The sequence below is a fragment of the Bos javanicus genome, chromosome 3 (genome assembly GCF_032452875.1).
Source record: "Bos javanicus breed banteng chromosome 3, ARS-OSU_banteng_1.0, whole genome shotgun sequence".
In the NCBI taxonomy this organism is placed as follows: Eukaryota; Metazoa; Chordata; class Mammalia; order Artiodactyla; family Bovidae; genus Bos; species Bos javanicus.
The window spans coordinates 32,178,352-32,249,975 of record NC_083870.1 but is presented as its reverse complement, the minus strand read 5'-3'; the positions used below and the strand labels follow the sequence as shown (position 1 = coordinate 32,249,975).

Here is a 71,624-nt window from a genome sequence, read left to right as displayed (position 1 = left end):
ATGCCTACTCTTGTCACTTCTCACTGAGCTCTGGGAGTACAAAGATAATTAAGAAACTGTCATTGTATGTAAACATCCACATTCCTGCTGGAATGACTGACACACATTCAAATCATGAAGCTATGTGGCTTGAATGTTATCACTCCAGGCATTCAAATGGATGTTGAATGAATGAGAATGAAAATAACAGTATTCATAAAACAAGCAGAGAGGAAGTGATAAATCTTGGTAGGATTAAAAGGCTTCACAGAAGAGGTAACATTTGAGTAACAATTTTACAGGAAGCTAGACGAAGAAGTAAGGGAAGTGGAAACGCCATTGGAGGCAGAAGAAAAGCTTGAGCAATAGCAAAGAAGAGTGAAGTTTTGCGAGGAGTTCAAAGAACATTAGGATGAATGAATGTAGCCAAGAAGGGCAATTCCTAATATGGTTCCTCACCAGCCAAGACACATCTAAAGGACCTGCACTGGATCTGCACGATTCTCATCATGCTAATTGTAGCTCAGAAAATTATTTTCTACTCAAGAACCCATTTTTGAAATGAAAAGGACTATAAAGGTAAAATAGGAATAGTCTCCAGTCTATAATTATATTAAAGTAGTACCTTCAGTATTTTAACTATTATCCTATCAAATTATTTATGGTATGCCTCTGATTACACCACACCAGAGTACCATGAGTGGAACTACTAGACTACAGTACTTGGTACCAGTATAAGCATGATTGTAAGGCATGTTGATGCATATTCATTTAAAGCATTATGTTATTGCCTCAGCTGTTAATAAATGACTATCTGGAGGACAGCTAAAATACTTATTTTCAGAATTCTAAGGGTATTTTTTCTACATATTCTACATATTTTTATGTACAATTGGATCGACTATGTTAATTTTCTTTATAGACCAGCATGATTGTATAACCTATAGCCTTTGTAAAGTATTTTTATAATTCATATCTTTTTCATATATTGAGTGTAGTTTAAAAGTATTTAATTGATTGCTCTCCATAATTCTTTACTTTTTAAATTTTTTAAATATTTTTAAATTGTTTATACAATTTTTAAAGGTTACTTTCCACTTACAGTTATTGCAAAATACTGGCTGTATTTCCCATGTTATACAAATACATCCTCAAGCCAATAGTTTGTATCTCTACTCTCCCACCCCTAAATTGCCCCTCACCCCCAACTGGTAACCACTGGTTTGTTCTCTAAAACTGTGAATCTGCTTCACTTTTGTTATATTATTATATTTTATTCTTTTAGATTCCACATATAAGTGATATCTTACTTACCTCCACACCCATCTATATTGCTATAGATGGCAACATTTTATTCTTTTTTATGGCTGAGTAGTATTCCACTGTGTGGGTTTCTGTATGTGTTGCGTGTATACATACATATATATAGCACATCTTCTTTATCCATTAATCTGTTGATGGACATTTAGATTGTTTTCATATCTAGGCAATTGTAAATGCTGCTATGAACATTGGGATACATGTTTATAATTCTTTTCAAATTAGTGGGGTTTTTTCCAGATAAATACCCAGGAGTGGAATTGATGGGTCATATGGTAGTTCTATTTTAGTTTTTTGAGAAATCTCCATTCTGTTTTCCAGAGTGGCTATGCAAATTTACATTCTCCTCAACAGTGTGTAACGGGTCCCTTTTCTCCATATCTTCTTGCCTACATTTGTTATTTGGGTTCTTTTTGATGGTAGCCATTCTGAGAGATGTGCAGTAATATCTCATTGAGGTCTTGGTTTGCATTTCCCTGATGATTAGCAATGTCGAGCATCTTTTCCTGTGCCTGTTGGCTATCTGCATTTACTCTTTGAAAAAATGTCTATTTAGTTCTTCTGTCCACTTAAAAACAATTTTTTTTTTATGTTGAGTTGTATGAGCTGTTTAAATAGTTTGGATATTAATCCCTTATCTGTCCATCATTTGCAAATATTTTCTCCCATTCAGTAGGTTGTCTTTCCGTTTTGTCAATGGTTTACTTTGTTGTGCAAAAGCTTTTAAGTGTAACTAGTTCCCACTTGCTTATTTTTGTTTTTTATTTCCTTTATTTAGGAGACAGATCCAGAAACTATTTCTATGATTTGTATCAAAGAGTGTTCTGTTTTTCTACATTTTCTTCTAGTATTCAGTATAGTATAGTATCCAGTCTTACATTTAAGTCTTCGATCCATTTTTAGTTTATTTTTATATATGGTATTAGAAAAGTTCTAATTTCATTCTTTTACATGAAGCTATCCAGTTTTCCCCAGCACCATATATTAAAGAAATTGTCTTTTCTCCACTGCATAGTCTTGCCTCCTTTGTCATAGGTTAACTGACCATAGGTGAATGGGTTTATTTCTGGGCTCTGTCCTTTTCCATAGATCTATGTGTCTATTTTTGTGCCAGAACCATCCTGTTTTGATTACTGTAGCTTTGTAGATAGTCTGAAGTCAGGGAGTCCGATTCTTCCAGCTCTGTTCTTTTTTCTCAAGATCACTTTGACTATTTGGGGTCTTTTGTGTTTCCATACAAATTTTTAAATTATTTGTTCTAGTTTTGAGAAAAACACCATTGGTATTTTCATAGTGAATGCATTGAATCCTTAGATAGCCTTGTTGCAGGAAGGCGGACCCCCTTCCAGGGCCCAAAACTGGGCTCTTGTCCAACACTCGGAAATGAATTGTCCTAGGAGACACGTGTGCTGACAAAGCAAGAGATTTTATTGGGAAAGGGCACCTGGGTGGAGAGCAGTAGGGTAAGGGAACCCAGGAGAACTGCTCCGCCGCGTGGCTCACAGTCTTGGGTTTTATGGTGATGGAATTAGTTTCCTGGTGGTCTTTGGCCAATCATTCTAATTCAGAGTCTTTCCTGGTGGCGCACGCATTGCTCAGCCAAGATGGATGCTAGCAAGAGGGATTTTGGGAAGTGGACGGACAGGCGGTGTCTCCTTTTGACCTTTCCCAAACTCTTTTGGTTGGTGGTGGCTTATTAGTTTCCTATTCCTTATCAGGATCACCTGTCATAAAACAACTCATGCAGATGGTTACTATGGTGCCTGGCCAGGGTGGGCGGTTTCAATCAGTGTGCTTCCCCTAACAGCCTTGGATGTTATGGTCATTTTAACAATACTGATTCTTCCAATCCAAGAACATGGTATATCTTTGTATCCGTGTAATCTTCGATTTCTTCATCAGCATCTTCTGTTTTTCAGAATACATGTCTTTAGTCTCCTTAGGTAAATTTATTCCTAGGTGTTTTATTCTTTTTATTGAAATGGTAAATAAGATTTCTTGCTTAATTTTTCTTTCTGATCTTTCATTGTTAATGTATAGAAATGCAACAGATTTTGGGGTGTTAATTTTGTATCTTCAACTTAACCAAGTTCATTGATGAGCTCTAGCAGTTTTCTGGTAGCATCTTAAGGATTTTCTATGTGCAGTATCAGGCCATCTGCAAACAGTGACAGTTTTACTTCTGCTTTTCCACTTTGGATTACTTTTCTTTTTCTTCTCTGACTGCTGTGCCTAGAGGGCTTCCAAAAGTATGTTGAATAAAACTGGCAAGAGAGGGCATTCTTATCTTGTTCCTGATCTTAGAGGAAATGCTTTCAGTTTTCACTATTGAATATGATATTAGCTATGGGTTTTTCATAGATGGCCTTTATTACATTGAGGTCATCCCTCTATGCCTACTCTCTGGAGAGTCTTTATCAAAAAATGTATGTTGAATTTTGTCAAAAGCTTTTTCTATATCTTTTGAGATGATCATATGATTTTTTATTCTTCAATTTGTTAATATGATGTATCACATTGATTGGTTTGCAGATAATGAAAAATCCTTATATCCTTGGGATAAATCCTTCTTGATCATGGTATCTGATCCTTTTAAAGTATTACTGGATTTGGTTTACTAGTACTTTGTTGAGAATTTTTGTGTTTGTGTTCATCAGTGATATTGACCTGTAATTTTCTTTTTTTATAGTATCTTTGTCTGGCTTTGGTATCAGTGTAACACTAGCCTCATAGAATGAGTTTGGAAGCATTCTTTGCTCTCAATTTTTTGAAATAGTTTGAACAGGATAGGCATTAACTCTTCTCTAAATATTTGGTAGAGTCACCTATGAAGCCAACTGGTCCCGGGCTTTTTTTGTTGGGTGTTTTTTCTTATGGATTCAATTTCATTACTGTTAATTGATTTATTCATAGTTTCTGTTTATTTCCAGTTCAGTCTTGGGAGATTGCACTTTTCTAAAAATTTGTCCATTTCTTCCAGGTTGTCCATTGTATTGACATATAATTGTTCATGGTCGTCTTTTATGAGCCTTTGTATTTCTGTGGTGTTGGTTGTAACATCTTTTTCATTTCTGTTTCTATTGGTTTGGGGCTTCTCCATTCTTTTCTTGATGAGCCAAGCTAAAGGTTTAACCATTTTCCTTATCTTTTCAAAGAATCAGTTTTTAGTTTCATCTATCTTTTCTATTGTTATTTTAAATTATAGTTGATTTCTAGTCCAAAGTTATTTACTTTTTTAAAAGTATGTGAAATTTTAATGAATTGACTCAATTCAGTTCAGTTCAGTCACTCAGTTGTGTCCAACTCTTTGTGACACCATGGACCACAGCACGCCAGGCTTCCCTGTCCATCACCAACTCCCAGAGCCTACTCAAACTCATGTTCAGCACGTCGGTGATGCCATCCAACCATCTAATCCTCTGTCGTCCCCTTCTTACACCTTCAGTCTTTCCTAGCATCATGGTCTTTTCCAATGAGTTTGTTCTTCGAATCAGGTGGCCAAAGTATTGGAGTTTCAGCTTCAACATCAGTCCTTCCAATGAATATTCAGGACTGATTTCCTATAGGATTGACTGGTTGGATCTCTTTGCAGTCCAAGGGACTCTCAAGAGTCTTCTCCAACACCACAGTTCAAAAGCATCAATTCTTTGGTGCTCATCTTTCTTTATAGTCCAACTCTCACATCCATACATGACTGCTAGAAAAACCATAGCTTTGACTAGATGGGCCTTTGTTGGCAAAGTAATGTCTCTGCTTTTTAATATGCTATCTAGGTTGGTCATAGCTTTTCTTCCAAGGAGCAAGCGCCTTTTAATTTCATGGCTGTTGTCACCATCTGCAGTGATTTTGGAGCCCCAAAAAATAAAGTATCTCACTGTTTCCATTGTTTCCCCATCTATTTACCATGAAGTGATGGGACTAGATGCCATGATCTTAGTTTTCTAAATGTTGAGCTTTAAGCCAACTTTTTCACTCTCCTCTTTCACTTTCATCATGAACCTCTTTAATTCTTCTTTGCTTTCTGCTATAAGGGTGGTGTCATCTGCATATCTGAGGTTATTGATATTTTTCCTGGAAATCTTGATTCCAGCTTGTGCTTCATCCAGCCTGGAATTTTGCATGATGTACTCTGCATATAAGTTAAATAAGCAGGGTGACAATATACAGTCTTGACATACTTCTTTCCTGATTTGGAACCAGTCTGTTTTTCCATGTCCAGTTCTAACTGTTGCTTCTTGACCTGAATTGACCAAACAATAATATATCAAGTGTATTACAACTGGAAAATGTAAATATATACATTATTCACCATGCATTTTTGCTACAAACATTTTTTTTGTCTTCACATACCTTGTTTCTGAGTTTGAAATATCATTTTTTTTAATGCCTTTATGCCACGTGAAACAGTACTGACTTTATTCTGCACATGGGAAGAGGACATTAAAGTTTTATTAATCTAGAGTATAATACATGTAATACCTTCTATATGTCACTTATGCATACTTTTTTGTTTTTATTTTTTAAATGTATTTTTATTTATTTTCTTCTTAATTTATCTATTTGGCTGTGTCAGGTCTTAGTTGTAACATGCAGGATTTTTGTTGCAGCGAGCAGGCTTCTCTCTAGTTGTGGCATGTGGGTTCAGTAGTTGTAGCATATGGGTTTAGTTGCTCTGAAGCATGTGGGATCTTAGTTCCCCAAACAAGGATGAAACCCTCGTCCCCTACATTAAGAGGCAGATTCTTAAACACCAGACCACCAAGGAAGTCCCTATGAAGTCCCTATAGTTTTTTAGATTGTAGCCTTTTAGTGAAAGAGGCCAGTTACTAAAATGATTCTCTAGTGAAGTTGCAGTTGGCAGAGGGAAGTTGCTGGAACTTTGTCATGCTTCCACCCTAAAGCTCTTTACCTATGCATAAACCCAAAGAAGTTTCCAATTTCACTTGTATGATTTAATGTTTCTTTATAGAAATAAATTCTTAAAGAAAAACTCACGAGCTATAGAAGTTATACTTATAGTAATAACTCTCACTGAACATTAACTTTATACCAAGCACATATTTCCTCTAACCATTGTAACAAATTTATGAGGTTAATTTAGTTTCCCCACGATCATATAGTCAATAAAAGGCAAAGCTAGGATTTCAACCAACAAAGGTCCGTCTAGTCAAAGCTATGGTTTTTCCAGTAGTCATGTATGGATGTGAGAGTTGGACTATAAAGAAAGCTGAGCACCAAAGAATTGATGCTTTTGAACTGTGGTGCTGGAGAACTCTTGAGAGTCCCTTGGACTGCAAGGAGATCCAACCAGTCAATCCTAAAGGAAATCAGTCCTGAATATTCATTGGAAGACTGATGCTGAAGCTGAAACTCCAATACTTTGGCCACCTGATGCAAAGAACCAACTCATTGGAAAAGACCCTGATGCTAGAAAAGATTGAAGGCAGGAGGAGAAGGGGACGACAAAGGATGAAATGATTGGATGGCATCACTGACGTGCTGGACATGAGTTTGAGTAGGCTCTGGGAGTTAGTGATGGACAGGGAAGCCTGGCGTGCTGCAGTCCATGGGGTCGCAAAGAGTCAGACATGACTGAGCGACTGAACTGAACTGAGGATTTCAAGTCTGGTTTGTCTGAACTCAACTTTTGTCTAACCATGACTTCCTTTCATAGGGCCTCTGTGTGCAGTCTCTTTGCTTCAGTGTGCATGTAAGCATCAACTTGAATGATAATAACAAAGATATTTATATTTGATTTAATCATCTAATTCTTTTCTCATACTCTCCTAGTTTTCTTCTTGCCTCCATTTAAAAAAGATAAAATGCAATCATGGACTGCAAGGAGATCCAACCAGTCCATTCTAAAGGAGATCAGTCCTGGGTGTTCTTTGGAAGGAATGATGCTAAAGCTGAAACTCCAGTACTTTGACCACCTCATGTGAAGAGTTGCCTCATTGGAAAAGACTCTGAAGCTGGGAGGGATTGGGGGCAGGAGGAGAAGGGGACGACGGAGGATGAGATGGCTGGATGGCATCACTGACTCGATGGACGTGAGGTGAACTCCGGGATTTGGTGATGGACATGGAGGCCTGGCGTGCTGCAATTCATGGGGTCACAAAGAGTCGGACACGACTGAGCGACTGAACTGAACTGAACTGATGCTGCTGCCACCTAGTGGCAATATTTCTAACTAAGAAAAATTTTTAGAAATCTTGAAAGGAAGCTTTTATGTGACTTCAAAATTCAAATTAGAAAGTGAGCAAAGTACCTAGCATCCACAGGTCACTTTCCTAGGTAGATACAATTGGTATCTGGTTATTAGTCATGCCCCTGTTAGCCTGCACGCTGCCCCCTTCCTACCCGCGTTAGACAGACAAACTTTCTGCTTGCCAGCAGTTCCTAAGACTTCTCCCACGACACATCTATGTCTCTGGCTTCTTGTCAACCCACACACTGCAGGCTCTATTCAGTTCAGTCAGTTCGGTCGCTCAGTCATGTCCGACTCTTTGCGACCCCATGAATCGCAGCATGCCAGGCCTCCCTGTCCAGGCTCTATTACTGCACTTCAAAAATCTTTGCTGAATGATATTAGTATCTAAGCTGTCTGCTTTCTCACACAAGTAAAACAATGTCTGCAAAGCACAGTGTGATCTCTTGAGTTCTCTCAGATAATCATTTGAATGATTGACTTGTCTCTCACTGGCGTTAAAGTCTTGTAGGGACTTGATTCCTGACATACCACCTACTGCCCATAGCACAGTGGCTTCCACTCAGAAAAATCACTCAGAATTTTCCACCACAGAGGGGAACGTTACACAGGCTTCTGTTCCCTGTTAGGCAAAAGTTGCACATCACCTTCTCTTCATGGCAATGGGTCTGCTAGGAGACAAGCACTAACATTGCTCCTTGACAACTGCAGATCTTTCAGACTTAAGTTAAGTTTGTATGATGAGCCACATCCCTGTGGGAACTGATCACAGTGTCTAAAAAGACCATGGGCATGGCCAGTTGTTCTTGTCACAATAAGTAGGAAGAGTTTGAGGAGTCAGGTGGGGATTATTCAGCAGGTGCTATAATTCTTATGAAGCATCATTCAAGAACTGAAAAATTCCTCCATTTCTTAGCTCAGGTTTATCCAGTCTGAGTGACAGCACCCATCTGGAAAAGTGCAAAGAAGACAAGGAATTAGAGGGAGGTGTTGGGTTCTAGGGCTCCCTGACCTTTAGGGAATCATTAGGGGAAAGCTTGCAATTAGGCATTGGAGGCTTTGATGTATTGCTTATCTAAGTATTTGTTACCACTGAGTCCTTTGGTTATTATATGGTGTCATTTTTGAGGGCTTGCAAACTGAGATGTGTGAGGAAGATGCAAGGGTGAGGCTTTTATGTTGCCAGCAATGAACTGACTGTACAATCATGAAATCATGAAATTTAGCCCATTCGGAGTGGACATTTCAAGACTGACTCTAGGACTTCGTGTACAACATAACTCTTCAGTTGTTAATTCATAATCATGTACAATTAGTAGGGTGCAATTATAAGTATTTAAGTTAATGAAGTACTTACAAACCACGGATACTGGGCAGGGGGAAGTAAGGTCTGGAAAGGCTATAACTTTAGAACTCACTGTTATTCTGCCCTCTTTTGATGTATTGTATCATCCTACATGCAGAGATCAATACAATCCCTTCTCCAAAGTCACAATCTTCACTCTCCAGAGATTATAGTTTTCTTTCTAAAGACATTAATGAAAAAATTAGAAGTAGGTCGAAGCTATACTGCAGTGAAAAATTAAGGGTGAGCATCAAAAAAATCAACAGAAAATAGTCCCTTATTCCCACAAAGGAGGTCCCCAATTGATGGTAGTTAAGACTAGGGACATGAGTATGTCACCTGCAGACATTTCCAATAAACTCCCAGCTAATTTTTGGAGTAAAATTTCCCCAACTTGAAGACCTGCTCTAAATTCAGGAGCCAAACTTACTGAATTTGAATTGCTGCTTGCTGCATCCCAAAGAAAGCTCTTCTCATGGTCCATGCTGTGCTAGGCACTGAGCCAGATCCAGGGAAGGCATGGGGCAGCACGGTACTCTGGAGGACAGCATGCTCCATCGACGCTAGAGACAGGGCTACTTCCCTGGTAGTCCAGTGGCTAAGATTTCCTGCTCCTGATGCAGGGGGCCCAGGTTAAATCCTTGGTCAGAGAACTGGATCCCACACCCCACAACCAAGTTCACACACCACAGCTAAAGATTCCGCCTGCCGTAACTGAGACCCGACATGGCCAAATAAATATTTTTTTAAATAAAAGACTTAAGAGATGGGGGTCTAAGTTCAGCTCCAACATTCTAAGTATTCCTTCTCACTGTTAACTTAGCCTCTATCCTCAAGAAATGTCAAAAAATAAATCCATACCTCCAGCTGTTAAGTCAGAGAGTGCAAAATACCAGGTGCTTTGCACACGGTAGTTCAACAAGCCTGCACGATAATACCATGAGTTATATTAGATTTTGTCAGCTCCGGAAGCCTTTCTTAGGAATTCACACTTTTCTTACTTCCATTTCCTTCTAGAGAGGCACAGTGTGTGTTCCCTCCCCCACTTCTGGTTTCAGTGTAGGCACATTACTTAGACCTAGTTTTGGAGCCTCATTCCCCAGAAACAGTGTCTGATACCAGGATTGGCACCTGACTCTCATGAGGCCACCAGAGTGTTTCTTGAGATTGACATGGAGTTATCATATGAAAGAAGTATTCTTTACACTGGGAAGATATTGTTTTGAGAACTGCATCAGCAATTGACTTGATCAGATGAAGAAGACTATTTGCAAAATTAAAGCAAATAAAAGCAAGCAGAGACTGAGTGTGTGTGAGTGTGTGTGTGTGTATGTCTGTGTGTGTAAAAGAGAGAGAGAGATCCAACTCTACTGACCACCCCAAGGCAGGTACAGTGGAGTAAAACAGAAAATGAACATTATTTCCTCAGGCTCTGACTTCTCAGTCTGATAATTATTAGCATCTTACTTTAAATTTTGATTCTTTCATAAATTTCTATCCCTGCCATGCAATTCCCTAAGGACCGTGTACCACCCCAAAACCCTTTGAGGTGGATGCAGTAACGGAAAGGACTTTGGAGACATTTTCCAGAAAGATAATATGTGGTTTCTAAACATAAAAGAAGGGTTTGCACAGATATGTGAATGGCCCAAAGGGCCAGTGTATGGCAAAGACAGCTATTTACCCCCAATACCTGTCTTTACTATTATGTATTTCATAAGTATAAAAATCCTAATAGCTACCTCAGATAAAACCAGTATTTCTCAGGTTTCATGTTAGAGTGAGTTCACTTTCAGAATAAATTCACAATAGAACATGTAACTTCAAGCCTGAACTCTCCTCTGCCCTTTTACCTATAACCGGTACAGGTAAGCCTTGACTGTCCACTGATCTATGTTGTGAGATAGATGTGAGATAGAAGCTGGAAGTCCCAACCAATTTATAGCTAAAAGATAAGTACCAGGAAGCTTATAAGTTAGAATTCTTTTAAACACGTAGATAAGTATAAACTTCCAGGCACATTTTCTTTTGAATAAGGCACATGCAGAAAAGGGGACAGAAAAAAATCACAAAGATTCATCAGAAATATTTGTTGTCCATATAGGAGCTAGTGGGAAAATCTTCACCTCTATCTCTTTTCTACTGTAAGAATCTCCAATTAAATATATAATCCCTAACCTTTAAGGAGATGAGGGTAGGGTTTATACAACAAGTAGGAGAAAAACTCTGACAATTCAGTGTCCAGAATGGAATGTAATCCATCTCTATTCCATCAGACCTTACTGCAAACATGGAACCCTTTCATCCAACTGCCCTATCAAAGCACACGCATGCATGCACGCACACACATACACACAAACACAAACACCTAATTTTGTATGTTTTAGCTTTTCTTAAACAAAGTAATATTGAATTTGTTATTGCAGTAATATCCTCCAATTTATTTATGCCTCCATGTATCCACTTGGATAATTTCCTACCATTCTACCTCTGGGCTTGGGCATTTGACTTGCTTTGGCCAATGGAACAATAGTAAATACGCTTCATGAAGAGAGTTAAAAATTAATTGCTGTTGGAGCTTTCTCTGTTGCTTTCTAGTAACAGTGAGACCACAATCTTATAAACTAGCCAGATGAAGAATGGGAGGTCTCGTAAAAAGAGACCTCAGTCAGCCTAGCTGAGGCCATGATAAACCAGCCTAGCCCACCCCAACCCACTAGCTAACTGCAGATGCCTGAGCCATTCCAACCAGGACCAGCTAAGACAAGTTCAGAACATACAAACCACCCAGCTCTTCACTTTTTTTAAAAAATGAATTCTTAAAAAAAAAAACACACACCTAAACACAGCCTAAATTACTAACCTCTAGAATTATGAGCTAAATAAATATAATAGCTGCTTTGTAAGATACTAAGTTTTGCAGTTGGTTTGTTTCACAGCTTAACTGATTTGTGATATATGCTGTGGCAATGTGGTCCTAGGGCCATGTGTCCATACATGTGTGGACATATTTTCATGAGACCTTTAAAGTCTAGGAGGTGCACTGGTGCACTTCCAAAATAAAAGATAACACCGATGGCAGATCTGACACTCACTAGCATCATTGTTTCCCAGAAGGGGAGGGCAAGAAATTGATCCTGTGTCTATACTGACTTATGAGGGTCAATCATTTCCAGAAAAATACTCCATAGGTGGATAACAGTGTGGAGTACAGGAACTGGGGTTTGTGGAGGAGACCCAGGAGGAGTATGCAGGCAACTTAAAATATACTGATTGCGTCTTTCCCTCCACCACCTCTTTTCTTTTCTTTGGCCTTGCATGTGGGATCTTAGTTTCCCAACCAGGGATCAAACCTATGTCTCCTGCACTGGAAGGCAGACCCTTAACCACTGGACCACAAGGGAAGTCCCCCCTCCACTACTTCTTGTGCAGAGAATAGGTGAAGGTGTTTTATCAGAGATAACTAAGACTTCCAAAGTAGGGAATATAACGGGAAGATACAACTCCCTCCTCCTTTTCTCAGCACCCTTCAGCAATAGGGAAAACTCTAGAGGAGATTTTGGCTCTGATCACCAGTGAAGTCAGCAGTGTTCACTGCAGAGACTGAAGCACATAATCAACACTGGAAAATATCAGGGTGGGACAAACACAAATTCCCTCCTTCCAAAAATTACAGGAGGGGAAAATGACCTTGAAAGAAAGAAACTGACAATTCACAACCATGGGTCAGTTCAAGAAAAGAACTTCAGAGAACTCAGTTGGCTTCTTATGCTTTCAGTTTATTCAAGAGAGAAGAGATTAACTCATTATGACCTGGGGCCTGTTTGCCCCAAGAACGATGCATGAATGGCTGGGCACAGGCAGCTTCTGTCAGGGGACCAAGAAGAAAAGATAAGGGCTTCCCCCAGCTTCTGCCAAGAACAGACTTGGGATCCTTTATTCACAGCAGAGTTTTCCAAGTTTGTTTACAGAGAGGACTCATTGGAAGGGTTATCAAGTCGTCCAAAAAATAAGTGGGAACAAAGGGGTTGTCAAAAGCAGGAGGAGTGTATCCTGGGGCCAGAGAGCAGCATCCACTTTTCAGCTTCTGTCTGAAGACCAAAGTAACCCACCAGGGGGTCAGGGTCCCCCTCAGAGGTCAAAGTCTCCTCTCCAGAGTCTCAGCCCTCCCATCAGGGGTGACTGTCATCTTTCCGGAGGGGGTGGTCACCTTCTCAGGGACTCCAGCCTTCCTTCCTGGGGGCGTGACCTTCTGTCCAGTCTGAAGGTGCACGGGACCCACAGCTATCCCTCCAGGGCTCACCGCCAGATGGCCCACAGTGGTGAGGGGCTTCTCTCCAGGGCTCTCAGTCTTTCCTTCTGGAGCAGCAGTGTGCCTTCCAAAGGATAGAGGGGTCCTTGTAGGGATTGCAATCTCACCTTTGGGGGTTATGGTCATAGTTTCAGACTTTCTATGAGTCTCAGTGGCCACAGCCTCTCCTCCTGGGGGCAAAATGCCCAAACCAGTGGTCAAATCCCTGGTCATAGTTGGCATTTCAGGGCCAATTCTTGAAGAATTCACAGCAGTTGAGAACCAAAATTTTGGTGAAGGAGTTGAGCTGAACTCTAGAAGAAATCAACAGAAAAGTGTGAGACTCCTACCTCTTCCTTTCCATCCTGTCACTGGCAGAACTAGAGCTGCTCCAGGGATCAAGTACCAGCTCCCAAGCCAGAATAGGAGGATTTACGAACACATTCACTTGTGGATACAGATAAAGTCTCCGCACACAGAAGCCTGGCTCCCCTACTTCAATATGTCAACATGATCCCAGGCACCCATGGACACTCAGTGGGGTTTGCCACATTCCTGTTGAGGGACCCCAAGCAGAAGTCTGCCAGTTCTCTAAGCTTAAGCCCTTGCTTTGACCTTTGCACCTTGAGCAAGACCTTACCCCGAAGCCTATTCCTAACCTGTGGAATCCACAGGAAGAATCCTTTTGTGTCCCCTTTTTGGGAAGCACAAAGTCCAGGCTGAGGGCAAGGAGGTTGCCCTAGAAAGCATGTTGTAAAGAATTAAGTTGGAGTCTCATTTCCACTTCTGACTAGCTGTATTATCTTTCTGAGCCACAAAATGAGGGTTATAGACTGTCTCCAAGGATGCTGCAGCTCTAGCATGTTAGGTTCCATCTCCGAACTGCCCGGGAAGTCTCTACTATCAAAGAAATATCAAAAAGAAACTTAATTTCTTTTTCTGGTGTTTGTTGCATGAAAGCAAGGAAAAGAAATACAGAAACAAACTGATATGTATTGAGTGTTCACCGTGAGCCAGCATGCTTTCATTTCACATCTCATTTAGTTTGTATAATACTGACATGAGTATAAGGATTATTCCCATTTTGTAGATGGGAAAACAAAGCTCAGAGAGATCAAATGGAGCATGCATCCAAACCAAGATTAGAAAGCAGACTGGCCTGGCCATCAAAGCTTATTCTCTTCCTTCACTGTCGTTCTGCCACAACAAAGCCTTTATATCTTATAGAAGGGACCCATTCAGCGGCTGCTTGTGCAACTGCCAACCCCAGCTTCCAAGTCATAGCTACTCACCATCATTCACCAGGAGATTATTCAACGTGTGGACAAGGGGGAAAGGGCCAGTGCCGCAGAAATAGCCCCTGAAGTCATCCAGGTCCAATGTCCACACCATGGCCCCCCCAAAATGCTCTCTCTTTATGAAAAATGCCTGAAAAAAAGGAGTGGTCAGTCAACCTGCTGTTCTAACCATCCTCCAGACTGAGTACAATGGCAAAATCAGATGGACTCTCAGAAGGCAGTATAGCAGGATGGTTAGCCACATAGCCTGTCTTTGAATCTAGCCTCTATTGCTTATTAGCTATGGCATCTTGAAAAAAAGTTACATAAACTTTATGTGTCTTAGTTGCCTCCTGTGTAAAAAAAAAAAAATGTATAATAATACTTCCAACATTTTTAGGATCCAAAGAATTCCTACATGCACATGTTACAACATGGATGGAAGTGGAAGACATCATGCTAAGTGAAATAAGCCAGTTACAAAAGAACAAATACTAAGATTCCACTCATAGAGGCTCTTAGAGTAGTCAGATTCATACAGACGGAAGGTAAAGTGGGGATTAAGAGGAGGTGTGTGAGGGAAGAGTGAGGAGCTATTCAATGTGTGTGGAGTTTCTATTTGGGAAGACAAGAAAGTTCTGGAGAGGGATAAGTGTGATAGTTACACAACAGCGTCAATGTACTTAATGCTATTGAACTGTAACAAAAAGTAAGTAAAATGGTGAATTTTATGTTATGTATATTTTCCCACAACTTGAAAAAAAAATTTTTTTAATTCCCACATGTTAAATATTTGGAGCAATACTTTGCACATAGTAAATGTTCATAAATGTTAAGTACTGTCTGACTTCCCAAACTGCTAATTACCATTATCATCATAAACAGTAGATATTGCTTTATATTTTTAAAAAATCACCTCAACATACCTCATGCCAAAATGATGCTATAAAGGAGGAATAGAACAGATAATATCATATTCTTTTCACAGATAAGTAACACAGTCTTTTGTCCAGGAGTTTTTAAATCACAGATATAACTAAAAGGCAGAGTTTAGACCCCAAACCAGGTTTTATTATTACTTTGCCAGCACTCTCTGTGCTAGCGGAAAAGGCAGACTCATATGCAAACATCTGCATGACTTGGTAATGACTTGGTCAAATCGGTTGGCTCCTTTCTGAGGTTTAATTTCCCCAAATGTAAAGACAGCAAAGCTTAATTATTAAGTTGAAACTGTGACGATTCTGAGATTTTATCCTACTTCTAAGCTAAACTGGGCTTCCAAAGTGCCACTAGTGGTAAAGACCCCGCCTGCCAAAGCAGGAGACGTAAGAGACTTGGGTTTGATCCCTGGGTCGGGAAGATCCCCTGGAGGAGGAAATGGCAACCCATTCCAGTATTCTCACCTGGAGAATCCCATGGATAGAGGAGTCTGGCAGGCTACAGTTCATAGGTTCACAAAGAATCAGACATGACTGAAGCAACTTAGCATGCACGCATAGGCTAAATTAACCTGTTTTATATGTACATACACACACACACACCCCAGATCTCCTGATCAAAAAAGTGACCATTTCTACTCACAGTAAAAAGTCAGATTAGCACCTGGAGTTTGCTCTCCATTCCCCAATTATCCAAAGAGTGATGGGAAGGCAACCAGACATTCACCTGCACGTGCAGCAGAGTCTGCCTCACAGGAGAAGAATCCCAGTTATGGCTCTCAAGCTGACACAGGAAGCAGGCACATCTTGCCCTTTTCCCCTCTAGAGAGACCGAGAGCTTGGCTCTGGACAATAAGGCCTCTCCGGGAAGGAGATTTTACAATCCATGCAGGTAAGGAGAGGACTCTGGGGGAGAGGGGAGGGGAAACTTTCTGTTTAATTACAGCTGGTCTGTTTGCTTTACTCAGAATGCCTGGACAGTGCTGGAACACTGAGAGATCCAGGGATTACTGCCTCCCAGTGATTACCTGCAAGGTTTCTTTCAGCTGAGATTCTGTGATGAGAGCTCTTAATTATGCTCACACTGGGCTCACACCCACCTCTAGCTTGGTAAGGCTCTGTAACCGCCCCTCAAAGCAAGGCCACCCTGCACTGCTGGCTTCCGGCTTTCCCCAGCAATGGGGTCCACCACCCTCTCCTGTGTCCTATGGATCATATATTTAATTCCACCCAACTGGATAATTCCAGAGTCACTGACCTTTTTTGTGTCTTCTGTTTCCAAACCCACAGAGTTAGATCCTAGAAGCTGAAAGTCATGCTCTCTACCTCTCTCCCCACAGCAGGTCTCACCCAGGATTAGAGGAAGTCATAGTGTCTCTTCATGATAACTGCCATATTATCTCTGCTTTCTACCGCAAATGTTCCCCAAAGAACAACCAACACCAGTCACTTCCACATCACTTATGAGAGGAGACACTGTGACATCCCTCTACTTATAAGCCCCGACATCCAGGCAGTGACAGACTTCTGACAACTGCTCACTCATCAATGGCCTCTCCTCCCAAACTCCCTAGTCCAGACCCTTATCATCTCACACATGCACACCTGCAGTGCCACACAGATTACAGTAGGATCACAAGGGGATACACTGCAAACAGTTTCCAGGTTCTTTCTAGGACCTGATGAATATTCAGGGTTGGAACTAAGAATTTCTACATCTATTAAATCTACATCTAATCTAGGTGATTCCAAGCAGAGGCAGGTTAGGGAAACACTGGAACATGCCTTTTCTGTTTTAATTCACTATTTAAAAAAAAAAAAAAAAAACTTGCCAGGTTCAACATCATAGACCACTGTTGATACAGGGTGCAGTGGTGGTCACAATTACTGAAGTCTAAAGATTTCAAACTCACAAATCATATACCTGGCTCAGAAACCTGATTTTGCCTGAAAATGCATACAGGATGAAGGCCAAACACCTTCATCAGCATTCAAGTATCTCCATAAATTCTCCTTTTTAAAATAAGATGATTGGGGCAGGTTTGATTAGGAAGCTCCAGTTAGATCTGGTATGCCTAAAACTCATCTAAGATAGTCATTCTCACCTTCATTCTCCATGCAGTACACACACACCCATACACACACACACACACACACACACACACACACACACAGTACAGACAAGGGCCTCACGGAAGCCAGAGGAAAACTGTGCTGGAGCAAGAAAGGACCAAGGTCTCACCTTGTAACCGAAGCTGATGGCATCATCATAGCCAACCCACTCCTTCCCCTTGAAGGCATATGGGACATACTGATCATTAATCCAGCGCTTCTTCGCTCTCCGGACAAAGCAGCAAATCTGCCAGGAAGATCACCAGGGTAGTTCTGTGAAGTGCCATGGAGCGAAGCAACAGCAAGGAAAAAGAACCCAGGAATCCCTCACCAGGGGGTGACAGGAAGGCAGACCAAACAGGGGGTGTGGAAGCCACTCACAAAGGACCTCCTGTCTATTCCAAAAAATCCCTACTACTGCACATTCCTTCCATCACATCTGTGATATACACAAAAAGAACACTAAGGAGTGGGGGGTAGCCTTAAGAAAACAAACCAGGGTTAGGTAAAATCAATACCAAACTACTACAGGAACAAACTGTCCTTTGACCAAACCTGTTCCTTTCTCAAAGACTTTTTATGAATAAGTATCTCCTCTGTTCACTAAAACCAACATAAACTGCCCCATCTAGGCAGTTATCGAACTAACTTTAGAATCTATAATAACTGTAAAGGCCTAGAATGCAGGGAAAACTAGGTTATTATAATCAAGAAAGCATTGAGTGTGGTTTGGGTACCCAGCCCTGAGCTGGAGACCATATGCTACAAAGATGTAGACATGTTCAACTTGGGCTGTCAAAGTTAAGGTGTGGAAGTTTTTCCTTTGGGGGTGGGGGTGGTCATTAAAAGTTTATCAAAATCTCTTTCACGTAATGTCCTTCAAGAACACTCCCTCATCACTCATAACTATGCTTCACTGGATTAGCAGGGAAACACCTTCAGGAGCCAGGACAGAGCAGAAACTGGAGAGACACCAGCATCTCCGCTACCACCACAAGCAAAGATACAGCTCGCCCTCTGGCGTCTGCTGTCCTCTGCCTAGAAGGTCCTTCCCGCCCATCAGCATTCCGATTGTCCATCACGGCTCTGCACAGAATTCACCTAATCTAGATCCTACAGCCATGCAATCCATGCCTCTTACTATCTTCCCTCGTGTTTCACATTGCCCTGGGTCCATGGCTCTTTCCTCCACTAGAGCAAGCTTTGTTGAGATTAGGGGGTGGAATTGAGGTAGAGGAGAAAGAATCTGTCATGGGGGATGTCTTTGAATCATTTCAGAATAATCTACCAGTGAGAAGGAAGGAATCAGGGAGAAGAAACAATATTGAGAAAAAACAAGACTGGCCAAGAGTGGTTAATGACTGAAGCTGGGTGAAGGACATTTGGAAATCAGGGAATGAGAGGATGTTATACTATTCTTTTACTTTTGAAAATATTTGAACTTTTGGGGGAAAAAATATATATATATATATCTTACAAATATTAATTATGTTTATTTAGGCCATATAGTAATTCAGGATTGACTTAAATATTATTTAAGAATCTTCTAAGGAGTGAAATATCTGTCCCCCTCCATTCAGACTTCACCCAGTCCCTCACCTCTTACAAAGGACTCAAATAACTTTCCCAAAAGAAAAGGGAGCATCCCAGAGACTGGATGTCCCTTACCACAGCAAACCACCTCCTTGTCCTATGTCTAACCCTCAGTCTTGCCTTGGTCCCTTGTCCCTGATTTGGCCCTGGGCTCGGGTCGGGGAGCCCTAACTCACAGACAGAGGTTCACAGACAGAGGTTCCTGTTCCCGTCACCTCATAATAAGCCAAGAAGCCAGCTTGTTTGGTGTACTTCCCTGGAGATGCTGGTCCCACAGCTTCTGCCCTCAGCTCATTCTGAGAGGCTTTGAGGAGGTGAAAAGTACGTCCATAGGTGGGGAGCCCCATGAGGAGCTTCTCAGGGGGGACCCCAAGCTGTCGCCAGTAATTCATGGCATATGCCTGCAGGGAGGAAGAACACAACCCCTCCTTGTTACCAAGAGCCACTGGCCTGGCTCAGGGGTGCATGTCTGGGCTGCCTGACAGCTTTCCTTTTCTTACCGAAGATTTGGGGTCTCCAGGCAGAGAGAACAGAGGGCTATTGTGTCCTGTGACCTTTTCCCAGCTTCCATGTAAGTCATAAGACAAGACACTGATGAAATCCAGGAGTCTGTAAGGGGCAAGAGGAGGTATGAAGATCATGCTAGCTAGACTTTCAGAGCACCAACTAGCTAACTAGCTGAATGTCGGCCACCCAACACCACTGCCGTCTCTGCCCACAGGGACTGCCCAAGCTGTGCCCTGCATGTGAGAGGCTGCCCTAGAACACACAGCCAGTGAGGGACAGCAGTGTGTCAGGACCTATGCCCTCCGGACAGTATGCAAGGGGTCAGACCAGGAAACAAAGGCGTCCTGGCTGATACAAGTGCAGCAGAGGTCTGTGTAAATAACACGTGTAATCAGGCAGCATAAAAGTGCATCCATCTTTCTACCATTCCAGGAGCCACTGGAACCCACCTCTTCCAGAAAGCTTTCCAGATGGCGAGGTGCAGTTGAGCTTTATCAGGGCACAGTGTGGAGGTTAGCATGGATCATCTAATTTAATTTTAATTTAGCCAATGCCCTAAGTACCACAATTGTCTCTATTTTAAAATGAAGAAATTGAAGGACTTCCCTGGTGGTCAAGTGGTTAAGAATCTTCCTGCCAATGCAGGAGACATGGATTCAATCCCTGGTCTGGGAAGATTCCACGTGCCACAAGCCCATGCGCCGCAACTACTGAAGCCCAAGCACCTAGGGCCCGTGTTTTGCAACAAGAGACACCCACTACAATGAGAAGCCTGTGCACTGAAATTAAGGTGTAGCCCCAGTCACCACAATTAGAGAAAAGCCTGCACACAGCAACAAAGACCCAGTGCAGCCACAAATAAACACATAAAATAAAGAAGTTAAAACTCAGACAGTTACCTAATTTGTCTAAGGTGACCCAGCTTGGTGAAGATGAACTCCCTCAATCCCACATGGCTCTACGACCAACACGAGGCAATTCACTCCACTGGGGTCCACCTTTCCTGCCTAACTGCTCTCCCTAAATAAAATCACATTCAGAAACACCCTGCTTCACCTCTTGTGTTCTGCATCTAACTCAGATTTCTTATCTGTAAATACCTGATTCTTGAGCTTTGAGAAAATTAGTATAGAACTGGCATTTCCAGAAAGTTATGTGCTTTCTTGGGGCTTCCCAAGTGGTGTCAGTGGTAAAGAAACTGCCTGCCAGTGCAGGAGACATAAAAGACATGGGTTCGATCCCTGTGTCAGGAAGATCCCCTGGAGGAGAGTATGGCAACCCACTCCAGTATTATTGTCTGGAGAATCCTATGGACAGAGGAGCCTGGAAGGCTATATAGTCCATAGGGTTGCAAAGAGATGGACACGACTGAAGCGACTTAGCACGCATGAGAGTTCCTTGACTGATTTTGTGATTTTGGCATAAAGATCTCTGCTCTGAAAACAGGCCCTGACTTGGCATTCCTGTTTTTGTTTCAAAGGCAGTAGTTGGTAATTCACAAATGTCTCTGATGCCAGCCATCTGGCACTTGGTGTACATCCACAGGGGACTCCAGGAAAACAGAGGCCAGGCCCCTGGATTCACTCCTTGAGGCCCAGCTATGGGTAATGCAGATCTCTACCCAAGAGGATGCTGCGGTGTGGCCTGATGCTCCATCACTTCCCTCTGATCTCCTCAGGAAAGCTTGGGCTTTAGGGAATAATCCTTGTTCCCACCTACCCTCCTGCTAGGCCCACCTCCCACAGGTGTTCTCACAGCAAGGCAGGAAATCGAAGCTCCAGGACAGTGCTGGGCACCTCTGGGTTCTGAGCCCAAGATGCCTCCTTCCCTCCAATGCCCTCCCCTCAACAAAAGAGGACCCACTCACTTGCCCAGAAGGCGTGCTTCATACGCTTTCTGGACGACATGGGGGTCCCCAGAGACGGCAGCAGACAGCAGCAGCCTTGGACGCATGGTGAGCTGGGCCTCATTCTTGAAGGCCTGCAGGAGCTCCTGGGAAGAGAGAGGCAGATGAGAGAAATGGACAAAGCAGAGTCAAGTTGGGGAAAGCAGGAGTCATCCAGGAAACAATCTTCCACAATAACAGAGCCCCTGGAGCCAGAAGAGTCAGACACAGGCCCTGCCCACAGGTTCCCAAGAAAGGGGGACGTGAGCCAGGGTGGTAAGTCGCTGAGCAGAGGGCTGGCTGCAGGCCCAGGAGCAGAGTTCAGACAGCCTGCCTGAGGGAGTCCAGCAGATGCATGGAGAAAGTGTCACTCAGGCTGGAGGGCTGGGGCCAGGCCAGTGGTGATGGAGGGAAAGGCCTCCACAGGGCCCCTGCTCAGCAGCCTCTGTCCACACCACTTTCCTGTCCACCCCTGGTCTTAGGCTCCTCCTGTGCCCGGGGCCCAGACATGGTCAAAACAGAATCACTTCTGGATTCAGGATCTGCCAAGCCAACCTTACTTCAAGTAAGAAGACAAAGGTCCAGCGGTCACGCGCAGGGCTGCCTCTGAGTCCAGGGTACAAGAAGAAGAGGTCCAGACCATCAAAGCCGTGTGTCCTCAGGAGGGCGATCACTGAACTGACGAACCTTTCCCGGTTGGAAAACGTGGACAGCATCGTGGTGAACCTGCAGGGGGACCAGGGCCGAGGCCAGGAGTGCTTTCTGCATAACCGTGCTCCCCCCAACCACTCTCCTCTTTGGTTCATATGTGACTGCAGAAAGGAAGGCAGAGCTTTGAAACTCTCAAACCCTCTTAAAGCTCTACCAAGCCCTGGACTTCACGCTCCAGGGAGGATTTACAAACCACCCCTGCCCCTGCCAGATGGAAACAACACTCAGCCCGGGGTGGAGACAGTGGTTCACAACAGCTCTGCCTTTGAAAACCTGGTTACTCCTGCCCAAGCACTGACCCTCTGCCTAAATAGATAAAGGGGAGGGAAAATAAGCCAAGGGCAAGTATTTCCATAAAGATATCTGAGCTAATGGGCCCATAAGGTGGCAGAGGGCCAGGGTCTGACCAGGGGTTCAAGAGTCTCTGCTCTTCTATTCACTTGCTGTTTGACTGTTTTCTATTTTTTGTAGTATTTTCTCTTCCATAATGAAGACCCTATTGGAAAATCTTTAGTATAGTAAAACCGAACTTTAAGTAATTTGGAGCTAGTCCTACATGCAATGATTAACCAGATTCAGACTTAGGCATGCCTGGTTCCATTACCTGATCATCACCCTAGCTGGTCATCTCACAGGGACACCTGGGTGAAATATGGTAAGTTCCCTAAGCTCTCACTTGTGGTTTTTTTCCTACAAATTTGGAATGCAAACAGCCACTTTAATCCTTTCCCCTATCAAGCATGACATAATGAGTAAAGCTGGCCTGCTCCCCACCCCCATCACCATACCCCAACCCCAGAGAGAAGACCTAATAGCACAGACTCACCTCACGGTGCCAAAGTTCCACCCCCCAATGGACAGCAGCGTTTTCAGCCCTCTGTTCCTGTGAGGGGGGACAGCGTCGGTGAGTGGGTTCTCATTCAGTCATTTGGGGAACAGTGGGAAGTAGTGGGGATGGGAGGAGGGGGAGGAAAAGGGGGCAGCAGGTGGAGTAACCTAAGGGAGAAAGGAGTGGAGCCCAAGATGGGGAAGAAGGATAAAAGAGACAGCAACCAGTCCACATATACATCATCACACCCAGGATCCCAGGCTGTCTAAGCCCCCCAAACGCCCCACTCCCATGACATTCCCAGAAAAAGGAAAAGAAAAAGCAGCCTAAATTTTCTCTTCACTCACTTTCTTGGTCAACAAACGTTTATTGAACAATTAATACGGGCCTCTGACTGCTTTGGGCCTCTCTGGTAGCTCAAATGGTAAACAGTCTGCCTGCAGTGTGGGAGACCCAGGTTCGATTCCTGGGTCGGGAAGATCCCCTGATGAAGGAAATGGCAACCCATTCCGGTATTCTTGCTGGGAAAATCCCATGGACAGAGGAACCTGACAGGCCTCAGTCCATGGGGTCGCAAAGAGTCAGACACAACTGAGCGACTTCACTTTCACTTTCCAACTGCTTTAGGTGCTTGAAACACAGCAGTGAACAGACGGACAAGCTCCCTGCTCTCCTCTCCAGAGGCTGTGCTCTAGTGACATGGATTTTCTCCACTGTTCTACAACCAAGCACACAGCGACAGAGTCCTGGGGAGAGAACACTGAGCACCAGCTCTCTGCTGGGCGCTGACCCAGCCACTGGTATACAAAGACCATAGACACCAGCCCTTCCCTTGGGGTTCATTTGCAGGTGACAAATGATAATGAAACACTAGCACTTGTGAAGCTTTTGTGATATGCAGCTCTCTCCGAAGCATTTGAAAATAGAATCCTGAGCACTGGGCTTGAAGGGTGAGTTGGGGTGCAAGGCAGAGAAGAGAGAGGAGCATATCCTAGGCAGGGGCACAGCAGCCACAAGGGCAGGGAGGCAGGACAAGCTCAAAGTGCTGATCAACGGGGAACTCCCAGAGCAGGGACACTACAGAGAGCCCTTGACAGAAGGAGGGACCCAAGGATCAGAGGAAAGGTGACGACTAACAGAAGAAAAGACTTACTCCTCTTTACCTATAAAATACAGCCCCACAGACACAGTGAACACACCTCTCCTTGAGCTTGTTGAACTCTGGGTAGAGGATTTTCTCATCCTGGGGATCCTTAGGAACAATCTGATTGTTGCTCATCGAGGCAAAGGCAAATACCAGGTGGGTGCAGAGAAACGGGTCCAGATCCCGAGGCAGGATCGAGGCAGGGCCGGGCCGACTGAATGCCCAGTTGGTGAAATAACACACCAGCTTGTGGGCAGCACCTGGCAGGGTACAGCAGGCATTATTGGTAGAAACCAAGTGGGGATGGAGCTCAGCATCCACAGCGGCATGGACACTTCTCTAGAGGCCAGTCCACTGTAACCCCCACCAAACACATCCCCCCAAAGCTACACTGTGGGGAGGTCCATCCCCCACTGTTGGCATCCCCCGGGGAAAGAACGCCTCATGAAACCCTGGTCAGAATGGATCCAAGAGTATGGATCCTGGCAGAGAAGACCCAACAGTGACTGAGAATTTGCTGCTGAGCTGCACTGGGTCAATGATCCCCAACGCAGAGCCAGGGTGGGCACAGAGGACACTGGACTTGGAGTAGTTCTCAGTGGACACTCTCCCTGGCTCTGGAGAGGACCAGTTTCCTCACCATCATGGTGTTTCAGCACAAGGAGCAGCCCTGCAGGAGACAAAGGAAGAAACACACGTAGATTCACGGGTACACCCAGAGTGACACACCCCAGCTCACCCTCCAGCTCCTACAAATGCAGATACACACACCCCTCCCTCTTCTCTACACTGAGTGGGTGAAGCCAGATCTATCTAAGCTCCTTTCCACTCCAATATACTCTACGTGTAGACACACAGGCTTTGCATAGGGACAACCATGACACTGAAAGTCCCAGCAAGGTTCAGACCTGTGGTTCTCAACCCTGAAAGTGTTAGTCACTCAGTCGTGTCCAAATCTTTGTGACCCCATGGACTGTAGCCCACCAGGTCCTCTGCCCATGGAATTCTTCAGGTAAGAATACTCAAGTGGGTAGCCATTCCCTTCTTCAGGGGATCTTTCTCATTCAGGGATTGACTTCAAGTCTCCTGCATTACAGGCAGATTTTTTACTGTCTGGGCCATCAGGGAAGTTCTCAACCCTGGATGCTAATTTAAAAGTAGTGATATCCTGGTTCCTCCCTCAGAGATTCTGATTAATTGGTCAAAGGTGAGAAAGGTTGAGACCCACTGTTCTGATCACTTCTCCTTTCACTGTGTCCTATCCACCTCTACCTAATCCAGGCCCCCAAGTCCCAGGATGCTCCTTGGGTACCAGTGAGACAACAAGCTTATGAAGCCCAGCACCTCCTGATCTAAGAGACATTGAGGGGCTGGGACCCACCACACTCACCAACACACAGCAGCAGCTTCCCCATCTCTGTGGTCTGACAGCTGCAGGCCTAGGGCTGGAGCCCCTTTATATGAGATTCCCCAGGTACAACCGTGGGACAGCGCTGAGACAGCCCAGCCACACACACACAAAACCAGTGATTAATAGGCAGCTGCCCAGAGTCACAGTGACCCCAGCATCTCCTGTTGTCCCGCCCAGCAGAGCCATAGTTCTCAGATCCAACAAAGGCACAACTCCCTCTGACACTGGCATAGACGGGGTGTCCACCACCAGCCCTGGTGAGGGCAGGGCAGCGCTCAGCCCCTCTTCCTGTAATTCAGCCCCACATGGACTGAGTACGAGGAAGAAACACTGAAGGGCAGCAGGAATCCTACTGTTACGAGATTAGTGATTTGGAGGGTTGCATAGTGTAATGTTAAAAAGTCTCAGCTATGGACTCTGCCAGGTCAAAGTTTGAATCCCACTGTCAAAAAGTGTAAGTTCTAGCATCTTGAGCAGTTAGTCAGCTCTTTGAGCTTTAGCTTCCACACTTGTAAAATGGAGGTAACACCTGATCTCACCTCATAGGGTTTTATACGATTTAAAGAGATAAAACTGTATGAAGAACTGTGACTTCAGTGCTTTGCATATATGAGGACTCAGTGAATGGCAGCAGTTATTAGAGATGGCACAAGAGTTTGCCCCCAGAGCAGGGTTCTCAAACTCAAATGCTGACAGGCAGGTAATGTAAATCAGTGAAGTGGACACAATAGTTCACTCTCCAGTGGATTCGAAGAAAAATAGTCCAAGTCTAGTAACACACTTCAGCTAACATGAAGCCTCTCCGTTGGGAAACATCAGAGATTAGCATGAACAGCCACTAACTTTTGCCTTGCAGTGAAACAGAACCAATTGGACGATTCTTCAATTTCTAAAGAGAAGACACAAATCTGAGTTTTGTATGAGCCAGTATATGAGCCGATGATGACACTGTCATGAGAGGGGTCATGAACCTAAGGAGTAAACGGAATGCAATTCTGGACACCTAAGAGCCAATCTTTTTAAAATATTAAGGATAAATAAAATAGGTATATAAACCAATGATTTCATGATCCACCAGTTTACTTTTCTGCTAAAAAGGTTCTAACCATGAGTAGGTCCCATATTTCAGTGTCTGAACTCAATCACAAGGACCAAATATTGGATGTTCTCAGTGTATTCACTATGTTTATCCTCTCAGAGACTCAGACTACTGCTCACCTAATCACATGCCACTGAGGGATTAACTAGATGTCAATAAATAAAATACTGCAAAGTAACAATGGCTAGTGGTTGAATTCACTTCCTTTCCAGTATGAAGACCAGGGAAGTTTAATTTGTATCAGCAGGTTGCTTGGTTGCTGTTCAACTGCCCAGTCACGTCTGACTCTTTGCGATCCCATGGACTGCAGCGTGCCAGTCCTCCCTGTCCCTCACCATCTCCTGAAGTGGCCCGAGTTCATGTTCACGTCCTAGGAACTCTCAGGAGTCTTCTCCAGCACCACAGTGCAAAGGCCTCCATTTTTTGGTGCTCCAGCTCTCAAAACGGTACATGACCACTGGGAAGATCACTGCCTTGACTATATGGACCTTTGTTGGCAGAGTAATGCCTCTGCTTTTCAAAACACTGTCTAGGTTTGTCATAGCTTTCCTTTCCTGCCAAGAACCAAATGTCTTCTGATTTCATAGCTGCAGTCACCTTCTGCAGGGATTTTAGAGCCCAAGAAGAGGTAATCTGTCACTCAGGTCACTTCAGTTGCTCAGTCATATCCAACTCTTTGCGACTCCATGGACTGCAGAACACCAGGCTTCCCTGTCCTTCACTAACTCATGGAGCGTGCACAAACTCATGTCCATCAAGTTGGTGATGCCATCCAACCATCTCAGGCTCTGTCATCCCCTTCTCCTGCCTTCAATATTTTCCAGCATCAGGGTCTTTTCTAATGAGTCAGTTCTTCTCATCAGGTGGCCAAAGTATTAAAGCTGAAGCTTCAGCATCAGTCCTTCCAATGAATATTCAATCCTTTAGGATTGACTGGTTTGATCTGTCACTGCTTCCAGCTTTCCCCCCTCTATTTGCCATGAAGTAATGGGGCCAGAAATACATCTATTTCTGCTTTATTGACTATGGCAAAGCCTTTGACTATGTGGATCACAATAAACTGTGGAAAATTCTTCAAGAGATGGGAATACCAGATCACTTGACCTGCCTCTTCAGAAATCTGTATGCAGGTCAGGAAGCAACAGTTAGATCTGGACATGGAACAACAGGCTAGTTCCAAATAGGAAAAGGAGTACATCAAGGCTGTATATTGTCACCCTGCTTATTTAACTTCTATGCAGAGTACATCATGAGAAGCACTGGGCTGGAGGGAGCACAAGCTGGAATCAAGATTGCCCGGAATAACATCAATAACCTCAGATATGCAGATGACACCACCCTTATGGCAGAAAGTGAAGAAGAACTAAAGAGCCTCTTGATGAAAGTGAAACAGGAGAGTGAAAAAGTTGGCTTAAAATTCAACATTCAGAAAACTAAGATCACAGCATCCAGTCCCATCACTTCATGGCAAATAGATGGGGAAACAGTGGCTGATTTTATTTTGGGGGGCTCAAAAATCACTGCAGATGGTGATTGCAGCCATGAAATTAAAAGATGATTACTTCTTGGAAGGAAAGTTATGACCAACCTAGATAGCATATTAAAAAGCAAAGACATTACTTTTCTAACAAAGGTCCATCTAGCCAATGCTATGGTTTTTCCAGGAGTCATGTATGGATGTGAGAGTTGGACTATAAAGAAAGATGGGTGCTGAAGAATTGATGCTTTTGAACTGTGGTGTTGGAGAAGACTCTTGAGAGGCCCTTGGACTGCAAGGAGATCCAACCAGTCCATCCTAAAGGAGCTCAGTCCTGGGTGTTCATTGGAAGAACTGATATTGAAGCTGAAACTCCAATACTTTGGCCACCTCACGCGAAGAGCGGACTCATTTGAAAAGACCCTGCTGCTGGGAAAGATTGAAGGTAGGAGGAGAAGGGGATGTCAGAGGATGAGATGGTTGGATGGCATCACCGACTCAATGGACATGAGTTTGGGTAAACTCCGGGAGTTGGTGATGGACAGGGAGGCCTGGCGTACTGTGGTCCACGGGGTCACAAAGAGTCGGACACGACTGAGTGACTGAACTGAACTGAATAGGGCCAGATGTTATGATCTTAGTTTTTATTAATATTTAGTTTTAAGCTGGCTCTTTCACTCTCCTCCTTTACCCTCATCAAGAGGCTCTTCAGTTCCTCTTTGCTTTCTGCCATTAGAGTGGCATTATCCACACATTTGAGGTTATTGATGTTTGTCCCACCTATCTTGATTCCAGCTTGTAACTCATCCAGCCTGGCATTTCTCATGATGTGCTCAGTGTATAGATTAAACAAACACAGTGACAACAGACAGCTCTGTTGTGCTCCTTTCTCAATCTTGAACCAATCAGTTTTTCCGTACAGGGTTCTGACTGTTGCTTCTTGACCTGCATACAGGTTTCTCAGGAAGACAGGTAAGATGGTCTGGTATTCCCATGTCTTTAAGAGCTTTCCACAGTTTATTATGATCCACACAAAGACTTTGGCTTTGAAACAGAGATAGATGTTTTTCTGGAATTTCCTAGCTTTCTCTGTGATCCAACAGGTGTTGGCAATTTGATCTCTGGTTCCTCTTTCCTTTTCTAAATCCAGTTTGGACATCTAGAAGTTCTTGGTTCGCATAAGGCTAAAGCCTAGCATGAAGGATTTTAATCATGACCTTACTAGCATGGCAGATGAGTACAACTGTCCGATGGTTAGCACAATCTTTAGTATTACCTTTCCTGGGAACTGGGATGAGGCTTGACCTTTTTCAATCCTGTGGCCACAGCTAGGTCTTCCAGATTTGCTGCCATATTGAATGCAACACCTTAATGACATCATCCTTTAGGACTGTGAATAGTTCTAGTGGAATTCCATCACATCCACCAGCTTTATTAACAGCAGCGCTTCCTAAGGCCCACTTGACTTTGTTGTCTCAAATATTTGGCTCTGGGTGGCTGACCACACCATTGTAGCAATCCAGTTCATTTGGATCTTTTTTGTACAGTTCTTTTGTGTATTGGTCCCATCTCTTCTTGATCTCTTCAGCATCCTAGGTCTCTACTGTTTATGTCCTTTATTGTACTCATCTTTGGACAAAATGTTCCCTTGATAGCTCCAATTTTCCTGAAGAGATCTCTAGTCTTTCCCCTTCTGTTGTTTTCTTCTAGTTTTATCCACTGTTCACTGAAGAAGGCCTTCTTGTCTCTCTGTGCTGTTCTTTGGAAATCTGTGTTTAGCTGAATATACTTTTCCCTTTCTCCCTCACTTTTTGCTTCTCTTCTTTTTTAAGCTATTTGTAAGGCCTCCTAAGATAACCACTTTTCCTTCTTGCTTTTCTTTTTCTTTGTGATGGTTTTGTTTGCCACCTCCTTTGTATTGCCACAATATTATGGACTTCCATCCATAGTTCAGTGACTCTGTCTACCAGATATAATCCATTGAATCTATTTATTACCTCCACTGCATACTAATAGGGGATTTGATTTAAGTTGTATCTGGCTGGCCTAGCAGTTTTCCCTGTTTTCTTTAGTTTAAGCCTGAATTTTGCTATGAGAAGCTGATGATCTGAGCTACAGTCAGCTCCAGGTCTTGTTTTTGCTGACAATATACAGCTTATCCACCTTTGGTTAAAAAAATATAATCAACTTGATTTCAATATTAATTGTTTGGTGATGTCCATGTGTAAAGGTTGCTTGGTATCATGGAATAAAAACAGTAAGTGGTGTAGAATGTTTAGGGTGAGGATATTTCACTGAAACTTGGGAAAGCCTGAGGGAATATTCCACCCAACAGAAGCTGTGTCTCCATTTTTTCATCCCTCTTTGCCTGCCTTTATGTATTCAATCAATATTTGTTGAGAAGAGGCCAGGTCCTGATAGACACCCTAGGTACATGCTGATCAAGACAGTTTCTGATCAAGAAGCTTCCAGTCTAGTAACTACATGGATCACCTCTCCCAGAGCCTGTGTTTTCTCTCTTGTATCTCTTGGAAAAGTGCAATGGGAGACATACAAGTTTTGCTTCAAAACAACCTTGCAATCAGGTTCCTGCTCACAGTATTGTTAGGTCCCCCCTGCATGTTCAATGCTGAACTCCAAACCTCGATCTCATATTAACCTGAATCAGGAGATAATTAAGCCTCCTGAATGCAATACTGGATCAGGTAGAGCAACAGCCTTCACGATTGGTTGGATTACCCCTGATGTAGCTCCTAACTCTAGTGACCAAGCTACTGTTTCCTAATTCCTAGCCCTTGTACCCTAAATCTTATTTCTAGGTCTCCCCTTGGGTTTTTCTTCCTGGTTTATAAACTGCAGGCACCACAGTTGGTTTCTAGGGCCTGGATCCTGACTCACTCTTGCCAGGCTCCTGGGGCCTTACTGCTGGCCTTTAAGACCTCCCTGATGTGAATGTTTGCCTCTTTCTGCTTCTGAGCCTCCTCTCAACCTACCTCCTGCCACCCAGATTCTACATCGCTGAGATTTCCCATGAGGTTTGTGCTCTTCCACCCAGACTCCTGCCAGGGGGGCTGGCTGTTAATCCTGCCCACCATGAAGCCGAATCTGCCTGCCAGCTGAAGATCCTTCATCTGTACCTGGGCCAGTATTCTGGGAGCCTGTTCTGCTGCAGTGGGCAAGACTGTATTCCAGACCTGCCTGTCCCATATCCTCAAAAGTGACTGATGATGCTGAGAAGAATGGCAAGATATAACAATGGACACCCAGGAGTGACCCTTGCTTCATTCAGGGGTGACTGTGCCAAAGAGTGGGCAACTAAAGCTCCGTGTGTAGCAGATGATGAACAGCGAAACACTGGGCTATGTTGAAAACCAGTGTGCCATGTCGCTCCGGTCACTCCCAATCCTCCTCCTTGAGTTCTTGCTGTCAAAAGACAACCACTGCTTTGTATTTTCACACACCCACCCAGATACTTAGAAAACACTCCTTCCCAATGCTTAGCCTGTTCTCATGAAATGAGAAAAGACACGTAAAAATGTCTTTTAGTTGACCTGCTGAAGAAATTCAACAGTAAACAGCCCCTCCCATATTCTTCAGCACTCTACTAGATGAGGGCAAGATCACAGATGCGAAGGGCTTTGGGTTTAACAAAGCATTTGGCAACATTTCTCATGATTCTCATGTGGAAGAATTAGAGAAATATGACTTAAACAAAAGCAACTGGTTGAATAATATAAGAACACAAAGAGTGTTGACTACAGGTCAGTGTAAACTTGAAAGAGCTTTACCACATCTCTAAAATGAAGGAGATGAACTAGAGCATTGTTTCCCAATAATTTATATAAAAGATTTTTGGTTGTGCATTGGGATTTTTTAGTTTAATATTTATGTATTTATTTTAATGTCTACTAGAAAATGTTTACTATCCCAAAGTCCCATGATTTCATAGATATTGTTTAAGTGTAAAAATTGAAGCAATTCAAAAAGGAATATTTTAATAAAGTAGTAAAGGTAAAACCTATTCAATCTCCTTAGAAGTCATTTTGAGAACACCATAATTCGAAACACATCCTATAGCCCAGCAACTTCATTTCTAGAAATTTGCCACATACATATATCTGCCCCCAAGTAGACAAAGAAAGTATGTTCACTGCAGGTTTATTAATAACAACAAAGAAAAAACAAAACAAAATGACCATTATTTGGAGCACATCCATGTTTCTACACATCCATGCAATAGCCTCTTTCTTTGCCTTTTAAGCCAGTGTTCTCAACTGGGCAATAATTTGGTCCCCATAGGACATATGGCAATGTCTGGAGACAATTTTTGGTTGTCACAGTGGAGGCAGGAGTACTACCAGGACCAGGTGGGTAAAGCCAGGGCTGCAGCTAGTCATCCTACAATGCACAAGACAGACCCCCACAGCAAAGAATTATCCAATATTGATAATTAATAATCACAAGGATGAAACATCCTGGTTAAAGTACAATTGCTTTCATTCCTGTTCCTGTTCTTATTCTTTTAATTCCATTACAAACCAGAGATTAGGTATCTACTAATCCCTTATTCAGAGAAGGCAATGGCACCCCACTCCAATACTCTTGCCTGGAAAATCCCATGGATGGAGGAGCCTGGTAGGCTGCAGTCCATGGGGCTGCGAAGCATCAGACACGACTGAGAGACTTCACTTTCACTTTTCACTTTCATGCATTGGAGAAGGAAATGGCAACTCACTCCAGTGTTCTTGCCTGGAGAATCCCAGGGACGGGGGAGCCTGGTGGGCTGCCGTCTATGGAGTCGCACAGAGTCGGACACGATTGAAGCGACTTAGCAGCAGCAGCAGCAGCATCCCTTATTACCTTATATTTAAACAACAGTTTCATCTGTTGCAAAGTGAGCTCTTTTAGTGAGGATACATGGTCAATTTAACTTTGTAGCCCCAGAACCAACAATGAAGTGGTCTGCCTTTGGAATGAATGAACTAAGAAAAGGCACAGCCAAGGAGCCAAGGAGCATACTCTGGCTTAGAAAGAGGTAACTGGCATTGTTACAGAAGCAGGGGTTGTAACAGGTATATTTTACATTACTTGTTTTTATCTCCCCATTTCCCTCCGGCTACTTTATCTGAGGACACTAATGACGGCTTTAGGTTTAAGGTGAAAGTATAGACAAATGAACACTGTCCCATGATGATAAATAGTTGAGGGAACTTCGGGCATCTCCTGTGTTGAGGACATGAAATTTTACCTGCATCTCAGACAAGAAAGGACACTAGGGGCAAACAGGGTGGAACGTAAGGTATTTCCCGATCATCCCTCTACCCCCCCATCCCTCTCCACCTTGCTCTCCGACCCTGGAAGTCAGTCTCTTTGGACTACATCCGATTAGCTCAGTAGGCTCTACTTGACTGGGGGGTAGAGTGAGGAGGAGAGTGAGGTCAGGGTGTTTACTCCCTGATCTTTCCCTGTAAAGTCCCATCAAGGTGACTATATCCCTCCATCGAGGGTCACTGCTCCTCTCGAGGAAGACTGCTCTATCTGACTCTCTCTTCTTCCAGCGTCAGATAGCCTCTTCCTGGAACAGCTCCACTGTTCTAGCCCTGGCTTCCTACACTAGCTCTGTGGTTCCCCTATGTGTGTGCGTGCAAGTTCAGTCTTAGTCGTGACCGACTCTTTGCGACCCCATGGACTGTAGCCAGCCAGGCTCCTCTGTTCGTGTAATTTCCCAGATAAGAATATTGGAGTGGGTTGCCACGCCCTGCTCCAGGGGATCTTTTCAACTCAGGAATCGAACCCATGTCTCCTGCGTCCTCTACATTGGCAGGCAGGTTCTTTACCACTGTGCCACTTGGGAAGCCTGTGGCTCCCCTACACCACTCCCAAAACTCTGTAATTAGTCTCTTTGTAAATAAACCCTCCTCAAATTACCTTAATTTGAATGTACATCTGTTTTCCTTAGGATACCACCTGATATACCATATAACTTTGATCATGTTGCTTATTATTTATGAGCCTGTTTTTTCTATAACATTAAAATAATAACTATCTTTCAGAGTATTGAGATTATTAAAATTCTTACTTTAAATAGAGTGTTTAAAGGACACATACACAAAAATATGGAGCTTCCCCAGAGCTCAGTAGTAAAGAATCTGCCTGAAATGCAAGAGACACAGGAGACACGGGTTTGATCCTTAGGTCAGGAAGATCCTCTCGAGAAGGAAATGGCAACCCACTCCAGTATTCTTGCCTGGAAAATCCCATAGACAGAGAGGCCTGGTGGGCTACAGTCCACAGGGTCGTAAAGAGTCAGACACAAGTGAAGTGACTGAGCGTGCACACACATACTCAAAAATATAATGCAACATTCACTATTTACATTTGTTAGGTGCAACAAAAACTTTACTAGATGCGTTCAAACAAAATGAAAACTTATTAACTCACGTTAACAGAAACCCAGAAGAGGTGGATTAATCAGCACTGCTTAATTCAGTTGTTCAGCAGCATCATCCAAGACCCAAATTCTTCTCTAATGTGTTTCTTCTCTATAGGACAGGGCCACCTGCGTCTGGACAAGATCAAAGTTCTGTTAGTAAAGATGGAAGGAGGGAAAATAGATGTTAGACAGCCAAATGCACCTGCTACACTATTAGTAAAGTCCACGGTAATAAGCAGCCTCTCTGACAGCACACAAGAATGGAAGGGGACCAGAACGACTCTTGGGGAAAGGGAGGTGGAATCAGCAGAGCACAATCAGAACGAGAAAAAAAATACCCTTCACAGAAACCAACAAAGAGAGGCTGTTATTCCTGATGACAGTGATGAGCTCGCAGAACAACTCCATAACTCTTGACAACAGCTACTTCACTTCCAACCTCACAGAAAATGCACAAGCTGTTCTTCATGTGGGCCAGTTGTTCCCCACTGACCAAGACAGTAGTTGTCACGGGGCGGTGGAGTTGCAAACAACAGACAGCAACTCTGGCTAAATCATTGCAAACAGGAATTCAGAGGGAAGCCTGTTGGAATCAATGGGCATGTTGTATAACCAGTCTTTTTTTTTTTTTTAAGATATAGCTGATTTATAATATTAGTTTCAGTGGTTCAGTATTTTTACAGGTTAAAGTCCATTTAAAGTTATTACAAAAGAATGGCTCTATGTCCCTGTGCTAATATGTCCCTGTTGATTATTGATTTTATACATAGTATTTTGTGTCTGTTAATCCCATACCCCTATCTTGCCCCTCCGTCTTCCTCCTCTCCATGTAGCCACCAGTTTGTTCTTTATATCTGCAAGTCTGTCTGTTTTGATATTCATGTTTTATTTTTTAGATTACACCTGTAAGTGATAACAAAAGAGTATTTGTTTTTATCCATCTAACATTTCACCAATCACTATTCTCTCTAGGTCCATCACATTGTTGTAAATGACAGAATTTCATTTTATGACTGAGTAAAATTCCATTGTATGTAAATATATCACAGTTTCTTTATCTATTCGGGTTTTTCTGATAGCTCAGACTATAAAGAATCTGCATGCATTGCAGGAGACGAGAGTTCAATCCCTGGATCAGGAAGATCCTGTGGAGAAGGAAACAGCAACTCACTCCAGTATTCTTGCCTGGGAAATTCCATGGACAGATTCACTTGTTGATGGACATTTAGATTGTTTCCATACTTTGGCTATTGTAAATAATGCTACTATGATCATTAAGGTGCAAGATTCTTTTCAAATTAGTGCTTTTGTTTTCTTTGGATACATACCCAGGAGTGGAATTCCTGGATCCTATTGTAGTTCTATTTTTAGTTTTTTGAGAAACTTGCATACTATCTTCCATAACAGCTACATCAATTCACAATCCCACCAACACTGTACCAAGACTTCCTTTCTTCCATATCCTCACCAACATTTGTTATTTGTAGACTTTTTGGGGATAACCATTCTGACAGGAGTGAGGTGGCATCTCATTGTGGTTTTTATTTGCATTTCTCTGATAATTAGTGATGTTGAGCTGTTTTTCATGTGCCTGTTGGCCATCTAAATGTTAGGTAGGTAGAATAGGGAAAAGGAGTCCAAAATGGCAGTGGCTAAAGGACAAGGAAGGGAAAACCCCGCGAAAATAGAACAAAAGAAGGTCCGAGGACCGGAGTGAGGACCTCAGGTAAAACAAAAAACACTCCTGGCTGGCCCAATTTACATAGGACAGGCCCAGGGAGAGAGAAACATATAAATAGAGGAGCCAAAGCTAGCGCGCTCTCTCTATCTCCCGCGCGCTGGGGTACTCTTCTCCTCGTGTCTTTGGATTGACGTGCCCTCATGCCTCAAAGATGGATTTTCCTGCTATCTTCTAAATAAAATAGAGCTGTAACACTGAGCTGTAACACTGATTTGTCTAAGAGCTATAACATGGTCCATTAGAGACCTGAGAGCTATAACACGGTCTATCCAAGACCTGAGAGTTGTGACACGCCGAGGGGGCTTTAATGTCCGTCACTCCAAATCTGTGTTGTGACGAGACAAAGAACCGAGGAACATACACTCGCGTGACATAAGTATCTTTATGTAAAAATGCCTTTTCAGGTCTTCTGCCCACTTTTAATTGGGTTCTTTGTTTGTAATAATGAAAATTATCAAAGTAAAGAAAAATTAAGGAGAAACAATTCCATTTACAATCACATCAAAAATAATTAAGTATTAATAACTAGGAATAAACTTAACCAGGGACGTGAAAGACATATATTCTGAAAACTATAGAACACTGATGAAGGAATCTGAAAACAACACAAAGAAATGGAAAGATACCCCATGTTCTTGGACTAGAAGAATTAATATATTAAGACGTCCACATTACCGAAGGGAATCTAAAGAAGTAATGCAATACCTATCAAAATACCAATGACATTTTTCACAGAACTAAGAACAAGTAACCACAAATGACCCAAGTTGCCAAAGCAATCTTGAGAAAAAATAACTAGGCTGGAGGTATCATACTCCATGATGTCAGACCATACTACAAAGCTACATTAATCAAAGTAGTATAGTTCTGGCACAAACATAGACACATAGATCAATGCAACAGGATAGACAGCCCAGAAATAAATGCACACACTTTGTCAATCTACAACAAAGGAGTCAAGAATATACAATGGAGAAAAGATAGTCACTTTAATAAATGGTGCTGAGAAAACTGGACAGCTACATGTAAAAGAATGAAATTAGAACTTTCTCAAACACAATATACAAACATAACTTCAAAGTGGATTAAAGACCTAAATGTGAGACCTGAGACCACAGAACTCCTAGAAGAGAAATAGACAGAATACTCTTTGACATAAATGGCAATATTTTTTTAGATCTGTCTCTTAAGGCAAAAGAAATAAAAGCAAAAATAAATAGGACCTAATCAAAAGCTTTTGCACAACAAAGGAAATCAACAAAATGAAACAAAAACCTACTGAAGGAGAGAAAATATTTGCAAATGAATATGGAGTTAATTTCCAAAATTTATAAAAAGTTCATATGGCTCAATATCAAGAATCCATCTTAAAACATAGTCAGGATCCAAGAAAGAATATTTATTAAAAACAACAACAACAATTTGGCAGAAAACAACAAAATTCTGTAAAGCAATTATCCTTCAACTTAAAAAAAAAAACACACACACAAACATTGCCAGAGTCCTGCCATGGGAAGTCTGGTTAGGAATTCTACTGCTGGCTTTGATGCTGCTGCTACTGAGCTGTCTCGTCATTGTCAGATAACCATTCTTTAAATCTTTGCAGCTCTGCCTCCAGATTTAAGTCCCAGATGGGAATAGCCAAATGGCCAAGTCTAGTTCAGCTGCCTACACCCTAGTGGCTGAGATCAGAGGAAAAAAATACATAAAAACCTCGTCACCTTTAAGGTTCCATAGTCTCCCCTCCACAAAGCACAGCAATGGAATCCATTTCAAAAGCACTTCCACCGTGTTACTGCTTTGAGATCCTCAGCATGGCTCACAGCACCCACCATCCAGTGGCAACTAGCCTCATCTTTTATCCTGCACCCTCCACCTCCATTTAACCCTAGTTGCAATACCTCCTTCTCTAGGGAACTCCAAGCTCCTTCCACAGCAAGACTCACATATCCGGAACTCTTCCCCAGCCCCAAGCAACAGCGACTCCACATTCAACCTTTAGGACTCAATCCAAATGTCACTTCATCTGGGAAGATTTACCACTTCTTCATGACTGGCTACAATCTCTGTTTTCCAGCAGTCTTCATTTTTTTTTTTTTTGGCTAACACTAAAACACTAATTCCATCATGTCTCTTTCTCTCTAGACTTAGCTGCTGGAGGCTGGGCTGACCATGTCTGTCTTGCTCACTATCACACATCACAATGCCCAAAAGCTTGACACACCAAACTGTTCTCTCATGTATCGCTGGTGACTTCCCTGCCTGGTTCCTGACCATCTAAAATTCTCAGTGGATCATAATCAAAGTTGGTCCTTCTCCAACTTTAACATGCAGGAGTCACTGGGGAAGTTGTGAATATATAAATTCTGATTTCGGTGGTCTGAATGTTTGGTCCTTCTAACAAGTTTCTGATGATGCCAACAGAAACTTGATCCACGGACATTTTGAGGAGCAAGGCAACACCTTAGCAAATCAAATGATAAGACACATAGGAAAAACACTGTATAATTCCACTTATATGAAGTACCTAGAACAGTCAAATTCATGGACAGGAAAGTAGAAGCGTGGTTGCCAAGGTCTGGGAGAAGAGTTGTTTAATGGATACAAAGTTTTAATTTGGGATGAGGGATGGTGGTTGCACAACATAAATGAACTTAATGCCAATGAATTATATACTTAGTTTAAAAAACTGAGAGAAAACAAAAAGGCACACATTTATCTTGCCAAGTGGAGTCTGAAACAGGGGCCCAGGGTTGGCACTGGGCACAAGAGATTGCGTCTCTAGATGCCAAAGTCAAGGGTGGCATTAATGCAAACTCTGCCAAGCAACTGACATTGGATAATGGTCAGGGGACTAAACATCAAGCAGTTTCTGACCTAATCAGAGGGCTTCTGAGAGACACAAGTTGCTTGTTAAAAATCTGCAGAGCTTAAAGCAGATTTAGCTTGTACACGTAAAGCACGTTTTCTGATTCTAACAAGCTTCACTCCTTTCACCTAAGATCCCAAATAAGGGTTACTATTGGAATGGAAAATTTTAGCTTGAAACTGAAGCTCTTAATGCAGATAATGTGTGGTTCATCCCAAAGTGAAGCATACCAGCATCTGATACCCAACATTACAGTGATAATGATACGTCTACATTCACTGAAGGAACTCTCACCCAGCAGTGCCAGCTGAGCTCGCACCAGAAAGTTAAAAGGATGTTTGGAGGTGAAGCCCTTTATTACTGATCTTTCAAATTTTGATGATCTATTATATACTGAAGCAGCAGAACATCATTTACAAGACAAGCAGAGTTTTCAGAATACGTTGAGGACTACAGTAAACCTTACTCCAGATGATACAGATTTTAGGATCAGCAATTGTACCTTAAATGCCTCTGTAACTTAAAATGAGTTAACATTACCTGTCCTTATCTTTGCACCTCCTTCACTCTCTGGATAGTACGAGTCCTATAACCACATAATGAAGATGAAAAATTCCGCAGCTATGTGATGGAGAACTCAGTAAGGAAACGTTGGGGTTCAAAACTGGTCTGCTTACTCTTCCAAAATCAAACTATATAGACTGCTGATGCTCGTCAGAAACTTTACTCACCTCAAAAATCAGATTAGAGCTTCCTTACCCTTTTGGGGAACAAAATCAGCTCCCTGCACAAGTGGTTCTAAAGTTCAGTGTGACCCAGATGTATAAACAGCAATTTGATGTGAATTCTTTCAGCTTTTCACACTATGTTGGCTCTCCTTAGATGCCCTAAAACTTCCCTAGACTGAGTACAAATATTTGGTGTATATCTTACTAAAAGAAATGCTTACATAAGAGTTTGGAATGAGCTTTTCTTTTTCTTTTCCTATTCTTTTAGTTTGTAGATGCAAGTCAAGCAACCACAGAAATACTGTTTATGCTGTCCAAATGCCACAAATCTGCCTTTTAAAAACTCAGAACCCATTTTTAGGCCTAGATGTGGCAAGGAAGTTTTGAAGCCCTCTGTAACTGAGTGAGTGGAAAATAACTATATACACCTTCCCACTCTCGCTCTCCCAATCTTGTGCCCTACCACACTGTCCAGAGAACATGTGACTGGAAGCCCAGTCAGAGCCTGGGTGATTCTGCTGCCTCAGTGAGACTGTGAACCAGCAGGTAACGCCTACAGAGCTAATAATTAAAGACAAGCCTCCCACTGTCTTGTGGGGCAGGACAGATCCTGGAGAATGAACCTGATGTCTGGAGCTACCTGAAACAGTACTTGAACTAACCTGTGTCTGTTGTTCTGAGCACTAGAAATCAGCAGTGGTATACGGTCAGCCAGGTTAGTGGACTTGAGTGAGGACAATGAAAACGGAGACAGATTTACTGCAGGTGTTCAGACATGTGAACCAGTGAAATTAAACACAAAATAGATGCTTGTATGGTTTTACACAAAACAAAATGAGCCTATTTCCACCTGTTATCAGCAAACCTGTGCTCCTGCTACTGAAACTATTCTCAAGTAAAAGACTAGTGAATAACCCCACATGTGATAGTACATTTCTGATTATTCTGAGGTCACCTTCTATCTTGAACAATCTTTTTTCTCACCATAGTAGACACAGTCAACCAAAACTGTGATGATCTTTTCTAACATGACTTTGATTACATTTGCAAATGTCTTGGTGATGATCGTGGATGGAATTATTCTCATCAGCACAGGTTTATCTGAATCCTAATATTTTTTACATGAAGTAAAGTGGTTCTTCAAACTCTAGGTTTTCTCCTTTGGTGTCATTTTAACCATCTTGACACAATACATTCATTTCCCTGGATTATCTCTTTCACTGAGTTTTCTCTCCACTATTCGAAGTCCATGAGGAACAGGCCTATGCAAATTTAATTCCTACCTACCTCATTCTCTCTAAGAGATAACAAATTTTAAGCTTTTATCTCCAGGAAGAACTTAAAGAGTTTCTATCAACACACCCTATTACCTCTCTAAAGTCACACGGAAGAACAGTGAAGGCTTCATTCTCACCTCTCCCCAAACCCAATAGGTAGACCATCTAATAACAAAGTCCCATGTTTTTACTTGAGGGTAATTGTGAGACCAGAGCTCACGCTTAGCAAGGGTGAAACACAGCAGCTTTACTTACAAATACTTCGCCCATGAAACTACCCCAGTTTCATGAGATTTTAGCTAAACAAAACTTGCAAAGCACAAAAGTACATAATTGATTTAATTTAGTTTCAATACAATCAGTAATTGATCCATAACTTTTAAGTGGCAGCAGCCATCAATCCAGTAAACAAATATTTACCTTAAGTTTCAACTAGCTACTCTGGGGGGCTGGGGAAGCACACGAAAAAGTAACAGGCTCTAAGATAGATACCTTGATGACTCACGTAAGTGACATGTCTAACTGCACATAACACACATGCTTCAAAAGACAAGCCAACGATGAATCAACTTTTTATTTCACTGACCGGTACTTCTCTCTCTGATGCTGTATTTAAACTCTTCAGAGTCCCCCAAAATAGCATCAGGTTTCCTATGTCCAGAGATAGGGACCCAGAGGCAAAAGAGGTCAGGCCCCAGGCTGTTTTCAGGTGGGAAGGTGGCAAACATTCCTATGTAGGTCTATGTCAGTTTTTAACTGAAATGTTTTTAAGCTCTCCATCCTGAACCTCTTCTATGGCATCTATGACAGAAATACATCCATCCTCATCAACACAACTCCACACGGGTGGCGGTAGTGAGGGGCCATTACATAGGTACCAGCCAAACTTCTCATTCAACCAGAAACTGGACTTCTGGCTCGGTTTAATAACAAGGAGATGCATAAAACTGCAGTGAGTGTCCTGGCTCTTCCTTAAAGTGGGCTGGACTGGATGTAAATGGAAGTACTGCTCATGATAAAGCTGAATTAAGCTCTATAAAAAAATAAAGTTGCTCCTATCTCTATGAGCAGTTTCCAAGAATCCAGGAATGCCCACATCCCGTACCTCAGACATGGCCAATTCCTAATGCACAGCTACAGTGGGAAGCATAAAAATTCCTTGCTAATTTTTAGGGCATGGGGAGGATTGGGCTCTGGGAAAGACACAGGATGGATATTTTTCTCCCTCCCCCCACCTACAAAGACTACGTATCTACACACACACTCAGACACACACACACATCCATGTTCAAGGGAATTTTTCTTTCCTGACTACAGGACCCCAGGATCCAGCCTCCCCCAGGCTGAGACACAGCGCCTTTTAACTGCACAGATGTCGTGTACCAACATACTGCATAAGGCTCCTCTGTTGTCTCATAAATTGAGAGGGCAGGGGCAAAGGGCGTGGATACTCATAGGGGATTCACTTCTTGTCTGAAATCCAATCTACTCAGCAGCACTCTTAGGTCCAGGCTCTGGGAGAGGTTCTGTGGGCAGGATATGGTGGATGACCTGATGGTCCCAGCCCACTGTGGTAAGAAGGGAGTGATTGAGTGGAGACCAAGTAGCATCTCTCACAAAGTCTCTGTGGGCTCGGCTTCTAAACCTACAAGAGAACAAAGAAAAGTGGGGGCTTGGTAAGAGACAGAAGAAAAAAAAACGGAAAGACATTCCACTTCACCATATATGACCTAGTCATCAGGCTAGCAGTGTTGCCACACAAAGAAGACTCCATCATCCAATCCAATCCTATTTTCATAGAAGAAATGACAGCTAGAGCAAGGGTATGATGTGAGTCAGGGTCAGACAGCATCTTGTGGCAAAGAAGGCAGTACCCTCAGATCTTGGGTCTGGGGTCATTTATCCTATAGCAGGCTGCATTCCTACACGTGGTACTTTGTGTAAAAAGCACACAGTGTTCCTTTCTGAGAGATCACTGGAATGCCAGGCTCAGGAATCCCACCTAACACCACATTCCTCTACCAGGCACAGAGCTTGGGAGTCAGTCCCTGGAACAGGGAGACAGTCAACAGCTAGCCTGCTTCCATCACCAAGTCTCCCTGAAAAGAGACAACGTGCTTTTCCAAAGGGTAAAAAGACCCAGCCATCTGCTGGTCCCTCCATGACTCCTGATCATAGGGTCCGTGTCACACTTACACCTCGGAAAGGCCTAAGTCCAGCACAGCAAGTGAGCAGTCCTCACTGACAGAGGCCAGGAAGGGAGCACTAGGAGAGAAGGAGAAGGTTGCGAAAGATCAGTCCATAAGTATCAGGACAAAATTTGACTGGGCAATCCCCAAACCCCTCTCTAAAGTGACCAGAGAAGGTAGCTTGATCCCCACTTTGGTTTAAAGCCTGACTACCACTCAAGTCTACAGTACAAGTTCCAAGGGAAGATGAGGAAAATGGAGCAAAGCTAGGGCAGAGAGCCATCCCTGCAACTAACCATCCCATCTGCTCCCTCCCTGTAGCTTCAGCAATAACCCAGAAACACAGGCTTTCCAACCACACAGCCCAAGAAGCCCATAGTATAAGTCATTTGGGGTGTTGAGCAGGAACAAGACCATGTTTTAGCCATTTGCAATCAGAGATCATACAACCCAAAAAACGGACTACAGTCTTAAGAGATCTTTTACTAATTAAGGTCTTTAGCTAAAACAGTGTCTGTTTTAAGGAACCACCCAATCAGCTAATGCTATGCCAACACAAGTATTCTCCCGCACTCTTCCCTTTCCTATCTCCCAGGCCCTTGATGAAAAAGAGCAATACCTGTGTGGGGAGAACACCAGCCCAGTGACACACTGGGAGTGCACAACAGAGCTGAGGGCACAGCCTGCACTCTTGGTGTCCACAAGGGAGACAGTCCCATTCTCATCACCTGGAGGAAGAAGAGGGAGTATGTCAAGGGGGTTAAGAGAATGGGCTTTGGACTCGGCCAGATCTATATTTGAATGCTGGTTCTTCAATCTTGAAAAAGTAAACTGTTCTGAGCATTCATTTCCTCCTTGGTAAAGTAGGAATAATTAGTCATTTGAGGGTTGTGGAAATTAAAACTATTGGATGAGATACCTGTTGTGTTAACCACAAACTACATCACAGTATACACAGCCAGATCACCAAGTTAGCACAACTATTGCCTACTATGCAATAGGATTCCCTATGTAACAATCCTCCTGCTTTGTGGCCCACTGACTTCTAGCCATGAATATAAGAGCCACACCAAACAACCAGGAATCAAATCTTCTAGAATAAAAATTATCATGTTCTTTAAAGCTAAACTAAAACTAGTTTTGGATCATCCTACCTTCGCACACCCCCATTAGCATAATTCACTGAGTGCTCAAGTGTGCTGACAGACTGAGCAGCCAGAGCCTCGTGTACTATGGAGTGAGCTTTCTTGCTTATTCTCCCCTTCCCAGAGTCAACACACAGTTGGACATGCTGCCTTACCAAAGACAAAGACTTCACTCTGCTGAGGATGCCAAGTCAGGGAGGTAGGAAGGTAGCCAGAGGCACTGCAGCCTGTGAAGGAGAGAAGAAGGGTCTGGAACAAAACTCTGACCTCAGCTTTGAGAAGAAGCTTTGGTGGTGAAGTCACTCTAAATCCCAGGAGCACCTTTATTCAGTTTCCCAAGTTCTGCTAAGGCAGTCCCATCCTCACTCTTGATCCTCACAACCTATCGGCCTCCTGCTCTTTCCAGACCTGAGTCACAGGCAAGTTTTAACATAAAGCATGAAGTTGACAACTCTGGCCCCTTTATTTGCCCATCCAGGAAATATCAATTACCCCCACCCTCAGGAATTAGCCCCTCCTCTTGGGACCCACTGCACAACATGAACCTCAGTGGGAAAGAAAGCAATTAGATCATTCATGTCAGTGACTGGACATCTGGTAGCTTTGCCTTTGACTCTGGCCAAGGAAAGTCTCTTCCAGATGGGTTCCTAGTACCATCATCCCACCACCAGCTCTCAGACTCACCCATCTGTGATGCTGGCTTTGGACAGCGGGTATCCCACAGTAAAATTCTATTGTCCTAGAAGAAGGAATAGAAAAAGGGCTTCACAATCCAAAAACAGCTGCTGGCCAGAAGCCGTCCGTGCTAGACTTAGGACTAAAGGGTTTGGGTGTGGTCAAGGGTGGGGAAAAGCAGCTATATCTTACCTCACCGCATGAAAGAAACACAGAATCCTTGTGGGGAGAGGCAGCAACACAGGTGACCTGCCCAGAGTGAGCTGTAGAGGAGAGGGAACAAGAAGTATGACAGAGGAAATGAAAGCAATCTTATCACGAAGCCCAGATACTATGAAGGGGTAGGAGGGAGGCTGTAAGAACTAGTCCTAGCTAGTCTTATGATGCAAATGAACAAATTCCGTGAGAGTCTGGATGAGACAAAACCTAAGAGGAAATGTTGATAGCATTATAAAACCTCAGTAGACTTGCAGGAAAATGAACGGCTACAGACACGAGTTTGAGTAAGCTCCAGGAGTTCATGATAGACAGGGGAGCCTGACTATCATGGGGTCACAGCGTCGGACATGACTGAGCGACTGAACGGAACGGAACTGAAAGACATGAATGATAAAGGCTGAGTCCGATCGGTGGAGGGATTTACAATAAAGACAGCCTAAACAGCACAAGCACACATGCCTCCAGGTAGCATACAAAGACTTCCAAGGGAGTCCTGGACACTCGGGAGTTTTAAGGGCATTTCTCCAGTGTTTTCTCTCCACACCAAACTAAGAAGCTGCCTGTGGTCTGCCAGCACTGCAGACCTCTACTCTCACAGTCATCCTTCTCCCATGTGTAGAAGAAACACACACCTCTCCTCCACCCCAAACTTTACCATGGTGTGATGTTCAGAGCATAAAAACCTACATAAAACAAAAGAGGGTTTTTGTAAGAGCCAAAGAACAAAAGAAAGAGCATCTGGGTAAAATTCTGTGAAAGAGGCTGACCTTTCTTGGCCACACCACGAACACAAGTATTTAGGTACTAATTTAAAAACATGTGAAAGGGTACAGTTTTTCACATCTTTTAGGGCTGCACGCTAAAAATGTTAAAGGTCACTCTAAATGTTAATTACAGGCTGTGGAAACCACCTTCTCCAAAGTGATTTAACCATACTCTAAGACAGATGTGGCTCTGCCTTGAGATAGCAAGGTGGGTTCAAGCCACCTTCCATAGAATCCACGGAAAGCCAACATTATGAACAAGAACATACTGCTCACTTGAAAGAAAGCTTTGGGGCAGCACCATGGTGGAGGATGAAAGATGAAAAACTACGTGAGGCCTCTGCCTTTAGGGAATTTGAAATCAGTGGGGGGAATACGAATAAACACAAAGAACTGTCACAACACTGTAAACCAACTATACTTCAATTTTTTTTAATTTAAATTAAAAAAAAAAAAAAGAACTAATGAAAAAGGCTGAAAGCGGCAAGTGTTTATTTAGCATTAGCCAGAAAAACATATCATATGTCTAGGAAACAAAAGGCTAATATAGTAGACTTTGAACACTGGCATTTTAACATCATTGTCTAACTATCTGAAACTCCAGGAGACGTGTGAGTCTGTGGTTTTGCTTTGCACGTATCTGAATCATACACTTTGCAGTTAGAATTGGCAGAGATAGGCAGTGAGGGAACCAGTTATCACCAATATCTACGTCTTTCAGTCACACATACATTAATGCCCTATACGTTATCTTCATTAAGATCTGGTATCTTCATGAAGAATGGCTCCCCAAACAAAGTTAACTGCTAGTGCTGTTAATGAAAGTGAGCAAAAAGGGGAAAGTTAATAGAAAATGATGGCTCTCATTTTCTAAAAATGAGATTTTTATGGAGGGGAATAATCAAAAAGTTCAAGATTCATGAGTATCAGAGTTTATACTTGAAGAATGCCTGAGATGTACTGTTTAGATAGCACGATATGCTTGAAGGAGGAATGACAGTAAAAAGGCTTGAATGCCATGACATGAACCTGAGGTATTAACCTGCAAGCCACAAGAAACCAATGAAAGACCAAAGATGACGGGTCAAGAGATGAAATGACTGCCACGGTCTAGGTGAGCTAAAGACTGAATGTAAATGGGAGCATAAGAAATGAAAAGGAAGGTCACTGACCAAATGGAAAAAAATTCCAAAGAACTTGGGGACCAACTGATAGAAGGAAAAAGAAGGAGTGGAAGAGGACTGGGAGTTTGAGCCTCAGGTGATCAAGAAGGTGATGAGCCTGTCAATTAAAAAGATATAGGGAGATTAAGAGCTAGAGTCAACACTGGGACTTGACCATAGTTTTGGAAGAAAACTACCAGGCAGGAGAGCAAAGAATTGGTGTCACTGACATCCAAGGAAAGCTCAAAGAGCACAAAGGAGAGAATAAAAACAAAATAGCTACAACAGGAACTAAAAAGGAAAGAAGATGCACTCACCTCGGTATGAATTCAGAACCATCTGCTGAGCAAGGTCCCAAACCTTGATGCTAAGAAGCAAAGGAAACAGAGACTTAATTTGACCTACACTATATATATAAAAACATGTATTCAAATGTATATTCCTACATCTTTGTCATCTACTGGACTTCTGGTACAGTCTACTTTTACAATGGACTGCAAAATCTCTAAGAAAACCTTATAAGAAACCTTATGAAAGTGAAAGTGAAGTTGCTCAGTCATGTCCGACTCTTTGAGACCCCATGGACTGTAGCCCACCACACTCCTCCGTCCATGGGATTTTCCAGGCAAGAGTACTGGAGTGGGGTGTCATTTCCTTCTCCAGAGGATCTTCCCGACCCAGGGATTGAACCCAGGTCTCCCGCATTGTAAACAAGATGCTTTACCATCTGAGCCACCAGGGAAGTCCAAGAAACCTTATAGGTATGCCGTAATTAGTCACTGGGTTCTTATAATGAGCCCAAAACATTACTTAATGAGGCTAATGTGACATCTAAGACACCCAAAGAAGGCCCAGAAACAGGAGCAATGAGAGCGGGGACCCACCAGAAGTCTTTGCTACCACTGACAGCATGTGTGCCAGAGCTCAGGACACTGACTGTAGACACGATGTCATCATGCTCATACTTGCAGAACTTGCTGACAATAAGCGTCTCATTCTCATCCAGCTCCCACAATTCAACAGCACCTATTGAGGGTGGGGAAGACGGTGAAGGAAACAAGCTGGGGTTACATCAAGACAGCATTTCACTTCTAGGATGCTAAGTTCTCGAAAGACAAGGATGACATCTCCATAATGATATGGATAGCAGACAGTTTAGTATGATTAAATAGTCCCAGTTATTTGGACATTAATTGTCCCACCTTTATCCTTCCATGCAATACCTGCCAACACCTCTATTCTTTTTTTTTAAAACATGAAACCCTCCACTGGTTTGTCCACTAAGTCTGACATTCAAAACAAAGAAAGCAGAATAAAGACATGTAAGAAACTGGGAAGAGATGGAAAGAGCATAGATTGGTTTCAGCATCATCTTTAAGATCAACATCATTCTTGATCTTGGGTGGATACAGAGAAAAACAGTTTCATTCATGTCTTAATTTTGTTATGAATTTTGCTAAAATTTCCACCAATTTAGAATCTTGGGACAGGTATATCCTACCCACACAGTTATTCTCCTTTGGGACCAAAACCTTCAAGCTCCCCCAAGCATGAAGTATGTTGTTGCTACCGTTCAGTCTCTAAGTCACATCAAACTCTCTGTGACCCCAAGGGCTACAGCATACCAGGCTTCCCTGTCCTTCACTAACTCCTTGAGTTTGTTCAAACTCATGTCCATTGATGAGTAAGTGATGCCATCCAACCATCTAATCTTCTGTTGTCCCCTTTTCCTCCTGCCTTCAGTTTTTCCCAGCATCTGGGTCTTTTCCAATGAGTTGGCTCTTTGCATCAGTTGGCCAATGTACTGGAGCTTCAGCTTCAGCATTAGCACTTCCAAAGAATATTCAGGGTTGATTTCCTTTTGCATTAACTGGTTTGATCTCTCAAAAGTCTTCTCCAGCACTGCAGTTACTAAAGATTAATTCTTTGGTGCTCAGCCTGCTTTACGGTTCAACCCTCACATCCATACATGACTAGAAAAAAACGTCGTTTTGACTATATTGGACCTTTGTGGGCAAAGTGATATCTCTGCTTTTTAATACTCTGTCTAGGTTTATTGTAGCTTTTCTTCCAAGGAGCAAGCGTCTTTTAATTTCATGGCTGCAGGCACCATCCACAGTGATTTTGGAGCCCAAGAAAATAAAGTCTGCCACTGTTTTCACTGTTTCCCCATCTATTTGCCATGAAGTGATGGGACCGGATGCCATGATCTTCGTTTTCTGAATGTTGAATTTTAAGCCAGCTTTTTTACTCTCCTCTTTCACCTTCATCAAGAGGCTCTTTAGTTACTCTTCACTTTCTGCCATAAGAGTGGTGTCATCTGTGTATCTGAGGTTATTGATATCTCTCCTGGCAATCCTGATTCCAGTTTGTGCTTCATCCAGCCTGGTATTTCCCATGATGTACTCTGCATATAAGTTAAATAAGCAGGGTAACAATAAACAGCCTTGACATACTCCTTTCCCAATTTGGAACCTGTCCAGTTCTAATTTTCCACATCCAGTTCTAACTGTCGCTTCTTGATCTGTATACAGGTTTATCAGGTAAAATGGTCTGGTATTCCCATCTCTTTAGAATTTTCCACAGTTTACTGTGATCCACATAGTCAAAGGCATTAGCATAGTCAATGAAGCAGTAGATATTCTTCTGAAATTCTCTAGCTTTTTCTATGATCCAGCAGATGTTGACAATTTGATCTCTGGTTCCTCTGTCTTTTCTAGATTCAGCTTGAACGTCTGGAAGTTCTCAGTTCACAAACTGTTGAAGCCTAGCTTGAAGGATTTTGAGCATTACCTTGCCAGCATGTGAAATGAGTGCAATCTTGTGAATCTGAACATTCTTTGGCATTGCCCTTCTTTGGGACTGGAATGAAAATTGACCTTTTCAGTCCTGTGGCCACTGCTGAGTTTTCCAAATTTGCCAGCATATTGAGTGCAGCACTTTAACTACATCATCTTTTAGGATCTGAAGCAGCTCATCTGGAATTCCTCCACCGAGTATGGGACATTAAAAGTTGAGCCCAGCCCGACCTATACCCCAAGCCTCCATTCCACCTGTACAGCTGAGGAGCAAGTGACTCACCTGAATCAGAAGCCACTAGGATACCTCGGTCCCCTACCCAAGTGAGGTCAGCCACTCCGGCCTCCGTCTGGACTCCAGCAGAGCAGAAACCTTCGTTGGGGGCGGCACAAGGGTCCTTGAAAAGCCAGAGAGAGCCAGCCCAGCAGCGGCCACTCAGGCTAGAAGCCCCGAGCAGGAGCGCCCCATCTAAAGGAGATACCAGATGTCAGCATGAGGAGTGGAGAGGCTCGTTTCCCTGGTAACAGCCCAGCAGCCCGCTAACTGGATCTGGACCCGAGCCCGGGAACGCGGGGCACGATTGGGGTGAGCTCAGCGAAGCGAAGCAGGGGTCAGGTTGGCAAGCGGGGAATCGAGATGCGGGCTGGAAGGTTTATTGCCGGGAAGGGGCACTCCGGGGTGGGGTAAGGAAACTCCCCGGCCTAGGACCCAGGCTCACCAGACCGGTACCGCGCAGCCTCCAATTGCCGCTCCATACAGGCGGGAGCATTAGGGGGAAGGTTCCACTCCCGGGCTGCCGGGGGCACTAGGGGAGGCGGTGTTTCCTTCCGCATCTCCACGGTTCCAACTTCAATCTAGACCCAAATTGGATGCCCGCCTGAGATTCAGCTCCAGGAGTCCCCACGTGGTTCCTCTCGGGCCTCCGCCCCTCTAGACAAGCTGCAGCCTCCCTACATCTCGCGAGATCTGCTTCTAAGAGCCCAGCCGGCTTTCCCGCCAGCACCCTCCCGCAACCGGCTCTCTGCTTCTTATCGCGAGGGGGAGAAAAGACCGGAAGTTGACGGCGAGGGCACGAAGTTCTCTTCTCGCGAGACTTCTGAGCGTCCATCTTGCTTCTGTCCCTGACAGATTCTTCTGTCGGGGTCACTGGGGCGGGAAGATTGCTGTGTGAACGCTACCTGACAATGCTGTCCCGGGTGGTACTTTCTGCCGCCGCCGCAGCAGGTGAGAGGTACACACCCTGGTCCTGGATAGCAGAGTGATCGTAAAACGAGGCGTCTGTGGTTGCTTGGAGCGGGTGGGAGGAAAGGGCGTGAAGAAAAGCGCAGTGAGACTTGGGGCCGAGGAAGAGACAAACCAGATTTCATCGTGACCTTGCTAACCTACGCTTTGTAATTTTGTAGCCCCCTCTCTGAAGAACGCAGCCCTCCTCGGTCCAGGGTAAGTGTGAGGGATGTAATATCTCCTTTGGTCCTTGCTTTGTCACCTCATTTCACTTCTGGGTTAATCTGCCTTTAGCTTTAGGCCAGTAATTACCTTTGTTTTGGTTATATTGGAACGCTTAACGTCTCGTTTACGTGTGATCCTGTAACTGCCTGAAACACCATTGTATCATCTAATAGTAGAGGTTAAGAGAAAAAGTAATGTGTTCTAACTAAACTGTTTAGAAACTGCTTTTGGTGTCTCCTAAGCCCCGCCCCTCTCCCTTGTGACCTTCAGCTAGACAGAGCTGCCGCAGCCTGTATCGGGGTTACTAGATTGCATACCCAAGGGCAAGTTTTGTTAAATAAAAAAATGAAACGTGTAGTTTTTAATCTGCCTCCCAGATTCCAAATTTTACTGTCAGATCAGAGAAATTATTCAGTGTTTCGGCAAATATTTATCTTGCACCTCCATAACCAAAGATAAATAAATGAGTATGGATAAGTACCTACCTTCACATAGCAGAGGAGATAGCTATGGAGTAGTTTACAGTGAGGACTCCGAAGCTGAGAGTAAACTTGGCTCCTCTACTTAACAAGCTGTGGGACCTTAATTTCTCCATAGGCAAAATAGATATAATAGTACGTTATGGATTATGAGAAGTAAGGGACGTTCCTGGGAACTCTAAAAACAGTGCTTGGTACATAATATGTGCTTATTATGTGCTTAATGTTAGAACCTGTTACTAATATTATGTCATAAAACGTGTCAGTTTTCTTTGTAATTTCTTTTTACTTCCGGACTTCATCCTAAATCTTGCAAAATTTGATAACAGTCCTGTGTCTTGAAAAGGTGGTTTAGGTTTATCTGTAGTTAAATAAAGTAAGACTCATTGGTTGCTTCCAACATTTCAAAGAAGAAAGATTCCATACAGACAGACAACTCTTTGTAGCATAGGTAATAAATACATGTATAAGATGTGAGGAACATCCTTTTTTTTCTCATTCACATTTCTCTAATGCATTCATAAGGCACTTCTTTCTTCTTATATCCAGACTCTGACCATTCTTTCACTACCACTACTACTGGAGTATGAACCACCATTACATTTCACCTAAGCTATTTCAGTTGTCTCCTATCTAGTCTCCTTGAATTTATATTCTTTTCCCATTACAGGCCATTCTCACAGGAGTCACAGGGATTATGTCCTTTCCCCACCCTTCCCTTGCAAGACCCTCCAGAGCTGCCTGTCCCACTTGAAATAAAATCCAAACTTAAAATAACCCAGAAGGTTCAACATGAGTTGACCCCATCCTACCTCTTGATTTGTCTTCTTACCTTCTGTTTTTAGCTCATTCTCAGCCATACTGATGTTCTTGCCATTCTTCCAAAAACTGCCAAGCTTATTGTTGCCTCAGGATCTTTATACTTGCTGATCTCTCTTTTCCCGGTCATTAGCTCAGATGTCACCTAATCTCTCCCAAAAAAGCCTCTCTCCCCACGACCCATTGCTCCTTAGCCCTTTCCCTTCCTAATTTACATGGAATTTACAGTTGTCTGAAATTGTGTGTGTGTGTATATATACATTCTCACACTCCAAACCCCCACTAGAATGTCTAAGGCTGAGACTTTGCTTATTGTTATACTGTTGGTGCCTAACATAAGTAGAGAGTCTGTAAGTGTTTTGTTGAATGAATAAATGTTGGCCCACAGTTGGAGAAGCCTTTGTAAAGGATATATTTGAGATATTCTAAAGGCTGGTGGGTCTTGGCAATCCTTAAGGGAAAGGCATACCAAGTAGAAGCAGCATCAGGCAGTCTTTTTTATTTTGAAAACTGTGCACGTTAAGTCTCTTCAGTCGTGTCTGACTCTGCAACCCCATGGACTGTAGCACACCAGGCTCTGTCCGTGGGATTGTCCAGGCAAGAATACTGCAGTCGGTTGCTGTTCCCTCCTTCAGGGGACCTTCCTGACCCAGGGATCACACCTAGGTCTCCTGCACTGCAGGCAGATTCATTACCATCTGAGCCACCAAAGAAAGCTGTCAGTTCAGTTCAGTTGCTCAGTCATGTCCGACTCTTTGCCATGGACTGCAGCACGCCAGGACTCCCTGTCCATCACCAACTCCCAGAGTTTACTCAAACTCATGTCTCGAGTCGGTGGTGCCATCCAACCATCTTGTTCTCTGTCATTCCCTTCTGCCCTCAATCTTTCCCAGCATCATGGTCTTTAAATGAGTCAGTTCTTTGCATCAGGTGGCCAAAGTATAGGAGTTTCAGCTTCAACATCAATCCTTCCATTGAATATTCAGGACTGATTTCCTTTAGGATGGAGTGGTTGGATCTCCATGCAGTCCAAGGGACTCTCAAGAGTCTTCTCCAACACCACAGTTTAAAAGCATCAATTCTTTGGCGCTCAGCTTTCTTTATAGTCCAACTCTCACATCCCTATATGACCACTGGAAAAACCATAACCTTGACTAGATGGACCTTTGTTGGCAAAGTAATGTCTCTGCTTTTTAATATGCTATCTAGGTTGATCATAACTTTTCTTCCAAGGAGCAAGCATCTTTTAATTTCATGGCTACAGTCACCATCTGCATGAGTTTGGAGCCCAGAAAAATAAAGTCAGCCAATGTTTCCCCATCTATTTGCTGTGAAGTGATGGGACCAGATGTCATGATCTCAGCCTTCTGAATGTTGAGCTTTAAGCCAACTTTTTCACTCTCCTCTTTCACTTTCATCAAGAGGCTCTTTAGTTCTTCTTCACTTTCTGCCATAAATGTGGTGTCATCTGCATATCTGAGGTTATTGATATTTCTCCTGGCAATCTTGAGTCCAGCTTGTGCTTTATCCAGCCCAGTGTTTCAAATAATGTACTCTGCATAGAAGTTAAATAAGCAGGGTGACAATATACAGCCTTGACTTACTCCTTTTCCTATTTGGAACCAGTCTGTTGTTCCATGTCCAGTTCTAACTGTTGCTTCCTGACCTGCATACAAATTTCTCAAGAGGCAGATCAGGTGATCTGGTATTCCCATCTCCTTCAAAATTTTCCACAGTTTGTGGTGATCCACACAGTCAAAGGCTTTGGCATAGTCAATAAAACAGAAATAGATGTTTTTCTGGAATTCTCTTGCTTTTTCAACGATCCAGCAGATGTTGGCAGTTTGATCTTTGTTCCTTTTCTAAAACCAGGTTGAACATGTGGGAAAGCTGTAAGTAGTTGCATATGGCTGGAAAGTAGGAGAATGAAGGAAGAGGAGGCTATAAAACTTAACAGGTGCTGAATCATGTATACTGTATTAAGTACTTTGTTTACTATGGCCAGAAGAGAGCCTGTTGGAGAGTTTTAAAGTCACATTTGTATTTTAAAAACTTTAAAAGCAGCAGTGAGGGACTGGGTTGAAGGGGTATTTGAAGAGAAGCCAAGAGACCAGGTTTTGATTGTTAGCTTTCTTAGGCAAGAGTAGCTGAGGGCTTGAACTAAGGCAGCCAGTTAGGGAGAGGATTTGTGTCCAACTATTGTGAAGTCAAGTGGGCCTTAGGAAGCATCACTATGAACAAAGCTACTGGAGATGATGGAATTCCAGTTGAGCTATTTCCAATCCTGAAAGATGACGCTGTGAAAGTGCTGCACTCAATATGCCAGCAAATTTGGAATACTCAGCAGTGGCCACAGGACTGGAAAAGGTCAGTTTTCATTCCAGTCCCAAAGAAAGGCAATGCCAAAGACACTCAAACTACCACACAATTGCACTCATCTCACATGCTAGTAAAGTAATGCTCAAAATTCTCCAAGCCAAGCTTTAACAATACATGAACCATGAACTTCCAGATGTTCAAGCTGGATTTAGAAAAGGCAGAGGAACCAGAGATCAAATTGCCAACATTGGTGGATCATCAAAAAAGCAAGAGAGTTCCAGAAAAACATCTGTTTCTGCTTTATTGACTAAAGCCTTTGACTGTGTGGATCACAATAAACTGTGGAAAATTCTGAAAGAGATGGGCATACCAGACCACCTGACCTGCCTCTTGAGAAACCTGTATGCAGGTCAGGAAGCAACAGTTAGAACTGGACATGGAACAACAGACTGGTTCCAAATAGGAAAAGGAGTACGTCAAGGTGGTATATTGTCACCCTGCTTATTTAACTTCTATGCAGAGTACATCATGAGAAACGCTGGGCTGGAAGAAGCACAAGCTGGAATCAAGATTGCCAGGAGAAATATCAATAACCTCAGATATGCAGATGACACCACCCTTATGGCAGAAAGTGAAGAAGAACTAAAGAGCCTCTTGATGAAAGTGAAAGAGGACAGTGAAAAAGTTGGCTTAAAGCTCAACATTCAGAAAACGAAGATCATGGCATCTGGTCCCATCACTTCATGGGAGATAGATGGGGAAACTGTGGAAACAGTGTCAGACTTTATTTTTGGGGCTCCAAAATCACTGCAGATGGTGATTGCAGCCATGAAATTAAAAGACGCTTACTCCTTGGAAGAAAAGTTATAACTAACCTAGACAGCATATTAAAAAGCAGAGACATTACTTTGCCAACAAAGGTCCGTCTAGTCAAGGCTATGGTTTTTCCAGTGGTCATGTATGGATGTGAGAGTTGAACTATAAAGAAAGCTGAGCACCGAAGAATTGATGCTTTTGAACTGTGGTGATGGAGAAGACTCTTGAGAGTCCCTTGGACTGCAAGGAGATCCAACCAGTCCATCCTAAAAGAGATCAGTCCTGGGTGTTCAATGGAAGGACTAATGTTGAAGTTGAAGCTCCGGTACTTTGGCCATCTGATGCAAAGAGCTGACTCATTTGAAAAGACCCTGATGCTGGGAATGATTGAGAGCAGGAGGAGAAGGGGACGACAGAGGATGAGATGTTTGGATGGCATCACCGACTCGATGGACATGGGTTTGGATAGACTCCAGGAGCTGGTGATGGACAGGGAGACCTGATGTTTTGTGGTTCATGGGGTCACAAAGAGTCGGACATGACTGAGCAACTGAACTGAACTGAATTGAAAGCAAGTTCTTTTTTAAAAAAATTATTTATTTTTAAATGAAACAAAAGATGAATATTTTAATGATAAAAGGTAAAATTCACAATAAAGCAAGTTCTTTAGTGCTGTGATTTAAATCTGTACTCAGCCGGGGGCAGTTTTGTTCTCCAGGGGACTTGTGACAGTGTCTAGGGATGTGTTTGGTTGTCAGCACTGGGTAGGAGGAAGGATGCTACTGGCACCTGGCATATAAAGGATGCTGCTAATTACAGTGCACAGAACAGCTCTCCACGCAAAGAATTGTCAGTTGTCCAAAATGTTGATAATGCTGAGGTTGAGAAACCCTGATTTTCCTAAGAATCTCGAGCATGACTCTAGGATTCCAAAAGTCAGTATGGTAGCTCATAATACATTAGGAAGCAGCAATAATATTTGGAAGACAAGCAATGAACCATAGTCTGTGAAATAATATAAACTCTTACATTGCAAGGAGTCGAGATAGAATAGGGAGGTGAGGAACAAAATCATACTGATAATCTGAAAGAGACTAAACTTGACAGCAGATATGAAAAGACTGGAGGATATTATTTCATCAGAATCTTAATAAGACACCAGTATGCTATAACTGTTAATCTTAAGTTACTTTAAGACCGGAATAGTTGGCAAATTCATGATAACAGTACAGTAGTTAAAACCCAATAATAGCAATAGCAAGTTCTCAGTATGTGTTTGTAGAATGAATGGATTGGTCAAGCTGTACTTAGAGTATCATGTTCAGTTCTGTATACTTCATTTTTTTAAACAAAATCAGATTGCTGCTTGTAATGGACAATCAGGTTTGTGAAGGAACTGAGATGTTTATTTAACCCAGATACATGGGTGTTATCTTACAAAATAAATGAATAAAATTAGAACTAATCAATAGAAGTTTTAAGGATGTACGTAGCAGTTCAAAGGATGAACATAGAGATATCCAACACTGCAAAAGCCTGTTTCACTTAGTGGTTGTTTAGCACCCCATCACAGAATATTCAGAATGGTCAAAGTTCTTGCCATCAGGGAGCTCACAACACGGTAGCTATGTAATAACTAACCATTTACATAAAACTTAACATATGCTGAGCACCATTCAATATACTTTACTTTTTTAACTCAGTTAATCCTCACAACAACCTTCTAAGGTCATATTCTTTGTTTTACTTTACTTAGAGAAATCACAGATTACAAAAGTGTAAATTAGAATTTGAACCCAAATAGCCTGGCTGCAGAGTCTGTGTTCTTACATATTTTAGTGCTGGTAATAGATGTGTAAGGTGCTAGACAGATTATCTATGAGATTTAACAGAGGAATTCTAGTATTAGGTAGAAGATTACATAAAGGTTTAAGTAAGTTGTTTCCCCTTGTCACAGCTAATTATTGGACCCTGGCCTTCCTGTTCTTGGTTTGTTCTCTCTCCATCAGGACAGTGGGAAACTACCTTAATCCTCATCCCTATCCATTCTTTCTACAATTGTTCATATGTTGTGTTCTCTTTAAAGAATAAGCTTTAAACTTGTATAATTCCTACCTATAGGGTATTGCAGGCAACGAGGATCTTTCACACAGGGCAGCCAAGTCTTGCCCCTGTACCACCTCTTCCTGAACATGGAGGAAAAGTTCGTTTTGGGCTGATCCCTGAGGAATTCTTCCAGTTCCTTTATCCTAAAACTGGTGTAACAGGTGAGCATTTGCCCAGTGTTTGATAGTATGTTTGGATGCTCTGGTTTATGTTAATCTAGAATTTTAGTGGCTTCTTACCTTTTCCACATACACCAGAAAAATCAAGTCAGCTGTTTTCAAAAGTAGAGTGTGGGAGTGATTCAGTGTAACAATTGATTTGATTGCTTTAACTTGTCTTTGGAGTAATTTTGCTGGGGATTTTAACTTGATTTTATAGCATTGTCTCTATTTGTTGATACACCAAATTTATTGAATGCCTGCCCTATCCTAGGCACTGTTCTAGGCATACAGTGGTGAACTAAAGTGCCTGCCATCATGGAACATTCTTTTGTAGGATAGACAATAAAGAAATGAGAGTAACTGGGGAATTTTTGGCAATCCGGTGGTTAGAACTCGTGCTTTCACAGCAGGGGCCCAGTTTCAATCCCTGATTGGACAACTAAGATCCCTCAAGCCATGTGGAGTGCTCCCCCCCCCCAAAAAAAAAGAATAACCATAAAATATACATTTCAGATGGAAAGAACTATGGATAAAAATAAAGCCAGGTAAGGCAATAGAGACTATGTACTGTATGTATAATTGTGTGTGTGATTATGAAAAAAGAACTGGACCGGACTTACCAGTTTTTTCCTTTTAAAAAGGTCTAAACTGTCCTGAAATCTTTCATTTTTGTAACGCCATATGCTTTCACTTTATTTAATCCGTAAAACAGTTCTATGAAGACATTTTTATTACCCAGAAGAACTAGAAGACAACTTGCTGAGGTTTATTCTTTCTTTAGTGACTGAGTAGTACTTAAACATGGGTCCTCCAGTTAAGTTTAGTGTACTTTTATTATACATGCTGCTTCTCTTGCTGTATCCAAATATAGCTATGACTGTGAAACACTGGATATCAAAGATTTTTTTTTTAATCTCTCCAAGGAATGACCTAAAATAGCTTTTCCGTAATTAAAATTGTGAGAAACATCAGATCTCCATAGGTGATAAAAATGCTACATGTGATAGGCCTTTTTTTTTTTTTTAATAAATTCACATTTAAAATGTATACACTGAAGGCAGGTGTTTTTTTTTAAGTGAACTGTGTAAACTTTGTGTGGGAAAATGGGTAAAACACATTTGAGAATGTAACCCTTTTATTCTTATAGTATGTCCTAACATCCTTTGGTACTTGTATTGCATAGAAACACTGTAAACTGCTTCCCCTAAAGACCTGTCTTAAATCCTGCATAGCATCTTGTGAGTCACAGAGGAAAATCCTAAAAGGTACATGATGGTTTGTATCCTTTCAGAATTCATGACCTGGTTAAAGAAAAAGATGGCCATAATAGAAGCCTTATAATAAGGTACTACAGGAAGTGAAAGTCCTGTTACTTAGGTCTTTTACTTATATGTTGCTTTATAATTGTGTCTCTTTTGTTTTAATTGTTTATTACCAGTGTCAGATTCACATTGAGTAAATCAGCAAGAGTGGATAAATTTTATTCTGACCAGTGTCCCCCACTTAATAAATAGTGTATTTTGCTACACAAATTATTCTCAAAGTAACTTGACATTTTTATAAACTACTTCCCGTTTGTTAAGCAGTTGTACTAGACACTATATACATTGTTTTTCAGTTACATCAATTCTGTGAAGAAGGTACTATTCCCACTTGACAGTTCAGGAAACTAAGCTCAGAGATCTTCTGTATTGTCCAGCGTTGCTAAATTGCAAAGTCAGATTTCCCTAAGTCCAGATTATCGTCCTTTCAGTTGTACCTTACTGGTTCTCATATAGGCTTTGATCTTTGAATCTGATTATTTAAAATCATCATTAACTTTGCTTAACTGGATACATGTATATATATGGCCTATTCCCTTCTCTGTTCACTTGAAACTATTACACTGTTGTAAATTGACAATCAGTTCAGTTCAGTCTCTCAGTCGTGTCCAACTCTTTGCGACCCCATGAATCGCAGCACGCAAGGCCTCCCTGTCCATCACCAGCTCCTGGAGTTCACTCAAACTCATGTCCATTGAGTCAGTGATGCCATCCAGCCATCTCATCCTCTGTCGTCCCCTTCTCCTCCTGCCCCCAATCCCTCCCAGCATCAGAGTCTTTTCCAGTGAGTCAACTCTTCGCATGAGGTGGCCAAAGTACTGGAGTTTCAGCTTTAGCATCAGGCCTTCCAATGAACACCCAGGACTGATCTCCTTTAGAATGGACTGGTTGGATCTCCTTGCAGTCCAAGGGACTCTCAAGAGTCTTCTCCAGCACCACAGTTCAAAAGCATCAATTCTTCGGCACTCAGTTTTCTTCACAGTCCAACTCTCATCCATACATGACCACTGGAAAAACCATAGCCTTGACTAGATGGACCTTTGTTGGCAAAGTAGTATCTCTGCTTTTCAATATGCTATCTAGGTTGGTCATAACTTTTCTTCCAAGGAGTAAGCGTCTTTTAATTTCATGGCTTCAGTCACCATCTGCAGTGATTTTGGAGCCCAAAAAATAAAGTCTGACGCTGTTTCCACTGTTTCCCCATCCATTTCCCATGAAGTGATGGGACCAGATGCCATGATCTTAGTTTTCTGAATGTTGAGCTAAGTTTAAGCCAACTTTTTCACTCTCCTTTCACTTTCATCAAGAGGCTTTTTAGTTCCTCTTCGCTTTCTGCCATAAGGATGGTGTTATCTGCATATCTGAGGGTATTGATATTTCTCCCAGCAATCTTGATTCCAGCTTGTGCTTCTTCCTATACCCAAATACAAAATAAAAAGTTTTAAAAAAGAATAAAATAGGAAAAAAAATTATAGCATATCTATCATAAAATAACTTTTTCTTCCTTTTAGGACCCTATGTGCTTGGAACTGGGCTTATCTTATATTTACTCTCCAAAGAAATATACGTGATAACTCCAGAGACCTTCTCTGCCATATCAACAATAGGGTTCCTTGTCTATATAGTTAAAAAATATGGTGCTTCTGTTGGGGAATTTGCTGATAAACTCAATGAGGTAAGACCCATAAATCTTATTTCCTGTTTTAGACAGTACTAGAAACATCAAAGATATCAAGTGATAGGAACAAAGGATATAAAAATGAATCTAATTATAATGATTTCAATATAAATGTTAATTACTAATTTGAGATAAATTTTTTAAAACTACCAGACTTTCTCCAGCTTTTCCGTTGTTTTGTTCTTTCAGCAAGATACTGCATAGCTACTGTGAGCAACTCTTGTTAAGTATTTGTGCAGTTCTTGTGTGTGGGTATTTTCACATGTGAAGAAGTATAAAGTGAATCTTTTTATTACCCTAGATACCTTCACTGATCTTTGTTGTAAATATCATAATTGCAGCAAAAAATTGCCCAACTGGAAGAGGTGAAACAGGCGTCCATCAAACAAATCCAGGATGCTATTGATATGGAGAAGTCACAGCAGGCACTGGTTCAAAAGCGCCATTACCTTTTTGATGTTCAAAGGGTAGGTTTCAGAACTTTCTCAGAGGAGTGAAATTACTCATTTGTGTATATTTAAAACAAAAATTTACAATCATATGAAGGTTGTATAGTTTGAGCATATTTTACTTGGAAAAAGGAGTATTTGGGTGGGGATTGACTGTTAAAGCTATTTAGATATCTACGACGCCTCAAGTGGATAAATAATTAGAATTATTACTCTAAAACTAGAGAGAATAAAAAGTATAAAAGAACATATTTTTAAATCCACACAGAAAGCCAGTTTAAAAATGACATTCACTGTAAAATACAGTAGGTAAAATACATGCTATGCATTTCAAACATGCATGTTATAAGAAAGTCTTAAAATAGGATCCCTAAAGATACTTGGCACATTATGTTTGAAATCCTCAGAAATCTCTTCATGCATAGGTTACAGCCGGAGAATTCTTCCTGCATCATAACTAATATGTCACACAAAACCTGGCTTTTGAAGATGTAGCTTTTTGTAAGAATCAAATGATAGTGATTAAAATTTTTATTTATTCATGAAATACTTAATAGATATATTTTAAGTGTGGACACTGGTCAAGGCAGGGTGCTAGGATTACAGCAGAGAACAAAACCAAGTCTGCTTTCTTGGTGCCTATTTAGCCAAGGGTTGAGAAAAGGAAAAGAAAAAAATAATAATAAGCAGATATGAATGTCAACTTGTGTGAAGTACCTGTAGAATAATGAACTTATGTTAAAGGAAAAGAAATTTTAGAAGGAGGGAGTTAACTGTTTTGTTCAGCAGTTTAGAAAAGCTTCTGATGTGATATTTGAACCTGATATCTGAGGAAATAGTATTGCAGACAGAGGGAAGAACAATCACAAGGGCCCTAACCCTGGAAGCTTACTTGATATAGACAAAGGAAAGTAAGAAGGCCAACGTAGCTGAAGTAGAATGGGTGAGGATGAAGGTAAGAGGAAGCAAGGCAGAGAGTGGCCAAGGGCTGGATCATATGAAGTCTCATAGGCTTCTGTGAGAACTTTGACTTGTACTTAGGATGAGAGAAAGTCATTGAATCTTTTAGGCAGAGGAGTGATATGATCTCACTGATGTTTTAAAGAGTCACTCTGATGGCCTTGTTGTAAATAGCCTTCAGTCTTGCGTGTGTTGGTTTGAAATGCCTGTGAATTAGCCAAATAAGAGTTATTAGATACAAGAGTCTGGAATCACCGGGGAGAATTTGGAAATCATGAGCTTACAAGTGGCACTTAACAGCTGTAAGACCAGAACAAGAAGGAAAATAACTGGTGGAAACGAGGATTAATTTGTAGTTGCCCTGCTTAATGGTCAAGTAATAAAGGGCCTAAGAATTTGGCATCGGATTTAGCAGTATGAAGGTTGGAGACCTTGGTTAAGGGCTGTTTTAGTGAAGTGGTTGGAATAAATTAAAGGAAAAAAATGGAAGAGGAGAATTGGAGTCTGGGTGTAAATCACTGTCAGAATTGTGAAGGAGTTAGAATATTGTTGGGCAAAGAAATTAGTAGCTCGGAGGAGAGGATTTAGTAACCAAAAGATTTTTTAAACGATAGGAAGTATAATTACATGTCAGGATCTGATAGAAATTAGTAGAGAGAAAATTTGATGCAAGAAAGGGGTATGCATAGGGAGGAATTTGCTAGAGCAGTGTCCTTCGGTAGGGCTAGAGGGCTTGGCGTACGCAGGTGGAAGGGTTGGCTTCAGGAGCATCAGCAGTTCCATAGTTAAAGGAAGGCAAAGTATGTATGGGTTGAGGTAGATTAGCTGATAGAGTGGTACAAGTTTGTGAAGTTCTTTGTTTCCTTTTTCTCAGTGAAATAGGAAGTTAGGTCATTTGCTGAACAGGAAAGTAGTCAAGGCAGTATTTGAGATTTGAGGAGAAAGAAGATAGGGCCTACTTGAGCTTAATATCTCAAACCTTTATACTTAACAGGGAGATGTATAAAGATTCTCATTACAGGCTAGAAAATGACAATATCCCTGTCGCTTTATTGATTATTATTCTGGATACAGTAGCTAATATTAGAGAAGAAAAAGAAATAAGAGGTATAAAAACTAGAAATGAAACCTTAAGAAAAAGACAACATGAAAAACAATACAATACCTTTGGAAAGACAAGATGTTTCCAATAAGACAACAAAATTCAGAAACTTGGGTAGTGATGGATGTTAACTAAACTCATTCTGGTGATCCTTTCACAATATATACAAATACCAAATCATTGTGTTTGTGTACCTGAAATTAATATAATATTGTATATCAATTATACCTCAGTTTTCAAAAACCCAGGAAACTATAGGAGGAAAAATTGTTAAGTTAATCTCATTTTTAAAAATTTAAATTTTGCATGTAGAAATTACCATAAACCAAAGTTAGAGATAAAAGGACACTTGCATTCCATGTGATACAAAAGGGTAGTTACCTTAGGATAGACCAACATTCCAGTAGAAAACTAGGCATAGGACATGAACAATTTATAAAGATATAAGTAAATGTAAATGACTTCTAAGTATATAAATTTTCTCCTTATATAACAACAATTAAAATTGATCATTTTTTTCTGCCTATCAGAATAGCAGAAAGTAAAGGTTTTATAAACACTGTTGATCAGGCTGTTTGTGTTGCTGATGAAAGAATAGAGCAGTACAACTTTTCTGTAGAATTTGACAATGTTAATCACAATTTAAAATGGATCTTTAAGAGCATGGGTTTTGTAGCCTGACCCCTCATATTCAGGCCTTGGCTTCATAATTCAATGACCCTGTAACGTTAGACAGATTCCTTGGTTTCTGCCTCAGTTTTCCTCACTGTAAAATGAATATAGTAACTATCCTATGGTGTGATTTTAAGATTTAATTGAATTGACACAGTGTTTAGAAGATAGTAGATACTCAACAGATGTTAGCTATTATTTAACCCAGCAGATATTCAGACATAAATGCAAAGATGTAAACTGCAATATGTAGTTGAAAGAATTAGAAGCAACCTAATCTGTTAATAGAGCTTAGTTAAATAAATTATGTGTTGTGAGACACGAAAATAGTAGAATCCAATATAAGTTTTAAAACTGAGATGGGTCTATATGTCATAACCAGTAAAAGTGATGTTTATGTGTGTACATATATGTATGTTTGTTTATTAAGTATTTCTGGGAGAAAATACAAGAAATACAGGAAGATGATAGCCTATGAGGGGGCTGGAGAGGGCTTAATTTTTTACTGTATATACTTTTAAATATATTTTTACTATATGCTGTTAGATTTTCTTTTAACCCGATAGATGTATTACCTGTTCATATTAAACAAATGAACTTTGCATAAAATACAGTTAAGTGGTAGCTGTTCTAAGAGGCAGAATCCTCAGAATGGAAGTAATCCTTTGTGCAAGCAATTTTTCATCACTTCTTAATTTTGCTTCAGAATAACATTGCTATGGCCTTGGAGGTTACTTACCGGGAACGGCTGCATAGAGTATACAGGGAGGTAAAGAATCGCCTGGACTATCACATCTCTGTGCAGAATATGATGCGTCAGAAGGAACAAGAGCACATGATAAACTGGGTGGAGAAGCGTGTGGTGCAGAGCATCTCTGCACAGCAGGTACATGATGTTTCAAAGCTTCTGGAGTTGTATTGATAACTCTGATAGTATAGGGATAGCTGGCAGGGAGTCTTTAGCCTAGCAATAATGGGATAGCCCTGGTTCGTTTTTCTGGTTAGTGGTAACCTAGAAAGTGCTGCACAACTGCCATGGTAGGTTTCCTCCTTCCTCAGAGTTTGGTTACCAAAGAATTCTCACTCATAGTGGAAAGATCATTGAGAACACTTGTTATGGCCCACTTATGTTCAGGTTCCATCATCTGGGAAACATTAACCAACATCAGTTCAGTTCAATCGCTCAGTCATGTCCGACTCTTTGCGACCCCATGAATCACAGCACGCCAGGCCTCCCTGTCCGTCACCAACTCCCGGAGTTCACTCAGACTCACATCCATCGAGTCGGTGATACCATCCAGCCATCTCATCCTCTGTCGTCCCTTTCTCCTCCTGCCCCCAATCCCTCCCAGCATCAGAGTCTTTTCCAGTGAGATGGCCAAAGTACTGGAGTTTCAGCTTTAGCATCAGGCCTTCCAATCAACACCCAGGACTGATCTCCTTTAGGATGGACTGGTTGAATCTCCTTGCAGTCCAGGGGACTCTCAAGAGTCTTCTCCAGCACCACAGTTCAAAAGCATCAATTTTTCGGCACTCAGCTTTCTTCACAGTCCAACTCTCAACATCCATACACGAGCACTGGAAAAACCATAGCCTTGACTAGATGGACCTTTGTTGGCAAAGTAATATCTCTGCTTTTCAATATGCTATCTAGGTTGGTCTTAACTTTTCTTCCAAGGAGCAAGCATCTTTTAATTTCATGGCTTCAGTCACCATCTGCAGTGATTTTGGAGCCCAAAAAAATAAAGTCAGCCAATGTTTCCACTGTCTCCCCATCCATTTCCCATGAAGTGATGGGACCAAATGCCATGGTCTTAGTTTTCTGAATGTTGAGCTTTAAGCCAACTTTTTCATTCTCCTCTTTGACTTTCATCAAGAGGCTTTTTAGTTCTTCTTCACTTTCTGCCATAAGGGTGGTGTCATCTGCATATCTGACCAACATACTTCTCTGTGAAACAAAAACTGGGCAAGTCTATTTCTGAGCCTCTTCCATTTTCTAATTCTGTGATGTCCATTCCATTTCCTCTCCTCAGCTGCTAAATTCATTGAACTTTAACAGAATGTTTTCTATTTTCATGTATTTATTTATTTTTATTTACTTGTTTATCACTTGATTTCTTCTTTCCCAAATAAAGAGTATACTTAGGCATTTCTGGTCACTTTCAGCATAACCATGCAGGGCTGGAGAAAAACAGGGTCTATCAATATTTAATGAATTGGTTTTTTAAATTACATGTTTTTATATAGAAGTGATATACTTGTTTAAGAAATTTGGAAAGTACAAAAGAGACAAGAATTATTTTTATTCTTAACATTGTTTATTACTAATGTTTGTTAGGTTGGTCCTTTTCAAGCAACTATTAGCTGTAAAATATGACATCAGTGGCACATGATTACAGGATTATCTAGCTTCAACCTCTAGACAGGTTTCACTCATAAAAGCTATGAGCCAGGGCACTTTAACTACTCCCTGGTTTTGCTTTATTAAATAATTGATTATCCCCTTTGTAAAGCTGGAATCAAGATTGCTGGGCGAAATATCAGTAACTTCAGATATACAGATGACACCACCCTTATGGCAGAAAACAAGGAACTAAAGAGCCTCTTGATGAAAGTGAAAGAGGAGAGTGAAAAAGTTGGCTTAAAACTCAACATTCATAAAACGAAGATCATGGCATCCGGTCCCATCACTTCATGGCAAATAGACAGGGAAGCAATGAAAACAGTGACAGACTTTATTTTCCTGGGCTCCAAAATCACCTCAGATGGTGACTATAGCCATGAAATTAAAAGACGTTTGCTCCTTGAAAGAAAAGCAATGACAAACCTAGACAGCATATTAAAAAACAAAGACATTACTTTGCCAACAAAGGTCCGTATAGTCAAAGCTATTGTTTTTCCAGTAGTTATGTATGGATGTGAGAGTTGGACTATAAAAGAAGCTGAGCGCCGAAGAATTGATGATTTTGAACTGTGATGTTGGAGAATCCAACTCTCGAGAGTCCCTTGGACTGCAAAGAGACCAAACCAGTCAATCCTAAAGGAAATCTGTCCTGATTATTCCTTGTAAGGACTGAAGCTGAAGCCCCAGTATTTTGGCCACCTGATGCAAAGACCTGATTCATTAGAAAAGACCCTGATGTTGGGAAAGATTGAAGGCAGGAGGTGAAGGGGACGACAGAGGATGATCTTTAAGCCAGTAATTCATCTTGAGATTCTTTAGTAACCTTAGTATCTTATAGGAGGTATCTTTTAGAATGACTGTTATTAGACAAGGTGATTAGACAAGGTCTAACCAGCTTTCTCTTTCCTTATCACAGGAGAAGGAAACAATCGCCAAGTGCATTGCAGATCTAAAGCTGCTCGCAAAGAAGGCTCAAGCTCAGCCAGTTATGTAAACACATCTATCCCTATTAAGACAGCTAGAAACAGTTGACTGACTAAATGGAAACCGGTCAATGTGATAAAATCTTTCTGTATTGCTATCTACTGAAGTTACAGTTTACCTTTCCTATAAATGAAAAGTTTTGAGTCTGATACAATGAAAGAATTGAAACAATCTGTTGGCCAGTAAGATCTTTCTCTAATTCATCTTGCTGTACATTTTGAGTTGTCCTGTGACCACTGTTAAATAAGCATTTTCTTTGAATAAAATTTGGTACCTGGCTAAAAATTGTCAAAGTTATAGTTTAAATTTGTAATTAATTCAGCCATCTTAACAATAAAGTGACAATTGAAACAAAGTTTTTCAAGATGCATAATTTTCTGAAATACTATTTCAACATTTATTGGTAAAAATTAAAGATGTCACTGAACTGATAATCTTATTTATATAATTATTAATGGTAAGCTATTTCTTGCTGCTAGGTTATGGGGAATCTAAAGCTTTTCAATATTCTTAAAATGGCTAAAGGAAATCATATATCATTGACTTTATTTTTGCTTTAGTAGTATTTCTGTAGAAAATACTATGGGCTCAAATGTGTCATAAAATTACTCTCAAGAATCCAACAGATAGAAAATTCTGCCTTTCCATAGCTTTGTCTGCATTTAATTCTCATACTTTTATAAGGATTTACTTGTGAACAAATGGATAAAACAATCATTTAGGTCAGTATTGATGACTAATATATTCATCTTCTATAGAAATCAGATTGACATCATTATTAAGATGTTGCGTAAAGGAGAGTTTACTAGGGTCAGTAGATATTCCAAATTATTCATTAAACGAAAAATTGCTAAGCACTATCCTACAATGGTCACACAGAGATAAAAAGTTCCTACCGCAAGGTATTAATCTGCTGGACAGGCAGAATATATGATACGGTACAGATTTTAGTACAAGATGTTTTGAGCGTCCCATTTCAGGTAGTCTAAATAGCCTCATCGCTTCACTTGTGTATAACTATCAGTCAGAAGCACAGCTACTAGGACATGTGTTTATATTTAAGAGATTTGACTTTATGCTCTCGTGGAAGCTGGTTAAGCAGTCTCTGTAAGCTCTTAATCTTTGTTTCTAATGAAGGAGCTTGACATGCATGGAGCGGGCATTTAAGAAGGGAAGATAGATGTGAAGTGGGAGAGGGTAGGAACAAGTGGAAACTACAAGCACAGACTGAAACCCTTGTCCATTTTTATTACCTCTGATCTTCATGGTATGATGGTCCTGCAAAACCCGAGGCCCTTCCTAATCCTGGTTCAAAGGTTAGAGAAGCTTAAGGATGACCCAAGGAGAGAAGTTGGGAAGTTAGAGCCCTGCCTGCTAATACTGCTGGATCAACAGATCAGCAGCAACGTGGATAAGCCACAAAGTAGTTCCTGCTTGGCACCTGCAAAGGCAGCCAGGCATGAGGCAGTCAGCCCTCAAGCCAGTCACTTCAGACAAAAGAGCTTCACCTGGGACTCCTTAGAAGGCCACTGGATCCGAGTAGAGACTGACAGTGTGCCCCATAGTTTCCAGAACCAGGCAGTGACATCCTGTATTCACACAGCACTGCAACATGCTGTGGGTAAGCAACACGATGTTCTGCCACCTGGACATTATTATAGTGGCCAGCTGTAGAGCACATGCTGCTCCTTTTGGACAAGAATGTGCTAGAAGAGTTTGTTTATCTATGTGCAAGGACTGGGGTGTCACAACCCAAAGTGAAGCCAGTCAGGAGTGAGATGGAGGTAATAAGCTGAGCAGGGATTTTAGAGGCAAAACTCCAAAGTATAGTACCAAATCTCTACCTTCTGAATATCAGTTTATATATACACTGTGCATAGCTCAGTCAGTAAAGAATCTGCCTGCAATGCAGGAGACCCAAGTTCGATTCCTGGGTCGGGAAGATCCCCTGGAGAAGGAAATGGCAACCCACTCCAGTACTCTTGCCTAGAGAATCCCATGGCCGGAGGAGCCTGGCAGGCTACAGTCCCATGGGGTCGCAAGAGTCAAACACAACTTAGCGACTACACCACCACCACCATGTGTATAATGGGAAGTTGCTGTATAACAGGGAGCTCAGGCCAGTGCTCAGTGACAACATAGAAGGGGGGTGGGGAGGGGTCAGGAGGGTAGTTCCAGAGACGGGGGTATATGTATACTCACAGCTGATTCATGTTGTACGGCAGAAACCAACACAATATTGTAAAGCACTTATCCTCCAGTTAATTTTTTTTTTATTTCTTTGTGATGGTTGTGGTTTAGTACATACAAATTGGTTGTGTGGTAATTGGTTGTGTAACCTCAAATTAAACATTGGAAAACCAATTATTTTTTAAATATTTGATATGAAAAGGTCAAATTGATTTGAAATATGTTTGTGTTAGCAAAAGATTGCATGTCAGTGAAAAAAGGGAAATGTTAGATTCTTTTGTTGTAAGTTTTATAATGACCATAAGAATAATTTATAATCAATGATAATACAAATCAAGATCTTTCTAATCAAGTGGCCAGTGACCTAGTTCACTGGTTATTCTTAGTATCACTCTGGTGGGATAACCAGATAAGTTTCCTGATTTGCTGAAATATGAAGTAGACAATATCACTTGTGGTATAATCTATCCAGAAATATTTCACCCGAGTCTATCAAGACTTAAGATGTAAATTCTAGTTTCCAGGAAATGCAGGAGGTAGAGGAACAAGATGAACAAGAGTCCCTTGGACTGCAAGGAGATCAAACCAATCAATCCTAAAGAAAATCAATCCTGAATGTTCACTGGAAGGGCTGATGCTAAAACTGAAGCTCCAATATTTTGGCCACCCGATGCAAAAATCCAGCTCATTGGAACAGACCCTGATGCTGGAAAAGATTGAAGGCAGGAGAAGAAGGGGACAACAGAGGATAAGATGGTTGGATGGCATCACTGACTCAATGGACATGAGTTTGAGCAAACTCCGAGAGATGGTGAAGGACAGGGAAGCCTGGTGTGCTGCAATCCATCTGGTCACAAAGAGTCAGACATGACTGAGCGACTGAACCACAGCAGCCTCTAACCCACAGAAACTGAAGGAAGAAATGTGTACTGTTTTAAGCTTCTATATTTGTGATATTTGTTATACTGCAATAGAAAACTGATAGATTAAGGATCCCTACCACTTCAATCTGGTTTGCTTTTTTCTGATTCACTCACTGTGAGTTCCCTTTCAGGGGGCCTGATCCAATTTCCTACCTTGATGCAGGCTTTAGGTTTCCTGACCTCATACAAGGCCTGTAGACCCAATCTTCAGGTCACCAAAAGTTGGCTCTTCCAATAAACAGCAGCTCCAGGTCTCAACTCTCTGATTTTCGAGGATTTCCAACATCTAGTTCAGCCATGCATTTAAAAATATATATATATATTTTTAATTGGAGGATAACTGCTTTATAATATTGTACTGGTTTCTGCCATATGTCAACATGAATCAGCCACATGTATACATAAGTTCCTTCCTTCTTGAACCTCACTACCATGTTCCACCCCTTCCCACCCCTCTAGATTGTCACAGAGCACTGGATTGAGCTCCCTGTGTCACACAGTAAATTCCCACTGGCTATCTATTTTACTTATCAGTCATGCATTTTTAAATTGTGTGCTTTAAGTCACTTCAATATTGTGCAACCTTCTGGACTGTAGCCTGCCAGCTTCCTATGTCTATGAGATTCTCCAGGCAAGAATACTTGGGTGGGTTGTCATGCCCTC

The 71,624-nt window shown here is 42.0% G+C and overlaps 3 protein-coding genes across 4 annotated transcripts; 1 reads left to right on the top strand and 2 right to left on the bottom strand.

Moving 5' to 3' along the window:
- Positions 1-12,610: 12,610 nt before the first annotated feature.
- LOC133244105 (oviduct-specific glycoprotein) lies at positions 12,611-25,604 on the bottom strand. Of its 2 annotated transcripts, none has more exons than XM_061410812.1 (11): positions 25,530-25,604; positions 24,780-24,809; positions 24,159-24,399; positions 22,993-23,049; positions 22,016-22,181; positions 21,438-21,562; positions 19,564-19,672; positions 19,279-19,464; positions 17,601-17,717; positions 14,436-14,571; positions 12,611-13,457 (listed from the first exon to the last, which is right to left on the bottom strand). In XM_061410812.1, exons 1-11 carry the CDS (start codon positions 25,552-25,554, stop codon positions 12,991-12,993), a joined length of 1,659 nt encoding a protein of 552 aa, XP_061266796.1. In that variant the 5' UTR covers positions 25,555-25,604; the 3' UTR covers positions 12,611-12,990. The 2 variants fall into 2 exon arrangements, with proteins under 2 accessions (XP_061266796.1, XP_061266797.1); XM_061410813.1 differs by having other exon boundaries at positions 24,195-24,399.
- A 6,663-nt stretch (positions 25,605-32,267) lies between these two features.
- Positions 32,268-51,124, bottom strand: WDR77 (WD repeat domain 77). The gene is made up of 11 exons (XM_061410825.1): positions 50,847-51,124; positions 50,411-50,596; positions 48,214-48,355; positions 47,647-47,696; positions 45,376-45,446; positions 45,193-45,247; positions 44,664-44,735; positions 43,983-44,091; positions 43,371-43,439; positions 42,641-42,819; positions 32,268-34,691 (listed from the first exon to the last, which is right to left on the bottom strand). The coding sequence occupies exons 1-10, from the start codon at positions 50,959-50,961 to the stop codon at positions 42,660-42,662; spliced, it is 1,029 nt and encodes a 342-aa protein (XP_061266809.1). The 5' UTR covers positions 50,962-51,124; the 3' UTR covers positions 32,268-34,691; positions 42,641-42,659.
- Positions 51,125-51,208: 84 nt separating this feature from the next.
- Positions 51,209-68,203, top strand: ATP5PB (ATP synthase peripheral stalk-membrane subunit b). Its single transcript, XM_061410827.1, has 7 exons — positions 51,209-51,352; positions 51,532-51,568; positions 58,132-58,277; positions 61,111-61,274; positions 61,619-61,744; positions 65,167-65,346; positions 67,781-68,203. The coding sequence occupies exons 1-7, from the start codon at positions 51,313-51,315 to the stop codon at positions 67,856-67,858; spliced, it is 771 nt and encodes a 256-aa protein (XP_061266811.1). The 5' UTR covers positions 51,209-51,312; the 3' UTR covers positions 67,859-68,203.
- The last annotated feature ends 3,421 nt before the right edge of the window (positions 68,204-71,624 follow it).

Coding starts and splice junctions, on each gene's coding strand:
- LOC133244105 (XM_061410812.1), bottom strand. CDS start 25,554: ATGGGGAAGCTGCTGCTGTGTGTTG. Junction 19,673..21,437: donor GAAGCACGCCTTCTGGGCAA/GTGAGTGGGTCC, acceptor TGCCCCTTACAG/ACTCCTGGATTTCATCAGTG. Junction 13,458..14,435: donor TAATCTCCTGGTGAATGATG/GTGAGTAGCTAT, acceptor GATTTCTTCTAG/AGTTCAGCTCAACTCCTTCA.
- WDR77 (XM_061410825.1), bottom strand. CDS start 50,961: ATGCGGAAGGAAACACCGCCTCCCCTAGTGCCCCCGGCAGCCCGGGAG. Junction 50,597..50,846: donor GGCTGCGCGGTACCGGTCTG/GTGAGCCTGGGT, acceptor TATCTCCTTTAG/ATGGGGCGCTCCTGCTCGGG. Junction 47,697..48,213: donor AGTGGTAGCAAAGACTTCTG/GTGGGTCCCCGC, acceptor TTTGCTTCTTAG/CATCAAGGTTTGGGACCTTG.
- ATP5PB (XM_061410827.1), top strand. CDS start 51,313: ATGCTGTCCCGGGTGGTACTTTCTGCCGCCGCCGCAGCAG. Junction 61,745..65,166: donor ACCTTTTTGATGTTCAAAGG/GTAGGTTTCAGA, acceptor ATTTTGCTTCAG/AATAACATTGCTATGGCCTT. Junction 65,347..67,780: donor AGAGCATCTCTGCACAGCAG/GTACATGATGTT, acceptor TCCTTATCACAG/GAGAAGGAAACAATCGCCAA.